Source organism: Triticum urartu, chromosome 5A, assembly GCF_056163025.1.
Source record: "Triticum urartu cultivar PI428250 chromosome 5A, HENAU_Tu73, whole genome shotgun sequence".
Lineage (NCBI taxonomy): Eukaryota > Viridiplantae > Streptophyta > Magnoliopsida > Poales > Poaceae > Triticum > Triticum urartu.
In genome coordinates this window covers 400,435,133-400,506,851 of record NC_141877.1, presented here as the reverse complement: position 1 = coordinate 400,506,851, position 71,719 = coordinate 400,435,133, and the positions used below count along the sequence as shown (strand labels likewise).

General features: G+C 46.7%; 3 protein-coding genes across 4 annotated transcripts; 1 reads left to right on the top strand and 2 right to left on the bottom strand.

The window, feature by feature from the left end:
* Positions 1-16,147: 16,147 nt before the first annotated feature.
* On the bottom strand, positions 16,148-17,034 carry LOC147971591 (uncharacterized). Its single transcript, XM_087524037.1, has 3 exons — positions 16,834-17,034; positions 16,460-16,725; positions 16,148-16,349 (listed from the first exon to the last, which is right to left on the bottom strand). The coding sequence occupies exons 1-3, from the start codon at positions 17,032-17,034 to the stop codon at positions 16,148-16,150; spliced, it is 669 nt and encodes a 222-aa protein (XP_087380163.1).
* Positions 17,035-27,839: 10,805 nt separating this feature from the next.
* Positions 27,840-31,279, top strand: LOC125556056 (zinc finger BED domain-containing protein DAYSLEEPER). 2 transcript variants are annotated; one of them, XM_048718858.2, is made up of 4 exons: positions 27,840-27,988; positions 28,628-30,748; positions 30,825-30,891; positions 30,980-31,279. In XM_048718858.2, exons 2-3 carry the CDS (start codon positions 28,630-28,632, stop codon positions 30,863-30,865), a joined length of 2,160 nt encoding a protein of 719 aa, XP_048574815.2. In that variant the 5' UTR covers positions 27,840-27,988; positions 28,628-28,629; the 3' UTR covers positions 30,866-30,891; positions 30,980-31,279. The 2 variants fall into 2 exon arrangements, with proteins under 2 accessions (XP_048574815.2, XP_048574816.2); XM_048718859.2 differs by having other exon boundaries at positions 30,963-31,279.
* A 1,681-nt stretch (positions 31,280-32,960) lies between these two features.
* Positions 32,961-34,279, bottom strand: LOC125556057 (uncharacterized). The gene is made up of 3 exons (XM_048718860.2): positions 33,750-34,279; positions 33,458-33,576; positions 32,961-33,359 (listed from the first exon to the last, which is right to left on the bottom strand). The coding sequence occupies exons 1-3, from the start codon at positions 34,048-34,050 to the stop codon at positions 33,186-33,188; spliced, it is 594 nt and encodes a 197-aa protein (XP_048574817.1). The 5' UTR covers positions 34,051-34,279; the 3' UTR covers positions 32,961-33,185.
* Between the last annotated feature and the right edge of the window lie 37,440 nt (positions 34,280-71,719).

Here is a 71,719-nt window from a genome sequence, read left to right as displayed (position 1 = left end):
GACACCACTTAGGCTGGGTATATTTTGGATCCCTCGACTTGGCCTTGCTTGTGCTAGCTTCATGATCATTAGCCATGGGATCCTGCTGGACAGCAGCCACATCTTTATAAGAATCAGCCGAATTATCAACAATGATCGGCTCTTTGATTATTAATTCTTTAGTGCCTATCATAATAGTTTCACCACTAGTACTCTTCTCCTTTTGCTTGCCAGGCTCTGAAATTTCAGCACTTGGTGATTTGGCACGCCACACTTGCCTGCTGACCCTTTTTTGATTATCTTGCGTTGGCCGATTGACAGCATTGTTCAAACGGCCTCGTGTGGGATAAGAAAGCCTCTCATGAACGGGCCTCCTTGGTTCTGCCCAACCAGATGAAAAGCATAAGGGGCCATTGGGGGCTGCCCCCATCCTCCATTGAAACCACCTATGTAGTATGGCGCATAGGGGGGTGGCGCCATCCATGGTCCCGGTGCCCATGACCCATATGGCCTTGCATGATGCTGAAATTCTTCCCGAGGAGGTGACCTTGAGCGCTTCAAATTTGATGACCGGTTAGAGCTAGAACCGGCCGCTTGATTGGCATATTTCGACAACAACATATCAAAAGTTGGCTTGATTTTCTTGCGCTGTACTTTAGCTTCATTTGTCTTCCACTTGCCAACCTCTGGACTCTTGGGCTTAACAAATTTGACATGAGTGTTCTCTTGCACTTGTGGTTGCCCCCGAGTGTAGGATTCTTGATGGTGATCTTGATTATCTCCTTGCCATCGGGTTGCTTATCAAGCACAACTTGTCTCCCCAAGACCTTGTCGCTCCCCTTATCTTTCCTGGGCTCACCAATGACAATATTATTCTTATTAGCTGATTCGGCTATGCTAGGCCGAATTAACATCTTCTTCCCCTCCAAATCCATGGTGTTCATTGGGAAAGGCTGCTTATCAACTTGCATCTCAGAAAAATTCAATCATCCGTCATTAATGGCCGATTGTATCTGTCATCGAAAAACATTACAATCATTAGTAGCATGAGAAAAAGAATTATGATACTTGCAATAAGCACGCCGTTTCAGCTCTTCAAACGGCGGTGAAGTATGAGATATTCTAATAATCTTTCCTTGCAATAAAGCATCAAATATTCTATCACACTTAGCAATGTTGAAAGTAAATTTCATCTCTTCATCATGATTCTTATGAATCGGCTTTAAATCATTGCAAGTAAATGGTTTGGCCTTAGATGGCCAAACAAATTCAGCAGCATAAATATCACCCTCATCGTCCAAGTGGTCATTATCATACTCAACCATATTCATCTTAGGACGATCAGTTTTATATCTATGCACCTCTTTAAGATCTTTGCTTTGACTTTCCTGAGCCAAAGCCCTTTGCAAGACTTGGTTGATATTTAAAAACTCATGTCCTTCTAGCCTTTCTCTAATGTGAGTTCTCAAACCACTAAGCACAAGATCAGCCAAATCTCTCTCGGTTATAACCAAACTATAGCACCGGTTTTTTGTATCTCTAAATCTCTTGACGTAATCGGAGACCGATTCGTCATGCTTTTGTCTAACCGATGTAAGATGTGACAACCTAAGCTCATTATCACCACTATAAAAATGATCATGAAACTTTTGTTCCAAGTGAAACCATGTAGTAATAGAACCGGGTGGTAACGCAAAAAACCATGAGAAAGCAGTACCGGTTAAACATAAAGGAAAATAACGTATTCTCCACTCATCTCGTGAACTTGCCTCACCTAATTGTGCCAAGTACTGACTAACATGCTCCCAGGTGGTTTTTGTGCCCTCTCCATTAAACTTAACAAAATCTGGAATTTTATATCCTCGAGGGCATTGAATTGCATCAAAGTATTCTGGATATGGCTTTTGGTAAATACGGTTACTTGGTAACTCAACTCCAAAATTCTCTCGAAGCATCTTAGCCTTCTCCCCTCTAAGATTAGCTAGACCAACATCCACGGTGGACGATGAAGCTTGTGGTAGTAGCATAGGAGGAGTAGAGTTAGTAGTTGCAGGTGTGATTTGTGGCATGTATGCCGAAATGTAATTCGGCAGTGATCTAACAGTGTTTGCTCTTGTAGGTAGGGCTTGGTTCGGCGTCACCACCGAACTTGGCATACTCATGATAGGATTAATGGGTGTAGTAACAATTTTATTTGTGGGGTTAGGATAAAAATTCATCGGCACGGGAGGCGCCGATGAAATAGGTAAAGTTGAACTAGGGATTTCTGCAGTAACAGGCACACCAACATTACCACTAGATGACCGAGGCATACTATTTTTAGCATTACTATTTTCCAAGAAAATTTGGTATAAGAGATTATTGCTATCAGTAATGCGACTATCAATTTCAGCCCATACCTCGGGAGAGAAGGTATTACTTATAGAGGGTTTAACCTGTTCATCATGAAGAGGAGGGAACTTGATTTCTCCAACCGGAGTGATATTGCCTTGGCGATCCTTATTGAACTTAGAAAGGAACTCCTGCATCTCCTTCTCTTCACACGCCTTCTTGTACTCCTTGTAAGCTTGGCGATGTTCCTCCGGTAACTCCTCAAATTTGGGCTTGATTATGTTATCGGCGTTGATTTTCGAGGGCATGGGAATCTTGTCATTGCCAGACATGATGGATGATGATGATGCTTGATCTTTGTCCCCAGCGGAGTCGTCAAAAAGTGTGTTCGCACATGAACACGCCACGTGTACCCTCGACGCCGGGGGTGGTGCACCGCAGCTCACGTCGAAGGAGTCTCACCGGAAGCGCGATTCGCAAGTCGACCGATGAGAGCTTTTGAGGACCCGAAACCCTACACTCCCGGGAGGGACCCCGTCGGGGAGTGCGGCGGCTATGGGCTGCCCTAGGTCGGTCAACCCGCCCTTAGAGCCTCGCGGTTCGCAGCTCTCCAACACGAAGAACAACGAAGAATGAGGGAGCAAGAACGAGGGAGGGACAAGAAGTAGATGAAAAAGTTGTAGATGCGTTTACGATTGTATGTTGTTGTTCAATCGGCCGTCACCCCTTAAGTATATAAGAGGCGGCTGGACTTCCCGTGCAAGGAAAAGGCTTCAATTCACGTCCAAAACCCTAGTCCAATTCGGATTTGTTTCGTCCGAACTTTTCAAAACTGTTCGGTAAAATCCGGCTGCACCTTGCGGGCCATGTTTGGGGGAGTAAACGACCTCAGATGAAAACGAGCCCAAAAGCAATCTTGACCGTTTCGACGAGATGAACAACTTTCATGTTGAACGTTTTTTGATCTGAAGCCATCTTGAGGGAGTTTTCGGCTGTTTTCCGAAGTCTGCAGCAGCGAAATTCAAAACCCGGACGAACATACCCGGAGTGTCCGGCTATACACACAGAAAATCAAAACCCGGATGGTTTTTCTCGGAGTGTGTGGCCATTCAGTGTAGTAGCGTCTTGTACTGGTTGTAACTTTTGCATATGACCTCGGATTAAGACGATTTTTATATCAAAATCAACCGTTTCGACGAGACGAAGACAATTCGTTCTGATCATTTTTTTATATGAGGACATCTTAATTGGAGTTTAAGCCATTCTTTGATCTGATGTCAACATGAGCATCTCTGAACTTGTCATAACTTTTGCATTCGAGCTCCGTTTTAGACCATCTTCATATCCATCTTGATCTTCTCGAAGAAAGCCATTCCATGATGACCTCCAATCATAATTTTGAATTAATCTTGACATAGCTTAAAGCAACTTTTACCATTGTGCCACTTTTGAGCGTCAACACTGTTCAACTCCACCGTCGACCTCCTCCAGCCTCCACGGACTACCGTCGACTTCCTCCAGCCTCCACGGAATTCATCCAGCCTCCACCGCGCGCTACTCCACCGGCTACTGTTCAACCACCCCTCCACCGTCTACTATTCATCCAGCCCTCCACACCACGGGGTCCTGTTCAACCACCCCTCCACGGGCACCCCTCCACCGTCTACTGTTCATCTAGCCCTCCACACCACGGGGTCCTGTTCATCCACCCCTCCACGGGCACCCCTCCACCGTCTACTGTTTATCCAGCCCTCCACCACACCACGGGGTCCTGTTCATCTAGAGGCAACGCAACCGCTCACTGTTCATCCAAACCCCCCGCAACACTCACAGAGGCAGCATCGATCGGCTTCAGTTAGCAGCAGTAGCGAAGGAATCGCTCGATCGGGTTCAGTTAACAGCCATCGATCGATCGCTCGGGTTCAGTAACGCGTAGCCTGTACTGCAATCGCTCGGGTTCAGTTAGAGCCCAACGCCTCGCTAGGGTTTAGTTAGAGCCAACGCCTCGCACACACGCGCGTACGTGTACGAGAGAAACGCGCATCGCTCGTCCCCCGACCTCCCACCGTAACCGGGAATTCCCCGAAATTTTCCTCCCCCTCGCTTCTACCACGGTTTTTTCCGTCATGGACGGCCCAAAGAATGTCATGCAGCTGCGTCTCCGGCCCGCCCAGGACGAAAAGCCCATTTTCTGTCATGACTTTTTGTCATAGAAGTAGGAGCCCACCACATCTATGATGATACCGGGTTTTGTCACAGTTATCGTCATAGAAGTGTCATATGTATGACAAAAAAAATTTGTTCGGCCCAAAATGTCACGGATGTGTCTTTTTTTTGTAGTGCAAACATTAAGAATCTTGATTTTTAAATTCTAGTACATCCAAAACTTATTTGAAGTTCATGAAACTTATCGTGTTATCATATGGACACCAATACAAAGTGGCATTGTACCTTTTTTGGTCAAATTTGAGACCAGTTTTGATGTAATCTTTATCTAATTACAGATGGGAGATTATTAATAATTGGGAACCAATATCCCAAATGGATTATTTATTTGAACCGTGAGTGTTACACCAACAATGGATACGTGCCATGCTTCGGTTAAGCAATAAAGCGGCAGCATTAATCACCCAAATAGAAAAACAATATACATGCCGTCGCGCAACCCGTGTGGCGTGCGAACAGGAGTGAGTTAACGGGACGCGTCCGCCGCACAGGCAGACGGGGAGGCGTGCATGCAGGTGTGTGAATTGACGGAGGCGTGCTCGCTGCGCAGTGTCATCGGGAGGCGTGCGAGTAGCTGTGTGAAACTTTGGTAGGCATGCCAGTAGTCCGGTGCGCAGGCTCACCGGGAGGCGAGCCATCGGTTTGACCGTCGCCCGCCTCTCTCCCACAACTCCCACTACTCCATATTAATGGTGCACCCGAGCGGCCGCACCCCCCATCCTCGCTACACACACACAATCCTCTCTCTCCGCTTGCATCCTCGACGCCGCTCTCAGTCCTCAAAGCCGCCAGTGTATGAGGATGTCGCCGAAGCGCCTCATCGGAGGGAGTGGCGACGCCGGAGCTGCTAAAGCACCGGAGCACAACATGGAGATGGAGACAGAGGTTGCCGTCACCGTCGGCGAGTTATCGCTGCACCATAGCCGTCGTTGGCTCCTTCAAGTAGAAGTATTCTCGCAGGGTGGCGCACGGCGCGTACGCCGAGTACCTGAAGAAGCTTCAGGATCGTGCCGGCCTGTGAGATGAGATGTGGGATGGATGGAACTATATATGTACGCTTGAGTATGCTTAATACTGTTGAACTATGTACTACTTATGGTTGAATTATGCTTATCTTCGTGTACGCTCATTATCTATGTCCGAGTATGTTAAATATTTCGCCAAATTTTGGTAAAAATTACAACGGGGGACCAATAAACCAGGACGGAGGTAGTATGTCAATCACACACGGTTCCCAAAATTGGAACCGTGTGCAATGGCTTTCATTTTGCCTGCTGCGTCAATCACACACGGTTCGCTCTAGCAAACCATCGCCCCCAAAATTCTTTGTGGGACAGAAAACCCTCACTACCCAATTCAAAAAATAAGAAAGAAAACCCTCAGCATCCCCACGTCACAAAAACCCTCACCCCGCCCGTCACCCCCTCGGCCCCTCCGGCATGTTCCCCATTCACACCTGCACAAGCTCCTCCGCGTCTATGCCATGGCACCGTCTATCGCGGCGGTAAACACTTAGCTCGACGCCTGCCGTCGCCGCCAGGCTGCCGGCAAAGCCTACCGCATTTCGCCACTTCCGCTTGTCGCTGCCTATCGCCATCGACTTTCTCGACGCTGCTCACGGTCGACCCAGCTCCGCTCGGTTGGGAAATCTGTCATACTGAGGGTTCTTTCTCATGGACGACAAGGTAACTAGTTTAACGAGATATTATCTCATCTCTTATCCCAGTTCATCTGCCTCCTTTAATCACCCGGCGGAAATCATCGTGAATTCATTTTTATTCGAGCTGACTTGAGGGTTTTCTTTCATTCATAGAATGTACAGTGCACCGACACTTCAGGACTTTGCGACCGCTGCCAGAGATTCCATCTCTCCGTACCAGATAACTTGAGCACACGCACGGTATGTTCAATCTCACCCTAAATCAGTTGGCATGGCCTACTTTCCTAAACATATTCTAAATATTGCTATATTTGAATAAAAGGTGCCACATGCACCATATACGTCAAAAGGGATTTTTCCCCCTCTTCTTTCTATATTAGTAAAATTAATGATGTATTGTTCTTTCGATTACTCTCATTTTTCCATGACATCATGTTTACCCTATCTGTTTAATTATAGATTTTTGTCCTTCGATTTCAACTGTTGTACAGTTCTTTCAATTTGGGCCCATATTTGCATGTTATCATATTTTCTTTAACAATCCTACCATTTTCTACAGAACATCCCTCGCTATGCAACAGATTATGTAGTGCACAATTTTTCCCTTTACATACATCAAGGCTCCACGGATGTCATACTGCACACAAACCATGGATTTACAATCGTTGCTACTGTAAGACTTGATGAACGTGGTGACTCCTATTTTGGCACTGGCTTTTGGAATGAAATTGCAAAGTTTTATGTACAGAAAGCTGGCACTAAGATTGCACTGCACATAAAAGGGCCTGGTCATGAGATATATGCTAACTTCCCCGACAAAATCATCCGTCCAGACTTTGTTCGAAGTAACTTTTCTTTTCAACTATCTTCATATGTTGACTTACCCCGCAATGTCAAATAAATTGTGTAGTATTTAAGCAACCAATTGTTATTCCCTTTTCTTACTATATTCCTACCTAATAACTTCTAGTTACCAATACACTTTTCTATTGCCCTATTTTAACTAAATATTCCCTGTACTCCCATTTCTATCAGAAAGCGCCGCTGACAAGGAGACTCCGAAGGTGGAGAACGTGGCTGCCAACAAGCGGAGGCGGGGCGAGCTAGAACCGCAAGCGACTCCAGCAGGCCTAGACTTAATCAGCAGCCTCCCCGATGATATGTTGAGAGTCATCATCTCCCTCCTCCCAATCAAATATGGGGCGCGTACAACCCTCCTTTCCCGGCGGTGGCGCCCCCTATGGAAGTCCAGCCCTCTCGACCTCATCGACGCTGCGAGCTCTGCCATGGCTATCGCAAAAGCTTGGATGCGTTCTCCAAGATCCTCGGCAGTCACCTTGGCCCAACCAAAGGCCTTAGAATGGGCAAGTTCCATTCCAACGGCAAGGACCGAGCCAAGATTGACGGCTGGTTCCGATCCCCCGCCCTAGATCAGCTCGAGGAACTCACTTTTGATGATGGGCATATGCGGTCGCTGCCAACGTCCGCACTCTTCCTCGCGCCCACGCTGCGCGTCGCAAGTTCAGGAACTGCCATTTCCCTCCCCTTAATGACGCGCCCGCTCTTATTCTACCATGACTGAAGCACCTCGAGCTCATTGTCGTCTGCCTCTCAAAGGGTGACATGGAGCACCTTCTCTGTGGCTCTACTGCACTCGAGTACCTTCGTCTTCACGCGATCAATGGGTTGAGTACCTTCCACATCACCTCCATGACTCTCCGGACTATTTATGTGTGTTGGTGGTGCGGCAGGAAGACATCACAAGATGTGTACCATGATATGGTCATCCAGGACACACCTGCACTTGAGGATTACTTGTAGTTGATCAAGAAGGTCCAACAAGAATCATTGTCATTTCTAAATTGACGGTGGTGGGCTACTCGTCTAACAAATGCTCCGAACTTATTATTGGATCCACAGTCGTTCAGATACAATAGCCGACTTCTAATTTTGAAGATGTTTGTTCGTCTGTCATTCAAAAAATGATTCTGACAAGCTTGACCCCCGAAACTGTGCGTAGTGAAGGTCTTGGCACTAGAATCTATCGGGCCCGACCTGGAGCAAGTTGTCAGTTTCCTGAGATGCTTTCTGTGCCTGGAGAAGCTATATATCGAGGTCATGTTCCTTTCCTGTTAAATGTTAACCATAAGGGAGTTCAATTTGTGACACCTTTTTCCAAGTTTACAATGACAATGTACTATGATTTCTGAAGGTTCTTTTGGACGATTTCAGTACATACATGTCCCCCCCCATATTGGTTGCTTGATCCATATGGTTACAATCAATAAGCATTTCTCCTTTGGATTCATCTGTACTAGTTTTCTTAGGGAACTTTTCATCCACTCCAACATCCTGTGAAGAAGGCTATATTTTTCTAGAATGTAATCAAATGCCCATGTTAATCATGTCAGATCGAAGATGGCATGTTAGTGAATTTTATAAATCCTACAAACCAAATAGCTAGGCCTGTAGTAATGTTCAAAACTGCATGTAGGCACTAACACGTTTTCTTCTTTTGCAGATAAGATTAGGCCCAGTGGTGGATAATGTGATACAATATAACAATCACGTCGAATGCCTAGATCTGCATCTCTCAGAAATTACTTTGAACTCCTACCGAGGGACCTTACCGGAGATTATATCCGCCAGGTTCTTTCTTCTCAGAGCAAGGGTGCTGAAGGAAATGAGGTTTTCCCTACATTTATTTCGCAAAAATGAATGGTTTGTTGATCAGCGCCGACACCTGCAGCAGAATGGAGTAGGCTCCAAAAATGCTGAATTTCATTTTGGAACTTTAGATGACAGAGTAATCAGAAGTCATCGTGTGAACTCCATACATGACTTCTCAGTGGCTAACTTTGTGAGGTTTCGAAGCCAGACTTAGAAGCGGTGATATTAGTTTGAACCTCTCTGATATCCATGTTCAGCGGATCAGCGCGAGCGTTTGTAGCTGATGAGCTGAATTTCATTTCTAATACCAGTTTGAACCTTGTAATATTTGAATTTGAGCCATATAACTCTGGAATTTGAACCTTGTAACATTTCGAGCTTTTATGGTACAATTGTTGAAATGGCATCGTATGAGACTCGTATATTGCTAGCACTATTTTGACCTTAATATGCAATGGTCTTAGATTTTATTAACCATTCTCGAATCAGTTTACCTTGTCGATCTCACAGCATACGATCTGTATAGCTAACTCGACTGCGATCTTCGACATTATTGCACACAGTTGGTTTCTTCCACCGTGTGCACTGTAGAGCGCAGAATTAATTACCGCACTCGAGTGTCCATCATCACCCTTCTGTGTAACTTTGACCTCATCACCCAAGGGTAAACTTATGACCGAAGTCATTCCACACACTTCGTTTTTACAAAGTTTTTTGCCAATAAACGCCCACGATTTGTCCCTCTTCTAGCCGACGCGTGGACAAACTAGCCGGGCGGGAAGCTTGCGCGGTAAGCAGCGTGGTAGCGCGGGAACAGGCTCACCGACGATACATTTGGCGCCTCTTCAAGCACAAGCGTGCGGTGCGGTGTTGTCAAGCGTGCACTGGAATCCTCTGCTATGAACGCCATGACGAGACGTGACGATTACAGGCCGGCCGGCCCCCATTTATTACAGTGGCCATTTAACCTACCCTTGTGTCCCTTCAACCTTTCGATCGCGCCCCACCATTACAAGAAGCACACCCACCATGATAAATTCTTAGAGGGTATCCTGCGCGGCTCCAATGGCGCTCCGAGCGGCTGCCGACGACGAGCAGCAGTTCACCATGCGTGCCACGGTGGACACCCACAGAAGTTTCATGGAACTCTCGGTGGTGTACACCAACGACCCGGTCTGGGTGGAGCACTCCATCCACATCATGGAGTTGTTGCTTGCCACGGAGAAGTACAAGGTGGTCAAGTTCGACCTCGAGTACACCCGCGCTCGTGCTAGGTCTCGTCCCAAGGTTGCCATCGCCCAGATGTGCGTGCGCCACCACGTCCTCGTCTACCACTACTGCCTAGCCACAAGGCCTTGCGAGCGTTTCGCTAGGTTTGTCAATAGCCCCCACTACATGTTCGCTACGGTGGACATCACCAACGATGTAAAGGCGCTCGAGAATTCGGGCATCGCCTGCTAGAATCTTGTTGACATCCAGGGCCAATACAAGATCTGGGCAGCAAGGAGCATGAGAAGGACTCACTGGTTCACCTCGCCGAGGCCATCATCGACCCCTACTACAAAGACATGAAGGATTCGTGCAACAAGGACAAGTGTGCCTGGCACTCGGCCTGGATGGAGAAACTCGACAAAGCTCACGTCGTGTACGCGGCCAAGGAGGCGTACACGAGCTACGACATGTACAGGCGGATCGTTGACATGAGGAAGTGTCTCCTTCCCCAAAATGGCTAGGGATCCAACCGGAAGTAGAGCAATGGCAAGCATCGTCGCTACAATAAGTAGAGATTAGATCCTCGTTTCTCCTACTTTAGTATGCATGTAGTTGCTTTCTTTGGTGTGTGGAAATGTTATGTGTGTAGTCACTCGTGTAATTATATGCTTAATTTGGTTATGCAATGTTGTCATTTTAAGTATATATGTTGATGCTCTGTAGACATAGCGTAGATGTTGTGCGGACAAAGAAAATCACATCGCACACTGACTAAACAATGGAACCCGTCGGTAATGTTTTCATCAATCACTCACAATTATATACCTGCAATCGTTTGCTCACAACACACACGGCTTGTTAGCAGTAATCATCTGTCTTGTTATTGGTCTTCGCACATGTTTCCGATTACAGACCTGTTTGTCTCGTATCACACACATCTTGTTCATTTGAACCATTTTTGTTCTCATGTCTCAACGCAAACAGTTCATCCGAGTGAACCGCATGCCGTATATCGCACACACCTTTGATCTGGCTGACCATTTCTTTTGTGTTGCCTAATCACAAATAGTTCATCCGAGTGAACTGTATGTTGTACATCGCACACACCTTCATCTAGTTGCCCGTTTCTTTTGTTCCTCCTCATCGCAAACGGTTAATTAAACTGAACCGTATGCCCTCAATCGCACACGCAACTAAAATCTGAACCGTGTTTGATGCATCCTCCATCGCAAATGTTTTGCACCTTTTTTGACGGGTTTTTTACACCACCGTTTGCGATTAGGGCATCGCACATAGTTTCGTCGAAGGGTCTCTGATCGTAGTGCCGCGTTAGCAGCTTCCTGCAGTAGTGGATGGATCCAGGATCCAGATGGAGCGCGTGGATCCGGTAATGTGAGAGGAGGGCGTTGAAGAAATCAGAGAACGGAGGCAGCGAGTCGGCAGAAAGAGCGTGGAGATGAAGGGGGATTTCGGTGGCCTCCATGTCAGCTAAGAACCGAGAGATAGCCCAGACCGTCGTCGCCTTCCACTTGTTGGAATCGGCAGCAAGGGCTTGTCGGACCTTGTCCAAGCCCTCCTGGTTGATCACCGTGGACCGTTACAGCGCTGGCTCCGGCCCCGGCGAAGGCTCCACGGTCACACGGGCCTTCCCCTTCTTCGCCCTGGGAGCCATGGCGGCAGAACAGATTGGAGCTGGTGTGGAAACTGGTGAGGAAGACGCAAGTTCGCAGGAAGGGAGGGGAGCAGAAGGCGAGCGCAGCGGCAATGATGGCTGGGCTGCGTACGCTAGGCAGTTGCCAAATCGGGTGGTTGCCGAGGTGGCGTGGGGAAGTGGAGACACCCACGTCCCATCAAGCGCCACGCGGTGGCCTGGCCCGCAGGTGATTGGGGCCCGCGGCGCACCGCCCTTGCGCGCCTTGGGCTTGGGGGCTACTGTCGGCGTTCTGGGAACCAGGGTACCTAGACTTGCCTGCCTGCGGCCCATGGCGTGGCTCCACCGATGGCCTGGTACGGCCCATCTACAACACCTTCAAGACAAGACCCTCGGGGGGGCAAGCCTCGCGAGGTGGGCGACATCAAGACCTCCGGAGGGGGCGGCCTCCCTAGGCTGCCTCTTGAGGAGCGGAGATTCCTATGCAGGTGCCCACCTCATGAGGTGGAAGTGACGCAAGCCATGACGACCAAGACCAGGCAGGCGCCAGTGGGCGCAGAGTAGCAGGTTTCCTCTTTTGTGCTAAGGAGGCAAGCGCAAGCGCGGGGGCCCGAGGAATCAGCCAAAGGTTTCCAATTCCGTACAACAAGACCAAGACCGCCAGGACAACAGGACGGATGTCATCACCGAGCCCACCGCAGCGTCACGACCAGAGGCTTTTCATGCGAAGACCACCTTTCGTCAGGATAAGATGTAGTACTTGTCCCCTTTCAAATTGCCACTGTGGGATCCCTTCCCGCCTATGTTTTGGAGGAAGAGGACCAAGGCCACTATAAATATAGGTTAGCCACCACCATATAAGGGGATGGGATCCTTTCCGCCCTCACCAGAGCAGACCTCGTGAGGCTGTTCTTCCCTTGTACTAGTTTATCCTCAGCTCCTCGTCAGACTAATCTACCCCAAAGTAGGAGTAGGGTTTTACACCGCAAAATGGCCCGAACCTGGGTAAACTGCCATGTCCATCTTCTTCCTTGTTCTTCGAGCTAGGCCATGGGCGCGACGGATCGGTTGGCTGAGGAGGTTGAGTTCTTCGCACACGCCCCAGAGTTCAAATCTTTCTTGGGTCTGCGGAGCCCTGAATCCGACAGATCTGCAACAACACATGGATGAAATACACAATTGTTGCAATCCAGCTGACCTATTTGACAAGGTGTGGGATGTTAAGAAACTTTTGCATCGTGATGCTGAATCCTATATCTGGGGAGATAGTAAAATTTCGAAAGAGCTGGAGAAGATGCAAGAAAAGTTTAAGGAGCAGTGGAAACTCTGTTGCTTAAATATCTGTATGCCTATGATCATGGATCCTTCATACCGTTTGAAACGCATCAAGTCCCGTCTCCGGTCTGATGCAGGCAATTATCATCTGGAGAAGCGGAGTTTTGAAGATGATATGTAAGATTATATTGAAGAAGTGCATGCCATATTGCTCAACCTCTATTGTGAATATTCTGATCAGGTGGAAGACACTAGCTGCACTTCTGGATCTAAAGCTAGAAAAAGAACTCTTGGGGAGGGACGTGATACACTGATGGACTATTACCAATCCGCCAAATGTCCGTACAGTGAGCGACCGATGACAGAACTTGATCAGTACATGCAGGAGCCAGGTCTCTCTGCAGATGAGTCCAGTGTTCTCCAATGGTGGAAGGAACATAACCTGACTTATCCTACGATTGCTCGGATGGCACGTTATATTGGCCGTGCCACTCAGTGTAGACTGCAGCGTAGCAATAAAGACTGCGAGGCGCACAATTTGTGAGTCTAGTAGCATGTGGCGTGAAGAAGTTGTGTGTGTTCAGGACTGGCTCAGATCAGATGGTATGGTATGGTGTATACCCTGTTTTCTCATTGTTATCCCATTACAGTCTTGTGCTAACTGTAGTTCTCATGTCATCATCATAGGTTCCTGGAGCGAGTGATATTTTCAAGTGCACTTCCGCTTCGGTACACCCTCCCTAAACACATCGATGGCTGAGATTATTCCATACCCATTCATAATAAAGGGCATGATGGTCTTTTTCAAAGTTTTTTTTTTTTGAGAAAAGTATTTTCTTCAAAGTACGTCGTCCGCTGCCTGCATACGATACGAGGCCGTAGAGGCAAGATCACCTGGGCCGGCCCATCTGCAGGTGTGCCACGTTCACTACAGAAAAATAACAATAAAAAGGACGACGCTGGGAATCAAACCTGCATCTATCAGTCTATGTGGACGCTAAGCTAACCACTATGACAACCAATCTGCTATGTCAGAGTTCCAGCGCGAATCATTAAGAAACTAAAGATCGCCGCAAAATTTAAAAAATAGTTCACAAAATTAAGATAAACCAAAGTGTGCAATAGGGATCGAATCAGGGACATCACACCAGTCAACCATGACAGTAGCCACTATACCAACTGAGATTTCGTGTCCAAAAAGGTAACCCAGTCTATATGAACCAAAAGCCGCGACAATATTTTAAAAAAAACGGACCTCATTTTCTAATTGGAAAAGGTAAATATTTGTAGAAACGCGGTCACTTAAAAATTTGTGATAGTTTAAAAAGAACTAGAACATTTTGTGAAAACGTGAACATTTTTTGGGAAACATAAAAGGAACAAACTAAAAATGATAACATATTTTGGAATTGCAAACAATTTTTTGGGAGACTTGAACACAAATTTGTGTTTTTGAAAAAACCTAAAATATTTTGTGAAAACACGAGTTTTGGGACTCCCAAACATTTGTTTTACAAAGGAAAAAGGCAATGAAAAGGAGAACATTTTTTGAAAAAATAGGAACTAAACTGAAAACACGATCCTTTTTAAAAATTACGAACAATTGTTTCAAAGTGTGAACATTTTTTTGAAATTCTCAAACATTTATTGAATTTGCGAACAACTGTTGAAATCAAGAATATTTTTGGAATTTGCAAACAAATTTTGTAACCTCGTCGTCCTGATTACACTACTTGCCATCCGACTACGCTGCCACTCGTGATATTTAAAAGCAGGAAATGTATAAAGGTCAACTACCGTATCGATGGAAGAAAACTTGCATTCGTTTACCATGCCTTACATGTATAAGCATGCACACACGCCTGTTATCAAGAAACATCTTTTCTCAAACATGATAAGAATAAACTAATTTTCTAAATCTTTTTCAACGAGAACTTTATTGACTTTGTGAACAAATTTTGTGTAAAAAATGTGAAAAAGGAAAAAGGAGAAACAATAAATATAAAATATAAAATATAAATGACAACAAATTTTGCCAACAGTTGGGCATGCCCAATGTTGTCCAGCATGCAAGCTTTGAACGAGTTCGGTCTTGTGTTTTAGGGTTTTTTCACCGAAAAATCAAGAACAAAGATATACAATGTCAGCAACCAACATGCATGCTGGCCATGGTGATGCGAGGGTGTGGAAAAAATTGATTGAGTTTGGAGGTGAAAAAAAGTGGTTCAAAACTTGCCCTTCCGGCCTACCCGAACATACCAAATTGTACACTGTGTGTCTGGTTCCAAGCATAAAAACACTGAAAAATGTTCCATGTGCTCATGAAATTTTTAAAAAGATCACAAGTTTGAAATAAAACCACAGACTCAAAAAAGTTCATGAATTTGAAATAAAATCGCAGACTAAAAAATCATGAATTTGAAAAAAGGTCATGAGTTCGTAAAAATTTAATTTAAAAAATTATAAATTTAAAAAATTTGACGAATTTTAAAAAGTTCTGTGAATAAGTATAGGAAGAAAAATATTAAGAAATAAGGAAAAAAGAAAAAAGGCCAAACTGAAAAAATAATCAGATGGGAAATGCGTGTTTTTTTATTAGCATTATATTTCGATAAGTAGGAGGAACTAAGTTTTATGGCACAACAATTGAAGTAGCGCAGTGGTTACCAGCTTCACGAGTAGAGGTGGCTGTTGTGGGTTCGAATCCCACAAAGCTTATTATTTATTTTTTGAAGTTTAATAAAACGAAAGAAACAAATTGACACTGTATAGACGCCTAGGCTAACGTACATCCGTATATATCCAGCAAACTGTGTATTAATATGTCAAGGGACCATACTACCCTTTATACGTTTTGTCGGGGGGTGTACCAAAGCAGGTCTCTTTCAAGTGAATATTTCAACCTTCAGGATGTCCCATGTAAGCTGCTTTGCTTCCTAGTCCGCCCACTTTAATCCTATCTTTTTCGGCGAGTCACTGCTCATTAGCAACCTTTTTTTTGACGCGTTAACGGCGGGCTTACGCCTGCCTGAACCTTTATTGCCAACCGTCAGGGAGTTACATATCTCAGGGGGGAAGAGAGAGTACATGGGGATTGGAGGAGGGAAAGAAGAGGGAAAGACAAAATTACATGTAGCGAGAAGCTATAATCTCCCGGTAAGGTGAAACAACATGGAGCCCCAGTCCCGGAGCCTAATTTTCTTTTGAACATTATTACAGCGGTGGGACCAAAGGTTAAGATCATCCGCAGCGGAGCCTGCAACATCATGAAGCCCAAGTTGAATGTTCCGAAATACCTTGGCGTTCCTTCTCTTCCAGATATTCCAAAGAACGGAAAGCAGAATTGTTGGTCAGTTCTGTTATGCCATTCACCCTCCCATGCTTGAAGCAGCCCCTGCGGTGCATCTGGACAGAGGCTTTCAAGCTCCTCCCAAAGAGGAGCGAGGTGCTGGCACCCGAAGAGAAGATGGCTGATGGATTCGTCGTGGTCGCAGAAGGGGCACGCGGCCGAAGTGGCAATGCCCCGTCTGAAGCGTCGCTCATTCGTGAAGAGTCGGTCCTTGCGTGCAAGCCAGAGGAAAAGCCGGCATTTATTTGGGGCGTAGTTTCGCCAGATGGCCGGGGCGAGCGTGTCTGTGGGTTTTGCCCTCCAAACCCCGTGGTAGGCCAGCTTAGCGGTGAAAGGTTTCCCAGCATCCCTTGTAGTTCTCCTGTCAGCAACCTGCAAATTCAAGTTGACCGTGGCCAAAATAGTGCGTAGTTCAAGCAGTTCGCAATCGGCTGCGTGAGATAGCCTAGGGGTTAGGTTGTTCGAGGTCAAAGCGCGTGCCACTGAAGTGTGTATTCGGTTGGAGTGAGAAAACAGGGCCGGGAATTGTTGGGCTAGGGTTTGGGATGAGTGAGGTAGCCAAAGGTCAAGCCAGAAGGATGTAGTGGCTCCATTACCGATGCTGACCCTGGTAGAGTCCCGGAATAGGGCGAGGCCTTTCATGATGTCCTTCCAGATCGGGGTATGCTGGTTGTCTGACATGCCCACATCATTAGAGGCCGACCAGCCATATTTGGAGATCAAGTATCTGGTCTCTCCCGAGATTTGGTCGTCGTGCAGTTTGGAGATGTGTTTAAGTAACAGACAGAGGTTCATGTGTGGAAGAGAAAGAAAACCAAGGCCCCCATTGGCGAAAGGAGCACAAACGAGGTCCCAAGCGACCTTGCAGTTGCCTCCCGAGGTTGTTTCCTGGCCAGACCAAAAGAAGGCCCTACGGCGTTTCTCGATTTCCTCAATGGTTCCAACCGGGAGAAGAAGAACACTCATTGCATAGATTGGCAGGGCGCGTAACACAGAACGGACCAGGATAGCCCTTCCGGCCAAGGAGAGCAAAAGGCCCCTCCAACCGGCAAGACGACGATCAATCTTGTCAATGATGAAGAAGAAGTCAGCCAGGTTTAGTTTGTGAGTGGATAAAGGCAAGCCCAAGTAGGATTGGGGGAAGGTGGCAACTGGGCAGCCCAGGATTGCGGCAAGGCTAGTCGAGAGGTCGGGGTCGACGTGAATCGGGGCAAAGGTACTTTTGTGGAAATTGATTTTCAGCCCGGTAGCCTCAGAAAATTGGAGCAGGATGTTTTTGAGAGTCTGAAGCTGAGCAGCGTCAGGGGGGAGGACAATTAGCGTGTCATCCGCATACTGAAGCACGGTGCAAGGCATATCATGGTCGATCGGGTGAGTCAGGAGTCCACGGTCGGAGGCTTGAATAATGAGTCGTTTTAAGACATCAGCCACCAGGATGAAGAGATAGGGAGATAGGGAATCCCTTGCCACAAACCTTGGCGGCACTGGAACCAGGGCCCCGGCTTACCGTTCAGGAGAACAGCCGAGCTGGCCGAGGAGTTTAAGCTCTGCACCCAACGGCACCAGAGCGGAGGGAATCCTTGAGCCTTCAGGATGTTGGCAAAGCCGGTCCAAGAAACTGAGTCAAAGGCCTTGTGAAAATCTAGCTTAAGGACGATTGCAGGTAGCCATCGCTTGAAACAAGTTTGGACAATATCAGTAGCATGAAGAAAGTTTTCGGCAATCCCACGTCCTTTGACAAAGCCGGTTTGATCGTAGTGGACGAGTTGAGTGACTAGGGGTTGAGCCCCTAAGGACAGGCACTTGGACGTGAGCTTAATTGAGCAATTTTGGAGGGAAACCGGCCTATAATTCTCAGGCGTAGAAGCATCTGATTTTTTGGGAATGAGCACAATGTGGGCAGTATTGATGCTTAGAAGATCAACGGTGCCTGCATGGAACTCGTTCATCAGATTAAGGGGATCCGGTTTGACAAGGTTCCAATTAGTTTTGAAGAAAGACGGGCCAAATCCATCCGGCCCAGGGCTGGCGTCATCCTTCATGGCCCAAAGGGCGCCCTTTATTTCCTCAAGAGTAAAAGGTTTCAGGAGGTCGGAGGCTTGGGTTGAGCTGAGCGCGTTAGGCAGAAGCAGATTTTCTAGGTCGAAAGAAGTGGACACGCGGGCGCTTGTGCCAACCAAATTTTGGAAAAAACGAAGGAGGACAACTTCTTTGTGGGAGTGAGCAGAGAAGGTGGTGCCATTGTAAGAGAGAGATTTTATTTGATTTTTCCGATGTCTCGCGGACGCACAAATATGCATATAGGCCGAGTTTTCGTCCCCAAAAACGCAGTCCTTGATTTTTGCCCGTTGCCTCCAGTAGGCAGCAATGGCAGCATTGTGACGGTGGAGAGATAGCTTGACCGCAATTCTAAGATTCGATTCAATGTGTGATAGCGGTCGGGCCTCCTCAATCTTGTCTAGAAAGTTGATAGTAGCATGGCAATTTAGAGCTAGGGTTTTTGGCGAGCGATGGTTTGACCGCCACTTCTTTGCCATGTTTCTAGTGCGTTTTAACTCAAGGGAAAGAATCCCCGCAGCGCCAAGGTGGGCATGACGGGCACCTACGCTTGCCCAGTTTGTGGCCACCCTCTCATTAAAGAAGGGGATGTTTAGGAGTGATCGATCTAGGCGGAAAACTGTAGATTTGGGAATAGATGTCTTGGCCGAAAGGCGAATAGGAACATGGTCTGAGGTTGTACGAGTTATAGAGACTAGTGAAGTATCCGGAAAATATGAAGCCCAAGGAATGTTTGCAAGCGCCCTATCCAACCGAACGAGGATGGGCACGTCCTGCTGGTTCGACCAGGTGAAGCGGTGATCAAGAAAAGGGAGGTCCTGAAGCTGAAGAGTGTTTATGGTTGAGGAGAAGAGATGCGCTTCGCTCATGTTGAAGTGGGAGGAGGATTTGTCCGACGGCCTGAGAGTGATGTTGAAGTCCCCAATGATCGTCCAAGGGCAGGAGATGTCGGGTTTAAGATCAACGAGCGACTGTAGAAACAAGGGTTTTAAAACATGGTCGCACGGCCCATACACATTTGTGACCGCAAAGGAGAGATCGTCGGCCCGCGAGTCAAACCAGGAGGTTAAGGAAAAGGGGCCATCCACCACCTTGGAGCAAGGCAGAACATTGTCGTCCCAAGCGGTGATAATTCCTCCCGCAGATCCATTGGCGGGGATGGAATGGAAGGATCTAAGGTTGGGTGGTAAAAAAGAGATAGCCTTAAAATGAGAGATGTCTATGAGTTTTGATTCTTGCAAACACAACACGGAGCATGTAGAGGAAGATATGGCGGCTTTGACGTCAGTACATTTTTTGTGCCTACCCAAACCACGTACATTCCAAGAGATAATCGAGATGTCCTTAATCATTAATAACTGGATAGGCAACAGAGAAAAACCAATCTAAGGTAATAGCCAGAAAGACGACGTTACAAGCCGTAGCAGAGAGAACTAGGGTGCACATGGCGAGGAGAGGGGGGAGTCTACGAGGAAGAAAGAGCAAGAAGAATACTAGGCGGGGTAGCATGTTGGTGGCGCGTCCTACCGAGAGAACTACAACTAAAATTGTTGGGGGAGCTGCAGTTGCATGAAGAAGCCGGTAGGGGGGGCGCCGCCATAGATCGAAGAGAGGAAGGCTGTCACACATTGTCACTGGATGGCACCAGGTTGAGGTCGAACTCGGGGATGCCGCAGGCCTCCGCTAGCTGAAGCGCGTCCTTGCGAGGGAGTGGAGGCGCACCCTCCGTGGCGAGCTCCAGGAGCTCCACGGCCGGCAGCAGAAGCTCGTGAGATGGGGCCGCCCGCTTCCTTCCCTCCATCTTCTGCTCCTTCCTAAGCGTGGCCTTCTCAAGCATTGTCATGCGGTTAGGGTTTTCCCCCTTCCGGATGCGGGCACTGCGACGGGTGAAGAAGATCTTGGGCGAGGCCGCGCGGGGAGGAAGATCCGCCAAGGGGTCGGGGTTGGAGCCGGAGAAGAAGGAGGCAGCGGCAGCAGTGGTATGCCCTCCGGAGTTCCGTCCTCGAGCTGCATGGCCTGGGGAGCAGGGAATGGCGGCAGGCCACTATCGAAGCGCTCGATGGCCTGCATGACTTGCGCCTCACCGTCGCAGCCCGGGGTGAAGGCGCGGCCGCGGAAGTCATTGCAGATGACCTCGGCGTCCGTGAAGGGGGCGTGGGAGGGGCCGACCGTTGCCACCCAGTCGAGGTAGCCGATGGAGCAGGCCGCGAGGTTGGCGACGAGCAGCTTGGGCGAGCCCGCCGGGCTCATGGGGATGCGGTAGAACCCGCGCTCGCCACCGACGCCTTGGACGCGAACATCGTAAAAGCGCTTGAAGAGCTTGACTTGCACGGACTTTGGGCGAGCCGTGAGGGGAACCGCGCAGACAAGCGGCTTGTGGTTTTCCATCATGGTAAGGCCACCGGGCAGCTGCACGACCCGATCGTCGTGCCCCTCATCGGTTGGCGGCGGGGGAGGCGCGGAGAGGTTGGGGTCCATGCCTCCTGGGAAGTCACCGCCGTCTCCCTGACCACCACCGCCGTTGTTGTCGTCATTAGAGTCTGGCCCCGCAAAGGCAGGGTCCGGCGGGAGCTCTTGAGAGTGGATGACAAGGACAGAGGCGATGGCCCCAAGGCCAGAGAAACCATGGACAGGGATGGTGTGGGGGACGTCAGTGAGAGTGCGGGATTTGACAGAGACAAGGACAGCGGAGTAGTCAACTCCGGTCAGGCAGACCGGATCAATCTGGATTGGGCAGGCGAAGGGAACGATAGAGTTAATGATGGTGGGCATGAACCAATATTCGAGTGGGAAGTCTTTGATGTGGAGGGCAGAAACCGTGCCAAGGCGAAAAAGGAAACGGTTTTTTGTGTCTTCGTGGCGGACAAGGTTGACTGTGTTCAGAGGGCACGTGAGAGGACTATTGAGGATGGATATCTCTCTCATAGGCCGAGCCGTAAACGACAAGACCGGCCCCATAGGAAGAGGCCCTAATGAGGACAGGTGGGTTGCCACCCCCGGTTTGGAGCGCATGCACGGTGAATGCAAGCTTGGGGAGAGGGATGAGGTGGGTTGACGACGGCGAAAGCAAGGCTTTGGAAGTGCTCAATGGGTGTGTATGGCATGAAAACGTTGGAGAAATCGTGACAGTGCCGAGGCGGGGAAGAGAGAAACATGGATTGGGTTGCATCCGAATTGGTGGACTCCTCCCCCGATTCGAACTCAACCTCGTCTGGGTCCTCCTCTTCGTCGACGGCCGCATCGTCGACCTCTGCGGCTTGGGTCTGCTCCGGGAAGGAGAACACTCGGGGGGAGGGCGTGCGAGCGGGGGACAGGTCGAGCTCATCCTCGGAGGAAGCTAGCTCGAGCAGATGAAGTCGGCCATGGGAGTGGAGGGAGGGTGGCTGGGAGGTGGAGTTGTGGAGCGAGGGATCTGTGGTGCTTGCGAGGAGGAGGGAGGAGTGGGAAGGCTAGGAGCGGGCTGGTGATTGACAAGTGGAAGGGTGGGTGGAGGGGTAAAATAGCAGCGCAGCCATGCTGGGTGTGGCCCACCCGCCAGCATCTCCGGCATCTCACGGGGTCTCTACAGTCTCGCACTTGGTGGTCGAGAGCCAAGCATCGGAAGCAGCGCGACATGGCTTTGAACCTCTTGGGAGGGTTGGAAAAGCAGTGACGAGGAGCGATGGGGGGCTGCATGCTATAAGAAGAGGTGAGGAGGGCATGGGCATAAGAAGCCAAAGGGCTGGCGCACTCGGATTGGGTCTGCGGCAGCCGAGGCGGCATGGGGCAGGCGGTCTCGGGCTCCCCGTTGTCACAGCACGTGAGCTGCATGGCAGGAGAGGGGGAGGCCTGGTCCAGAAGAGGGGGAGGGGTCGAAGTTGACCACGGTAGCGGGCCCGCGGGGCGTGGCAGGACGCTAGGCGCAAAAAGGTCCAGCAGAGGGTGATGCGAACGGGCAGGTACTCGACGTGAGCGGGCAGGCACGCGTGGCCGAGCATGGCAGGGAGGCGAGGTGGGACAAGGCTGATCTTGCCTGATCAGAGGAGCATGCATGCGCCTAGCAAGCAGCGCAGGCGCCGGGCCGCTGGCCAACTGGAACCACTGCAGCGGGCCAATGGGAAGTGGGAGGATTCCCTCCGCAGAGACGTCCAGGGAGAGTGGACCCCGAGCAGCCGCGGCAGACGGCCCAGACGAGCAACGTGGCGCCCCAGAGAGTAGGGGTGGCCCCGCCAAAATAGGATCACGGGGGATGCTACAGGAGCTGCTGAGGCTAGGGAGGGATGCAGGTGGTGACGAGGGGAGGCCGGCCGTATTATACGCTCCCTGAGCGGCTAAATTTCGTGTTTTGACCCTTTTCTGAAACCTATTCGAGATCTGACCCTAGGTTGAAAAAAATTCGAGATCTGACCCTTTTGCTATCGCCAGAGTCCATGGCGGTAGGGTCTAACAGCCTACCGCCAAAGGCTTTGGCGGTAGGAAACATCGCTACCGCAAAAGTCTCTGGCGGTAGCCTGCACAACCCTACCGCCAAGGTGCTTGGCGGTAGGCACAAGCACGCACTGTGTTCAATACTTAGGAAATTTTTGACGGCAGGGCATGCAACCCTACCGCCAGGGTCCTTGGCGGTAGGCTGTTATACCCTACCGCCATGGTCCCTGGCGGTAGCAAAAGGATCAGATCTCAGAAAAATTTCAAACTAGGATCAGATCTCGAATAGGTTTGGGAAAATGGTCAAAACACGAAATTTAGCCTCCCTGAGCAGCAGAGATCAGGAGCGGCGTAGCACGCGGGTCAGAGGGAATGCATGCGGCTCTGACCGAGACAGCAGCGGCAGTCAAGGACGGAGGGGTCCGGTTGACGTATGCGGCAGAAGGGATTGCATGGGCCGTGAAAAAACGAGGCAAAGGGTGTCCAATAGGGGTGGGATTAGCTATGAATCGAACAACCAGCCCCTTGTAATTAACCCCTTCGAGCGACAGAATAAAGTTTGCAATACTACGGTTGGCCACAGTAAACGAGAATAAGCAAGCGCTAACTTGATGAATTAAAGGGTAAGCAAAAAGAGAGCCTATCCAACCGTTGAGCAAGGCCACCACAGCGGCCGGCGGCGGCGCGGGCACAGGCAGCAGCACCTCTAGCCAGACCAGCGTGGGCGAGAAGAGGGCGGATGCGGCGGACAGAGGAGAACATACCGGAGAGGAGAAGTAGGTGAGTGAGAACTCGAGAAGAGCCTCCCCCGGCAAGCGATGAAGAGGCCCGTCGCCATTGGTAGCCGCTCTCCGCAGGGCGTCGGGGGTCGAGGAGGCCAAGAACCCGCCACGGAGCAAGTAGCCCCGATGGATGTCGGCGTCGCTGGCGGCGGAGATGTCTCTTCCTGGCGCGATCCCACCGTACAGGGCAGGTTCGGCCGCCCCGGCGCCGGTCTCAGCCATAGCCAAAGGAAGAGATGGCGTGAGTGAGAGAGGCAAGCGCCAGGCCAGGCCCGAGGTGGCAGCCTGGCCGGCCGTGGTGGTGAGCGCCGTGGCCGGAGTGGCCGTCGGCGGAGACCTGGAGTCGCCTTCTCAGTCGCCTTCTCAGTCGCCCGTCTCCGTCAGCTTGCTCTCCGACCCTTTCCACTGTGCGGCCAAGAGGCAGCCTCATTAGCAACCTTGCTAATGCAGGAGGCTAATACGAGACATTGGGCAGACAGGGGCTCCTTTTTCGACAGTTTTGGAGGCAGCATGCTAAGTTGATTTGTCAAATGTAGTTAACAGTAGTTTCTCAGTTACTAGTGAGGTGTAATGAGGCTTTTGTATCGATGTTTGGTGAGGAGTCTGTCAGTAATTCCTACTTCTAGCTTCAGATAGTCCTGAAATTTATGTGCAGAGGTTCACTTATATTTCTGTTAGTACCCCGCGTGAAAGAATTACGTTTGGTTCAAAATGTTCAGACTTCTCAACAATGTGATGCACTCAGCCTTTCAGGGCGCTGCTAATCAGATTTATGCCACTTCCACAATTAGAATCCTCGTTTCCATCTCTCTAAAATTTCTGTTTATAAATTTTGGACCCGAATATCTAGTGCACGTCAGCTTTTTAGGCATGGCAAATTGAATGCTTTTTCATGGCAAGTTGTGTTTGCCACGGATGGCAAATCCGCGCCAGTTCATTTTTTTGCCAAAACATTCATGCTTGCAAACTAAATTTGCATCCTCGCGCCACTATAAATTACCATGAAAAATGTTTGAGTTGCCTTGTCTAAAATTCTGTTGTCGGAATTTTAGCATTTTCATAAAAAATTTACGGGACTGTCAAAAGGGTGACCCTTAGGGATGGTTTGTAGTTTTTGAAATTCATTGGCCTCTTTTCTTTTAACAACAACAGTATCAATAATAAATGGGAAACGCGCCGGCCGGTCGCCCCTCGCTCGCTCGCTTGTGTACGCGGAAGCGGACTGGGCCACACAAGTTTGATGGGCCTTCAAGCGAGATGTCCCTTTTCTTATGTCTTTTGCGTTAAAAAAAATTCTCTGCTTTCTTCTTCCTCTTGCCTTGTTGCTTCTCTTCTCTCTTGTTACACACAGTAAGCTCGTCAGTGCCGACGGCACAACTTCCTGCTACTTCTGTGAGCACCCCCTCCCCCAACGCTGCAAGCATCTCCTTCCCCAAGCACCTCATACTACTCCCCCGCCGATGCTACAACCAGAGAGATCTTTTGCTAGAACCGGTGACATTTTTTGTTGGAATTAGTGTTGCTTCTTCTTTTTTCCTGCATGTGTGCTACAACCAGCTCCATGCAACCGCAAAGCTGCAACCGGCACCTAAGAAAGCTAAAACCGTCTACGAAAAAGCTTCAACCGGATGTGGCGGAAGCTGGGGGGGGGGGGGCGGCCAGTGCTGCAATCGTTGACAGAAAAAGGTTCGACCTTATATGAAAAAACTTCAATCAGGCACTATGCAACGGAAAAGGTTGCTACCGTTGACAGAAAAGCTTCAACCCTAGATGAAAAAAGCTTCAACCAGACAATGTGCAACAGAAAAAGTTACAACCATTGATAGAAAAAGCTTCAACGGTAGATAATAATGCTTCAACCGATGACCGGCAATGGAAAAAAGCTTCATAGAGGCTCGCATTTCCACGGAAGCTACAACCGGCATTGGCGGGTGCTGGAACTGGCAAAGACCAATGCTACAATGATGCTTCGGCCGGCGATGGTGAAGCTGCAACCGTGCAATTCATAGCTACAACCCGGCACGAAAAAAAATGTGACCAGCGAGCACGAAAGCTGTGACCGATGACGAAAAAAGCTACAACCGTCGAGCACAAAAGCTGCAACCGGCAATAAAAAAGCTATCACCGACAAGCCCAGAAGCTACGACCGGCGTGCAAAAAAGTTGCAACCGTCGAGTGATTTTGTCGCCCAGGTCTGTTTATGAGAGCTTCCGCCTAGAGTTTCCAACGACCGTCTCGAATCCAGTTGAAGCTAGCGCATCGTGCATGTGATACTGTAGATCAATTAAGCTGCTTGCTTGCAAGTTAGCTTTGCACGTCGGACCTACACTCCGGCGATTTGATCTACGTTCTAAATCCAACATGGAGCATGGTGTCTGGCGAGTGCGGGCGGCGCGGCTAGTCGAGGACAAGCACCGGCGGGCGCCAGTGGCCGGCAAGAGCGGGCGGCGCGTTGGACCGGCGAGCTGTGCGGGGTTCTTTTTCTTTTTTGCTTGTGTTCAGATCAGAGGTTCACGACCAGGAGACAAGGAAATCTAACGACGCAGGATGCGAAAGTGCCTTTCTGCTCCCGAGCTCATTTGAGCTCGGTGAACAGTAAAATCAAAAAAAATCGAAAAAATTCAAAAAATTCCAAATTTTTTTTGGTAGAAACATTGACAAAAGTTTTAAGTGCTTGCAAAAATTCATCATGAAATCACATTCCTGTAAGGCGTGGCAAAAAAAACAAATTCAGTGCTCCAAAATGCTGTTGAAAGTAGCTTTTTCAGAGTACTGATTTTGTTTTTTTTGCCACGCCTTCTAGAAATGTGATTTCATGATGAATTTTTACAAGCACTTAAATTTTTTGTCAATGTTTCTTCCCAAAAAAATTGTTTTTTTTTGAATTTCTTTTGATTTATTTTTGATTTTACTGTTCACCCGGGCTCATTTGAGCTCGGGTGCAGAAACTCCACATCCTGCAGAATGCCTTTAATCCAACGTACACGCGCTGACCGGCCGAAATTTGGGCCGGTCCGCCGGCGCGTATCATTGCCCATAATAAATCAGCTAAAGATTTCGGTTACAGCTGTCTGAACAAGGCGTCACTAGGAAACACATGCACGGCGAAACAAAGAAATGTCACTAGAAAATCATGTACACTGCTTGCAAGTGAATCGATTAGATTGTGAGCAATGCCGTGAGCTTTTATTCCCAAAAAGTCGCGCGTCTATCGATTTTGTGTCCGTATGTGTGCCATTATTGGCTAATAGACCTATGCGACCGCTTTTATAATAACAATCTTAATAGCCCGTAAACATATGTTTAACGTATGCACAGTGCCGTATATTTCACAATGGTACTAATTTTTTTTATTTTTTCCACTGAATAAAATGTTTATTTTGAATAATGAAATCCAAAATTATGAAAGTAAAATATGTTTGCACTTGTTTTTAGATCAAAATTCGTGTGCAGGCTGTCACCGACAAGGTCGGGTCTGTGGCTTGTCTTTGGTGACAGTGGTGGTCGTTCGGCAGTCCAGGGGCTTCAATGTCTCTACTCTTACAAAAAACCGAGTTGATGATGATAGTGTGTCTGCCATCTTATAATATAGACCGTCTGATCTATATCTGACGGATAGAAAGCAAACTATGACAATTTTATAAAAAATACCCGCACCTCTCTCCACATTTACAGATAAGGCCTTGCCTCGTTCATCGTTATCTCCCACAACCTCATTGCTGAGCAATTAAAAAAGGAAGTCTCTGGAACAATCTGGTATGGTGGCTGCTGGCATCGCCATCCATCCCCATGCCTCCGCCCAGTCCGACCACCAGTCACCGCCACACCCAACTTCTCCTCACCTTATCTCTCATCTTTTTCGGGATATCATTTTCTCGATGAAATTCTCGAGATATCATTTTTTCGATGAAATTCTCGAGATATCATTAATTTTTACATATGAGATTATTCCTGTATGAGTCAATCACAACATGTGTTTTGTAAAAAAATGCATCTTGATGTTTCGTGCAATGCACGGGCATCTTGTTAGTAGTTTTTGTTTTTTGAGAATTCAATGTAGACTTTTTTACGCAAAGAAATACTCTAGAAACAAATCCATCCACTCGGCCGAAACGTCCCGCCTTTTCGGGTATGGCCTGTCTACATGGTAAGCCCAGTAGCCCATATGGCATGAGGCGCAGCGATTGCGCGCGGAAAAGCGGCGCGAAAGGCTCTCTCCTTTTTCACTTCTCCCTCCACGGCCCCCTCTCTTCCGCCGCCGAGGTAAAAAGAAAGAAGGCAACAAAAATCTCAATCCCCTCTTGGTCTCATCCTCCCCGAAGGCGCAGAAGAAACACGGCAGCGATCGTAATCCAGCTCTACTCTGACCTGCCGCCTCCCGGCCAGCGGTATGCGCCTTCTGGAATTCTTGCTCCGTTTCTTCTCTGTAGATAATGCTGTCAGCCTGTCACCCATGACTGGTTTTCTCGGTAGATTTTGCCCTTTCCTGTTCGTTTGATATGTGCGTCAGATCTGATTGGTCAACTTGCCACGGATAAAATTGCATCTCCCGACCTGTGTACATATGGATCAACAATGTCATTCTCGCATATGGCTCGGCAGGGAGGAGAGAGAAAGAGGGGGCGGGGGGGGGGGGGGGGGGGATGAAAAATGGTACCGATGGCATCAGTACCATTAATTAGAAGCAGCAACGAAATTCCATTTGATCAGTTTGAATGGCATCGGTGGTTTCTGTTGCGCTCCCATTGTTCTTCTACTCCCTCCGTTCTGATTTACTTGTCGTGATTTTAGTTCAAATTTGAACTAAAATCACGACAATTAAATCGGAACGGAGGGAGTAACTGTTATCCCCTAAGTCCAAACTCGGTCTCTCGATCCATTTTTACAGTAATCGACCATTTGCTAATTTGTTTGCTTAAAGTTCCACAGAGAACTTGTTCAAAATTATAAGGGAATGCTGAAATATCAACACGCATTTTTTTTCAAATGGCTAAATTTTTACTGGTTCTACCTTTTCTTATGCCTAGGCATGGAACAGGAAGTTAGCAGTGACAAAAACATGGTGGCACAAGACCACAACAATGGCAGCCACCCCCGCACAAACCCGAAAAGGCTCCGATCGAAGGCGTGGGAAGACTTCACACCCATCTACGTTGGTGGGAAGGTCGCGAAGGCTGAGTGCATGCATTGCCACCTGGTCTTCAATAGCAACAGCACAAATGGCACTAGCAACCTGCTTAAGCACCAAGCCATGTGCGGCCCCCGGGCCCAGAAGAGGCCAACACAACGGAAGAGTACAGCAGCAGCTGGCTCTGATCCGACGCAGAAGAAGCTATCGTTCTTTCCCACTAGCAAGAAGAAATGCTTGGGCACAGCAGATGCAAGGCCTGAGAAGAAGGATCTTGTTTTGCTTCACAATGACACTAATTGGAAGAGCCATGAGGGTAATCAGAATGGGTCTCATGAGGAACTTGGATCGCCTGAGCAGAATGATCTTGCCTTGCCTGATGTTCCCACTGACAGAAATACAAAGAGTCAACAAGTTGATCAAAATGGGTCTCATGACGAACTAGCTACAGCTGAGCAGGAAAATGATGCCTTCCCTGACAATCCCATCAACAAGAATGTAAAGAATCAGTCCCATGAGGAACTTGCATTGCCTGAACACGAGGCCATTCCTACTGCCATAAAACTGAAGAATCAGGATGTTGGTCAGGATGGATCCCATGGTGAGCTTGTTAGGAAATTGGCCTTGCACGGTTACCTGCCCTCGATGATGGACCATGGAGGACTCAGGAAGTCTGTGGATTTCTTGAATCCCGTGGTCAAGATGCCATCCTATGCTGACTTGATATCTACATTTTTGGATTTGTTCGACAATGAAAAGGCCAAGCTGAAGGAGAAGCTTGCAGCCCTTCGCAGTCGGGTATGCTTGAGTGCTTACGTTTGGCACTACGATCCAGTCTCAGCTTTCTTGTGCTTGAGTGTTCATTACATTGATGATGAATGGGAGAGGCAACAAAAGATCATCACATTTCGTGCCATGGATACTATTTGCAATGCAGAAGAACTGGGTGAAGCCATATTGCTGGCCATCCGAGATTGGGGTCTTTGTGGAAAAGTTTTCAGCATTGTACTGGATGATGCATTTATTGATGATTCAGTGGCTTCAAGTGTCAAAGCACAGCTCATGAAAGAGAACTCAACCTTTGCAAACCAGAGCTTGTTTGTGGTGCGTCGTGGAACTCATTTACTTGATCAGGTTATTCAGGTGGGGCTGGATGAACTTGAAAAAATCATGGAGAAATCAGCAAACTGTTCTAAACCTATGATGGGTCCTAAGTCGTCTGCAGTGCGGTATCCCAACTACAAATACGCACCATCTCAGGAAGACTGGGGCGAAGCGCGTAAGATGTGTGAGACCTTGGAAGAGTTTCATCAGTACATGGACACAAGCAAGAGTCTTCGTGGTCCAGTGCACTTGTTTGATGCGATTAGGGATGTGAAGCATGATTTGCGTCGTGGGGTTAAGAGCTATGTGGATGGATCATTTTCCAATATGCTAAAGAAGATGCAGCAGAAGTTCAAGAAATATTGGAAACTCTGTTGCTTACATTTATGTATGACTATAGCCATGGATCCTTCATATGGCCTGAAACACATCAAGTCTAGGAGCGGTTACCTCTGTAAAAATGACAAAGATGGCTATAAAAAGGATGTCCATGATACATTGCTCAGTCTCTTCTATGAATATTCTGGTCAGGTGGAAGACCCTAGCTGCACTTCTGGGTCCAAAACTAGCAAGGAAACTGTTATCATTGAAGATGGTATGAATGAAGATGATGCGCCATTTGCATGCTGTGGCGATTATGGAGACAAATGTAATAAGGCGCGACCGATGATAGAACTTGACCAGTACTTGCATGAGCCAAGCTACTGTAGAGGCCAGACGAGTGTTCTTCAGTGGTGGAAGGAACATAACCTGACTTATCCTACAATTGCTCGGATGGCACGTGATATATTGGCTATGCCATACAGATGCGATTATGAGGTAGCAACAACGACTGCCGGACTTGCAATTTGTGAGTCAGGTCATAAGCACTGGGTTGAGCAGCTTGTCTGTACTCAAGATTGGCTCGGACCTAACCGTACGTTCTACTCTCTCGCTTTTCTCATTGATGTCCTGTCACGTTCTCGTATTAACCATACATTGTGTAACCCTAGGTTCTGCAAGCAAGGTCTCAACCAGCGATCTTTCGGACTGAGTACTTGGGCCTTCTTAATCTTCCATGTAAGACCCTTTTCAAATTTACACATGGCAATCCGATTCAGAACTAGTAGTACTAAGCTATGGCTCAACAGTTACCTTTCTGATGCAGGATCCTGTTTATCTTTTTGGAAGGAGACGCCGGATTCAAAGACGAGAAATGTGTGAAGGGCGACATTTGTTTAGACGGTTTTAGGGAATGCGTCCTGTTATCACTTAGCAGCTATGATTATGAGTAGTTTTAGACATTTAGTTACTGATGATGGTGGAGGTGTAATGGCGCTTTTGTACGTATGTGCCATGGACTGGGGAGCCTATCAGTAATTTCCACTTCTAGTTTTCAGATACTTTGTCAACATCTCATCCAATGATACCTGATCATGATGTTCATATGCCCAACTATATATACTACTGCCATCTTCTAGTGCTTGCAGCACATTCCTCTACCCTCGAGTCCTCTTCTGGTGCTCCCTTTTTTTTGCAATTTCTGGCACGGGTTTGATTGATTTGTTGGTCAAAAAAGCGGAGGCTTTTGTCTCAACAATGATACACCACCACCCCGCCCTTTTTGAGCAACGCACGCCGCAGCTAATCAGGCTTTCGCCACTTCACTTAATCATGAGCCAGGATGCATGGGATCACAACTCTAGCTAGATCACCAATTAATCACCCCACACCAACGCACGCAACTGTAAGATCTGGATCTGGAACATCTCAAGGGACCAGGCACGCACAGAAGTTACCAGCTGGATAACAGACACATCTTCGCGCGTCGCGGCTCGGGCTCGAACCGAACCGCGACGCGCGACTGGCACAAATGTCCTGATGATCGCATAGATAACATGTCTGGAATACTATTTTCAGAGGTTGGGATTGGCCTCCCGGGCTAAAACTAAGCGCGATCACTGGCCTGCTGCACTGGCCGTGGCCTGTGGATCCGGATCTCAGTACAATCAGCACCAGTTCTTTATTAGCTCAGCTTCAGTTTCAGTTGTTCCAAATGCAGAGACTGGCCGTGACCCTGACCCTGACCCTTGTGCGGCGTGCGGGACAGCAGGCGAGACCGGATCCCGAGCGGTGGGCGGCCGGAGCAGCGCCGATGCGCGGAGCCACACGTGCGGCGGTGGCCTCTGCCCGACGGGAGCCCCGCTGGAGCTCGACTGGCGCTGGCGGGCATCGTTGGGCGGCGCCTGTCCGGCCTGGCAAGTGGCAACGGCATCGCCCTGACCCTCAGCTCTATCCAAGTGGACTGGACGACTGTCACTGGTTATAGTTAGCATATGTAGCAGATAAACTAAACAGTGCAGAATCACCAGCAGTGGTGCCGCTGTTGTCCTTGGCTGCCGAGTTTTTTACGCTCTGGAACACTGGAAACGCATGTGCTATCTTCCTGAAAATTCAAAACGGGCTCGAGTTCATCTGGAGCCTCGATCTTGCGGTTGATCAATGCAGCATTGTCGCCATCATTGACTATTAGTGGTACGGTTTGATTCCAGCAGCAGATTGCCGAAACACACGGAAATCTGCTGATTTTTGCAAGCGACGTGCCGTGCATGGTAAAACAAACAGCGTTTTTTTTTTTTTTTTTTTTGCAGTACGCTTCCTTTCCGCTCATGTACAACTCGCAATGCCGCATACAAACAGGCGAAATTATTGCCGGGAATCGTCGATTTTGGGAAAGCCCATAAAATTTAGGAACGTTAGAGTATTCATTAAAATAGACTTCGTCTGCTTGTGTCGTTTTCAACTCTTTTTTACAATAAACTCTTGCTTTGCTGCCCAATAGAAACGCTGCTTGGAAGAGTTGAACTTATTTTTTCTAACTTGCAATTATAGAACTAATTTTTTTCTAATTAATTCCTCATTTGATTTTTGAAAATTCTTTCAATACAATGAAAAAAACCCAGAAGGGTTTCTATTTAATGATGAAATTAAAATGGATAAATAGAAAGGGCTTTTTGGATTTTTGAAAAAATTCTAGAATGAAAGTCTTTATGCTCTTATTATTAATTAGATTTACTAACCTAAGTCGCGAGAATTTTGGGGAAATTCGGGTGTTTCATCAATTCAAAAGAGGCTTTGAGATTGCGAGGTTGCAAGCCACTCCATCGAAAGCACTCACAGTTTCACCACGGCAATAATTACTACAGTACACGAGAGATGAAACAAGCTTCGTTCCTATTGCTGCTGCTGCTGCTCTGGTACTCTGATTTTTACAGGTTTTTTCTTCTGGTCTGGTAGGTCCCAACTCCAAGCACTTTTATACTACTAAGAAAAACAAAAGAAAGGAGAAGAAAAGCGGATTGTTAATCCGGCGATTAGCTCGCAGTGGATTCAGAGATGCTACTGCTGCTCTGCCCCGCCGCGGCTTCGGAGATGCTCTGCAGGGACGGCCGCCAGTGCCGGCCTCTGCCGCCACCGGCCGGCTGCGCGCCGCCGGAGCCCCGGTGCCGGTCCTTCTCCACCCGCTGCTTCGCGTTCGCGTTCGCGTCCTGAGGAGGCAGGAGCGCGTATAGGAATCAGTATACTGCTTCGTGCAGTTTCAGATAGGAAGAGGAGATTATCACCAGGAGAATGGGGAGGCACTGACCTTGTCCGAGGCGCCCTGCTCCGCCCCGTCGCCGCGCCGGAGCTGGTCGTGCTGCTGCTTGATGGCCTCGCACCGCCGCATCTTGTCGTCCTTCCTCGCCCGCAGCGCCTTGGTCACCTCTGCGCAGCGCGACACCAACGAGCATCGATTAGAACTACAGTAGATTGCTGCAACGAACGGCGGAATCCAGGCGCAGAAACGCGCTGCTCCGCGCCATGGACGACAAGGAAGGCGAGCGCGGCGGCTATCGATGTCGATGGACGCAGTGAGGAGTGGAGGACTGTAGACGAACCTTGCGCGGTGATGAGGCGGTAGACCTGGCCGAGGTGGAGCACGTCCTTGGGCTTGAGGAGCTTGACCCGGGTGATCTTCGCTGCGGCGCCGGCGCCTGCGACGGCGGCCGCCGCCGCGGCCTCGTCCCCCGCGGCCGCCTTGTCGTCGGGGGAGAGGCGGAGGATGACGAGCGCGACGTAGTGGCCGGGGTTGGTCTTCATGACCTCGGCGGCCGGGGTGGGCCAGTAGAGGCGCTCCACCTTGCCGCCGGGGTGCTGGATGATGACCTCCGCCGCCTCGGCCGCCTGGCAGTTGCCCATCGCGCGCGCGCCCCCGCGCCTCGCTTCTGCCGGCGGAGCTAGTGGCGTCTGGTGAGCTCTGGGGGAGGAGGGAGGTGGTGGTGGAGGGGCAGAGCAGAGAGGAGAGGAGGGCAGAAGGTCACGCAGTTGCCGTTTCGAGGGAGGTGGTGGCGTTAAATGTGGTGAAGGGAAAAGGCGCCGGCCATGAGGAGGAGAGGAGGCCAGTTTTGGCTGCCTTCGTCTCGGCTCTCGTCTCAGCACACTGCAAAATGGCCAAATGGTGGAGCACCACTGCACAGACCTAGTTTTGAACATTTAAAGAAAAACTGAAAAGTTTCTCCCATGAATTTTTCAAAATTTGAGGGGTAGTGCGTTCCATGAAATATTTTTTGTGTATTATACTCTGGGCACTGCACATTCATCGGGTGATAAATCGATTAGATCAACCGCCTCGGCAGCCGTCTGATGCCACCCAAAACAGCCATCTGATTTACCCTCCCAGCCAACCGAGGACCTTCGCAACAGTTAGCTTGTTGCACTTAGGGGCTTCGCAACAAGGACCTTGTGGCAAAGGTTCACCGAGACAGTAGCGCTGCCCCGACATGGCCTGAGCGCCTCAGCCATGGAGCGCCGCCGGCCGCCAGAGTTGCCGCACCTCCTCTGACCCAGCATCCCGAGCAACTGCCTCTACTTCAGCACGACAACGATGAGCTCTCACACCGGGCACTCCTCTTGCGGTTTTTGGAACTGGATCTATGTTTCTGAAACATGCACCGTGTTGCAATGCATCGCCTCGTATGCTCTAACACCGGGCACTTCTCCGACGCTTTCTGCAACCTGGGATATGCTTTTGAAACAAGAGCCTTGTTGCAAAAGAAAAATCTTCACTGCCGATCCATTTTTCTTTTCTTTTTGAAACAAGACCTCTATTGCAGAAATTTTCTAAAACTAGATCCTGTTGCTGAAAAAAAAAACTTCAACACCCATCTATTTTATTTTCTGAAAATAAAACCTCTGTTGTAGAAACCTTATACGCTTGTTGCAAAAGAAACCCTACATGCACGGACTGGTGGCCAGCGTAATTGCCTGAGCGCTTGATCAAAATCGATTTGATAGCTACGCAGGAGACGGACTCTGCGCGTGCATCAGTCGGCTGAAGGAAAGCGTTTTCCTTATACTATCCTTAGGTTTGCCCTCACTTTAAATTGACTTTTCCCCATGAAAAAAAATACTGGCCGTGTCCAATGTGCAGAGAGCATGTACCACAGTGGTACAAATACTAGCTGATTGCACGCGATAACCTCCGTAGAAGAGACTGGAAATAACAATTACTAATTGTTTGTTTATATATAATACTGGTATGCCATTTTGGCTACCGAACGTGCGGGTAAAAGCGGCATGCAAACGACATCACACACACACAGTAGTCTACAAAAAGCTACTCCTACTAACAAACTGTTTGCCTGCCAGAGACCCAATGGCTTCTTCATCTGTTCTCACTCTAAACAATACAATATATTTTTCTTAATGAGAAGCAGAGTATAGACGAGGTGGCTGAGGAGTGAGGATAACAAGTGGTTGTTAGTAGGGTCACAATCACTTTACGACGGAGCTCTTTTCAGGTTTTATTATAACATATCATCTCCTCGATCAAATACTAGTAGCTTTGAATCATTATTAGCATGAGAAGAAATAGTGCTCGTCCGACTAACTCCTTTGGTTAGCACGTCGTCGGATAAGCAGTACTCGCTGTGCTCGCACCTGCAGCGGCCCTCAAAGCCGGCTCGCAACGGTCAGAGAAACCGGGCGTGACGTAGTATCTAGTTCGGCTTCGCATTTGTGCTTATCTGCTTCGTACGTAATTCTTTTTTTATTTCAAGTAGTAGTACTATTACACATTATCCGGCGGCTTCCCTCCTCCTTTTCATCATTCTTCATTCATACTACTGCTTCTTCCCGTTCCTTTTCATCACATCGTGTCAGTCCAGACGTATAATGGGAGGGATAAACCCCGAGCTACAACTCCCTAATCTTGATGCATTGTCCAATGGCCGTGGGTGGCCGAGTGGTCGGTCACTGGCTATAGCATAGGACGAGGGGATCGAGAACCTGACATGAGGCGGTGACGTGCCAGCAGTGGACCTTGTCATCGGGCCCACCTCTGAGCCTCAGATGCTTGCATGTGGGCCACCACGGCATGGGCACGCCGCACCAGGCCCCGGCCCGGCGTGTGCTGCAGCCTAGGCGTGAGAGGACGCGGTGAATCCGGCCGGGAGATCCTCTCACGCCTCAAACCACCTACGTGTACCAGCAGTACTACGATCTGTAGTAGCCACATCGTATATGTTACAAGGCCCTTCCTTCGACCCTTCCTTTCACTTCTTTTTGCAGACTGCTATCGTAACTTCATCTATCCGAGCGGCGAGCACCCGCAAGAGGCTAAATTTCATGTTTTGACTCTTTTTTCAAATCTATTTGAGATCTGATTCTAGTTTGAAAAAAATTCAAGATCTGACTCTTTTGCTATCGTCAGGGACCATCACAGTAGGATATAACAGCCTACCACCAAGGATTCTGGCGATAGGGTTGTATGCCCTACCACCAAAAACCTCCTAAGTATTGAAATAATGCGTGATCGTGCCTACCGTCAAGCACCTTGACGGTAGGGTTGTGCAGGCTACCGCCAGCCTGGTTGACGGTAGCGATGTTTCCTACCGCCAAAGTCCCTGGCGGTAGGCCGTTAGACCCTATCGCTATGGACTCTGGCGGTAGCAAAAGGGTCAGATCTCAAAACGTTTTCAACCTAGGGGCAAATCTCAAATAGGTTTCAGAAAAGGGTCAAAACACGAAATTTTGCCCCCGCAAGACTGCAAATTATGCAAAAAAGAAAACCACATGTGTTTTGAGATGATTTTACCAAGTGCAAGCTTGATATATTATTAAGACAATTTTTAGCCATTTCTTAGCAACACAATCGCGCGTCTCTTCTGAGTTGGCCTCTCTTGTTTATTTTTCGTTCGACAAAAATACGAACGTCAAAATTATACATACGTACTGTACATACATACCGGTTGTGGTGGGTAGGAGTACATGTGTAGAGCAACAAGGACAAGCTGTCAGTGTCACCGGGCATACAAAAAGAGGATATGGTTTGTACTGCTTTCGCTCCTAGTCGTAGGCAGGCAGGCACATCATAAGCACCCCCACTTGTGAATTGTCTACTATGTAGTATAGCAGTTTCAGTCATGCGTGCGCTCTTTTGCTCAAGCGTATACGAAACGCCCACCTGGCCCCGTTTATAGTACAAACCTGCCTCTCCTGCTCCTGTTCATCTCTACCCGTCTTACTCAATCAAGGCGGTGGATCGTGGATGTAGTACTTCCTCTTGTCCTTTTTACTCTGCACATTGAATTTGCCGAAAAGTTTAATCAAATTTATATTAGAAATTATTAGCATCTATAATATCTAATAAATATAATATGAAAATATATTCCAAGATAAATCTAATGATATTGGTGAAAAGTTGAATCAGATTAACTTCGGACAAACCTAATATGCAGAGTAAAAAGGACCGAAGGAAGTACTACACACAGTAGCAAACAAGTCAAGACAAATGAAATGATCTCCAAATGCTCTATATATATATATATATATATATATATATATATATATATATATAAGCTAGTACCTGCATTTCCCTAATGAAGCTAGGCTTGCTTTGCTGTGCTCTGATTTAAATTGCAAAACTTAGGGGCTTTTTTAGGTCTATAATTAGCACTCAATGCCTCATGCGCTGCATGGTCCATTATGCATGCCACTACTAACACGGAGCATCAAAAAGTAATGAAAAGCCCTGAAGCATGTATGTATGCAGTACACTGTACACATGACCTGATTAAAGGTGCATTTGTTGCTTAGTGCACCACTTGATGATCCATCCACTTGATTATACATTGGTTTGATTAAACTATGATGAGGAATCTGCAAATACGATTAAGACCAGCGCAAAGCCCTGATTAACCATAATCAAATCTGAACCGAGGGATTCATATACTCCTAGTACTCTACCCCTAGTGCTTCTCTTGCTTTCCAACCTTTGCACAGTGCATATTATTATAGGCCACCACAAAGATCCAGCGGATCATACCATGGTCCAAAAATTTAGGGTTCTGAGCAAAGGTTGGGTTGGGAGGAGGTCAACAACTTTGTTTGTTTTTGTTTTAGTTTAATTAGCCTTTTCGCCCTAACACCTGCGCCATTTTCTAGAAAGCCCATAGCTGTGCCCATTTGGCGTTGTTTTAGTAGGTAGTCCTAAAGCGTACTGGCACTGCACCATTTGGAGTATAGCAAATGAGAATGACTTGTCACCGGTACTATTTGATACGTATATAGATGTATGTATACATGTCTAGGAAATTAGTTAGTGATAACAACTATACTACTTTGTCTTCCTGGAGATTAGCTAGTATAACATTGACATCAAATAGTCCATTTGTAATACTGTCGCGCATTAGTTGCTAATCTGCAAACCAAGAGGTTGACACGTACGTACAGTACAAGGACTTGCTACCAAACGGCGTACTCATGATGTAGATGGACAAGTATTTTGATCATTTGCGCTTTTAAGTACTGATGTGTCCATTAAACGCACATTTGGTGAATTTTTTCAAGCTGCTTAAAGTGTAAAAATTATACATTTATTTATTTAGGAAGCAGTGCACAAGGGTGTGAACAGTAACATCATTTAAAATTGTAAAAATATATCAGAAAAATGATTATTTTTTCGTCCAAGATGCTTGAATGCGTGACGTCCATGCAAAAAATCATGATGTTTCAACATTTGAAGAGGTTGTAACAAAAAAAAAGCTATGAAGAAACTAAAAAAAATACATTGTTTGGGCTCGAATTTGTCATTTTTGCCTAGAGCTCCTCGGATGTCCAAACATCAAAAGAAATTGCACGCTTCTTGGACACTCAATCATCTTCGGTGCAAAAATAATAATAATCAGATTTTCCGAACTCTTGTATTACTATTTACTCAGAAGTTAATTACTGATTTATTCTCTGCTACTTATTTTTTATTCTGTGCTACTTAGAAAGGGCTAATCCGATTTACAAAAAACTTATCTTTTCTGTGAAAAAGAATTGGGAGGAAGCAGTCGCTTCATTTTGTCTTGAAGCTAGTGATTTTTAGAATAAAGTTTGGTTCATTATTATTTTAGTTTGCATTTGTTTTACCCAACATGGATTCTACACGAAACTCTAAGAAAATAAGCGTGAAAAGGAAAAAAGGAAACCATCTAAAGGAAACAAATGTAGAGGAAAACGACCCGTGTCACATGATTTCGGCATTTCGCAAGTGTGCACGCTTACGCGGCTGGGTCAAGATTAGCAAGCGGTGTGAGTGCAGGCAGGATAATGGAGCTAGCGTACCCGTGTCATTAGGTTCGATAAAATAGCATCAGCCCTGCATCGAATCGATAAGGTTTGGCAAGTGCACAGCCTGCTTTGGCGCTTTTTTTGTTGTTGTTGGCCCGTAAACCGTAGGACGATTGTTCCGAGCTTTAATATTGTACTGTTCTTTTTTTTTTGCGGGGATACTGTACTTTTTTTTCCCTTTGAAATGTAGTATGGCACTGTCACTATAAGTAAGCTTGGATCACACAAAACCACTGCCGCGCGCACACTCGATGCCCGAAAGAATGCTCCTCACGAGGGAGGCCGCCGTATTGTGTGTGATTTGTGTGGACGCGCTGCCTTTCTGCCCCGATCCTGTTGTTTTTTACTTCCTCCGGTCCTTTTTAGTTCGCATATAAGATTTGACTGAAGTCAAGCTTTGTAAAGTTTGACCAGCTTTGTAGAAAAAAATGTCAACATTCACAATCTGAGATCAATATCACTAGATGTGTCATGACTTAAAGTTTCATATTATATAACTTTAGTATAACAGATGTTGATATTTTTCATATAAATACGGTCAAACTTTGTGAAGTTTGATTTTAGAGAATTCTAATATGCAGAGTAAAAAGGATCGGAGGGAGTACTTACAGTGAGACGGTGGCGTGTCGTCCGCACGACTCTTGAGATGTTCCGTCGCGGGGCGTGGCAAAGGTCAGCGCCCCCGCTTTATACTACTACTACTACAAAATCTAATGTATACGCGTGCGTGCGTACTGCCTGCGGGGGGTAAAAATAATGATGGCTACGTACCAGTACCTTTCCACTTTGTACCGCCGCACATGCATGCAAATAATTTCGGAAGGAGCCCGTGGAGGGAGGCACTTTCCTGATTCCAAACACAAAACTTGCACCAGTTTTTCTGAACACGCGGCCGGAGAGTTCATCAGAACTCCGCACGATGCAGTTCAATTTTCGCAGATGAGGGAGGACAGGAAACCTACCTGCTGTTTGCATGTACTAGTAAGCATGCATGTGCAACCCACGTCTCGACTATTATTGTAAATAATACGTAAAATCATGTGTATAAAAAAGCTAAAGTAAATATATCATAATAATAGTGGAATTCACAATATTCTAGAAATGATATAATATAGCATTACATATAAGGAGCATAGATGCAACTAATCTACTTATTTCTTAACATGTTTTAGAAAAATTGTACAATGTCAGAAACCTTGTGTGCATCTTCATCTCGTTGTACATGAGTCAGTACATTAAAAATTGCTTCTTTATCTCCAACAATCACATGAGGATTATAAGGCTTTATCATGGAGTAAGTAGTACGGAAAGATATTGCATTATTTGGGTCTAAAATTGTACCCATCATCTCTCAGGTGAACGCCTTTTCCCATTATTATATAAGCGTGTCATGGTAATACTTGCGCAAGATAGTATTTCTTTACAGCGATAGTTTTGCCTTTAGTGATGTCTTTCAACGCGAGGTCTTCACTGACATAGGGGTGCAGGCAGCATCCGGCTTCATCCTATGAAACTATCAATTAGCTCATCACTGCTTTAAAATTTAACATATATTTGTACTGTGCTATTATCCACAAGCCCACCCCACTTGCATCCCTAAGTGACATGGTATGCGGCACATGACTTTTTCCATGCAAATCTTGCTATAAAATAAGATGCCACCATCTCAACATAAAACCTAGGCCATCTTCCCTTTCTTCTTCATTGTGGTGTTCATGAGCTGAGTTTGCCTGGATGGAATAACCTATCGTTAGGGTATTCCGAAAGGAGTGGGTGGCTTGAAAAATAAGGTTTCTTAAATAATAGTCTCCCTGTAAACAACGAAATGGAAACTGATAAAGATACTTGACAAATGAATATCCGTCATAAGACAGAGTAATGCCATTTTTTATTTTTTAATCAAGAAAGATTGTTCAACATCGTACTCCTTCCGTCCTAAAATAAGTGTCTTTGATTTAGTACAACTTTAGTACAAAGTTGTACTAAATCAAAGACACTTACAAAGTTGTACTAAATGAAAGACACTTATTTTGGGACGGCTGGAGTAGAATATTGTGTATTTTACACGCACCAATGTCCAGTAATGAAAATATTAGGACACATTACAAGGCCAAGCATTGGCCCACGATATTTGCTTGCCTCACATGTAACTCCGAAGCGGAAACATGAAGGTAATATTTGCTGGTGATGAGAAGTTTAGAACATAATAAAAAAGAGGAACCATTTTGCGCAACTTCTAAAAAGTTCTCCCATCAAATGAGCTCTACGGAAGAGGATCATGCATGATGTGTAAATCAATAAACAACCATCAGCAAGCAAACCTGAATGGAATGGAGATTGGCGCAATGTGAATCCTCTGAATCTCATTTGCTCAAGATTGAAGCCTAAAAGGAACAAAAAACAGATAATTAAGTTCAAATTGGATCTGAATAACCAAAATAAAGAAGAGAAAATGAATAAATTATGCACTAAATACAAAATGCATCCCGGTGTACCCTGAATATTTAAGTAGGGAACATGACAGGTAAACAAGTAAGGTCATTTACGTAGACCTATGCCAAGGATCATCATCACAGTTGACAAGAAATCAAAATCAAGACAGATTGAACTGTAGTCAGTTTGATTAGGTCATCTTAATTGAGTTTGAAAAACAAGACACACACTGAATTGTAACCAAAGCAGAAAGAAGACATATTAAGAAGTCACCTCAACCTCCCACAAGAGGCACAAAAATAATGTCCACTTGTTTAAGTCTGGAGAAAAATTAACACCTGGATCTGGCATAGAATGTTCATTCCTTCCAACTATTAGTGTGCCAATCCTTACACAAGAGTGATCACCTGAACATATATTTGTTCATGTTAAAGGCATCAACACAGAACATGATTTTCAAAGATTAGAGAGCTATTTCATTGGTGATTTAATCATCAGAGATAGATGGACACATACACACGGGTGATAATAGGTTGTTCCATAAATAAAAAAGGGAGGATGTCCTCTGCTCGTCTGCACAGAAATCGTCTCTCCTTTTCTGATTGCCCCGTCCATGCCTGCAACACAAATGTCAACCTCCGCTGTCATAGGCAGGTTTAATACAATAACAATGAAGGGCTCGAGCGTAGGTGTTCAACACAAACAATATTTTGAAAGAAATGTCAACCTCGTTGAACACTTGCATGGCTTTGAGACATAGGACACCACTTTCAAATTGATGGAGGAGGAAATGAGCCCAGCAAACACGGCATCAATGCCTTTCGCATCATCACCGTGGAGGATCACTTCATCAGTTGCTCGTTGAACGACTGAAGGGCTCGAGCGGCAAGCCAGCAACGTCTACTCCATGGGGAGGCAGATGGCGAGCGCCTAGCTCCTCGCCTTGGCCTTACGGCTGCCTGCACTTAAGGAAGGTCGCATCCCAGACCATCGCTCGAATCCTTGCCGCCTGCATCACGCCGCCACGGGGCGACGACCTCCGGCCACCTGCCCGCGTCATCGCTAAGCCATGCAGCAACTCGCGCCGGCGACACGCATGCGCCCCATCTCACGCCGTGGGAACTCCAGACCTGCGCAGCGCATCCCTTGCCTCCACGCCGCCCAAGGAGGCCAAGACGGAGAGAAGGAGCGGCGGCTAGGGTTCCCCCGAGCCCTGGGGTCGCGAGTTGGAGAGCCCTTTTTTCGCCAAGGAGTGGAGCGGTTGTGCGGGGGATGGCGATGGAGGCGTGAGAAGAGGCAGGGAGGAGGTTCACGATGCGAGAGGTAGGGAACGTGCGATGCAAAAGGTTTATTTGGTAACCGGTAGTAATTAGTGGGGCATGTTGTGCGGGGGTGCTAAATGCGTTTAGCATCAACCATGTTTTAGTGTTAAACATTGGAGTGATTTGGGCCATTGGATCAAATTGTTTGAAGGGATGCGATTGTTTGGTTCTCCGCCCTTTCGTCTTTTTATAGGGGTAGTAGATAAACCAAGACTGCTGAAATAAAGCGCCAACACCGTGCAGCAGTGCCGGAATAAGACTCTGCGAATTAGTAAGCATGAACAGGCTACAGAGCGACCTAGGAATCAAATGCATCACTGTGCCTCCTCGCTGACAGCGGGCTCGCCACGGACTCGTATTCTTATTCCAAGATCGATTTTTATATATTCCCGCGCTCCTGAAATGTACAGTAGTTTTCAACGACGCAAGCTTGCTAGTGACAAAACAGATACCTAACCCTGCCATTTGGCCCTTGCACATACCACACATGACCACGTCACAATAGCTTAGCTACCATTGATTGTTGTTTGGGTGACACAAGCAAGGGCTAGCTAGCTTCCCGTGTCATGTCTGGCATGGACTCTTCTTTCTTTTGGCCCCAATCCAAGTGGCCGGCGCCATCACCTTTCCTTTTCTTTTCTGCCGTCCTCTATAGTACCAACTTTCACAATGACATAATTGAAATATTGAACAATGGTTTACACGTATTGCTGTGCTCTTGTACATATCGGCCTTAATTCAAAGTTTCTCTACTCAGAGACTCCATCACATATTTGTTTTTTTAAGTCCATAACATGATTGATGACTTCAAGGACCCCTAAGATCGTATTACACCTCGTGCATGCGAGAATGAGCTTCTCACATACGTCCATCGTCTCAAAATAAGTGTCGCCGACTTAATACCACTTGGTTCGTCCCAAAATAAGTGTCACCGACTTAGTACAACTTCGATGGACGGACTATTTGTGTGCAGGTGGACCGATCTGAAGACTAAACTATCGGCCATGCGAGGTAAAAAAAAGAACACCTCGGCAGCTTGCTTGCTCCGGCCAAATAGCTAGCTAATGAAGACAAGCAAGTAGATTAATTAACCATTGATCCCATAAACATCTCTATCTAGCAAGCTAGCCTGCTAAACCAGACGTGCCACACAATAGCTAGAAGGCAAAACCACCTTTGAAACACGCACACACGAAGAAGTCTCCATTTTCAACACGTATTGCAGGCCAAGACTCACGGGGTGAGCTTCATCCATGTGACCATCTCCAACTAGTCCTAGTTAATCAGATTGCTCACCAGCTAGCCAGACGTCCTTACACTTGGTCTACTTGTACATGCACCATGGAGAGAGACACACAACACAAACATCTAATCATCTAATCAGCTAACCACTAGACTCTCTCTCTCTCTCTCTCTCTCTCTCTCTCTCTCTCTCTCCCTGTCTGTCTAGCTTTTGTTCCCATGCCCTTGTTTGTGAGCTGTGACAACAAAACATAGCTTGCATGCAGCTCGCAGAGGGCGCAGGAAAGCAGCTAGAGGCTGCCCGGCCGACGGGCACGCCACCCTCGCGGTTTGTGGTTGGCCTCCTGCCTAATTGTCTCATTAGACGACATAGATCCTCCCGCCTAAGTGCAATTGTCCCATGGATCCCCAATCACGGGGGGCAACGCAAGGACGCCGAGCGGAGAAGTGTTTGGAAAGCAAGCAACAATGGCGCGTCATCATTGACATGGATAGCCAAAGAGAATATATGTAAGGGCAGTGTTGAGCTGAAAAGCCATGAGCAGTTGCTGCTCCAGCTCACACACATGCCTTGCGTGGAAATTTCTGATGCAAATCCGGAACTAAAGTTGGCTCAAGGTGCCATGTTAAAATCTCCTTTTATTTGTGTGTTCCTGGATGGATGGACAGTGTCACTATGAGCCGACGTCGACGGTAACTTTCTAGTTTCTAGGCCGACGTGCAACACGTCGCAATTCGCAGCAGCTTTGCAACTTTTCTCCAAGCCGTGTCTATGTCCAGCTATCCACGGGTAGTAGAATGGAATGATGGGCACGGAGGAATCGTCTCAGGGTGCATGGCAAAAAGCCAAAAGGTGGATCCTGTCATCCCACACTAGTGCCTGTTTCTCTGCCTTTTTGGTCCTGCAGGGTGTTGTTTAGCGGTGACAGGTGGGGCCGAGCAGATGCCACGTCTGGTCTTGGAGTGGTCATTAGGGTTTGACCGGCCTGTCACTTTTGGAAAGTACCTACCGTACATGTTTAAGTGTCCGTGTCTATCCGGAGCTTTCTATCTACTACTGTACTATGACAAAATGAAGTTCAGTGATCAGGTAGGAAAATTGCTTCCTTTTGGGCTGACGAAACTAATTGCATGGGCATTAAATACGTACATTTTGCAACCATGGCAGATGAGGAAGCTAGCTGACCTGACCAAGTGTGAGCGTGTGACCTCATCGTAAATTTGCAGTGTCACTCCTATTGAAAGTACCTGTCATCCTTTTTTCATGGAAGAAACGGCTCATTGCATCATGGTGGTTGAGCGTTTCCGCATAGATATACGCATAGACAAGGACGCCATCAGCGTTTAGGTTGGGCGTCGACCCCATGCAGTGCAGGTTTTGGGGGTCAGATTCCGTCTTCTCACGTACTCTTGGGCTTCAACGCCGGCCACATGTATGCTACGTAGTCTCTGGACGTCGGGACGTCAAGAAAGCTAGCCGCAATTTGGTCACGCTGCCCGCCCTAGCTAGGCAGTTCGTTGTGCGATCGATGGGTCGATGTAGCCTTGGCGAGGTATCCGGTCGAGCTGTGCGAGTTTTTTTAAAAAAAAGGAGTATGACCCCCGGCCTCTGCATCTGAGCGATGCATACGGCGCTTTATTAATTATTCTCACAAGACCTTACAAAGTAATACAACAGTAAGACTAATATCAAACAGGCATCGCAGCCAAATTTGTAGGGGCTTGGCCACCGGTGCTCTGCATTTATGCGTGCCATGGTTAACTGCGTGTTGGAAAAGATAAACTGGTTACCTGAGTCCGAAAGAAAAGCTGAAGCTGGAGATATCACCGGTTTTTGTTTAGTCTCTGCTCCTTTTTTCCTTTTTAATTCATAATTCTGTAAAATTCATGGGTTTTTTTTTCTGAACTTGCAAACTTCTATTAAAATTCGTAAAAAAAATCAAATTCATGAACATTTCTTAAATTCATGATTTTTTCTCCAAACTTTTCCTTTTTCAAATTTGTGATGTTTTTTCAATTTTCATTTTTTTTAAAAAATCTTGAATTTATCTAAATTTTGCACATATATTTATTGAATTACTCCACATGTTTTGAATTCGTATTGTTTCTGAAAAAAAATCAATTTTCCAAGAAAAGTCAATGGTCAACTATTCTGCGGCAGACCGATCAACTACTGTGAAGCAGGCGACCAGGGTGGATCCTTACACGACGCAAAAGGCGTTGGTTTTTTTTAGGGAAACCATGGTCGCTTTATTCAACTAAAACATAGTGTACAATCAAAGTGTCATGAGGCTGCACTAGCCAATTATATTGACCATGGGCTAAAGATATCACTCTTTACAAAAATTATGAGCGTCTATATTGGATACTCTTCCTTCATGAATTATTCGAACCTCGTCAAACTCCTGTCGTCGTATGTTGATCTCTCTTAGAATGGAACTGTAGGTGCACATGCTGCCTTCGTTAATGTGTTTCACCACCGATTCTGAGACACATGTGATGATGATCCGGTGTATGTTCAGGTCAGCTGCAAGAGATAATGCCTCCAGGCATGCCATATCTTCCAGCGTGCCCGGGTCATCGCGATGTTAATTATGCGCGTTGATGAATCGCAATAAATAGTGTGGAAAAAAGAGGGCATGAAATAGTTGACATGTATATTGTTTAACTAAAACGGATAGCATGACATAATTTCACATATATGATGTCTATCTAAACTGGATAGCATAGCATAACATAATTCAAAGATATGATGAATAACTAAACAGGATCGCATGACATAATTCACCTACATGTTATCTAAGTAATCAGGATCGCATCATTTAATTCACATATGTGATTTATATGCTAAACAGAGGGCATTCGATATGATATCTGAACTAAGAACATGGTGTTGAATATTGTGTATATGATGTCTAAACTATGTAATGCAAGACACCGTATGCATGATATGAGCAGTATAACCGTGCCAAGTTAGAGCATACACCTCAGTGGGGGAATATGACTGGTCATCTGTCTCTGAATCCATCTCTGAGGAGCTATCGGGACCCAACAAGAGATCTGCTTCGACAGGTACCACTGTCTGCTCTCAAGGCCTTATTTTCACTCCAGATTTTTCCATCTCCCACCCAAATGGCTGATTCACAGGAAGAGTAGTTTAATGTACAAACATTATCGACAAATGGAAATGTAATGAAGAAAAGGATGGGCAAGATATCATTCAAATATATGATGCCTGGTTAAACAGGATGGCATTGCACATTTCACATATATTATGGCTGGCTAAAAGACATGAGACTGCATAATTCCCATATATGATATAGAAACTAAACAGGTGGCATTACAGAACATGTCTAAACTAAGCAGATGACATATATGATGTCAAAAGTAGGCACTGCAAAGCAACATATGCATGATATGACTAACATCATCATGCCAAGGTAGAGAAAACACCTTCTGGGGTAAATAGGAGTGGTCAGCGGCGTACGAATCCGCCTCAGAACAGATATCTTCCTCTGGATTACAATCTGGAGAGGGGTGGGGAGGGTTTTCCATTGAACCCACCATGGAGAGATGTCTGCATGACATTGTATTGCCGCACAAAACTCTTCTCTTTTTCTCTACATGTTCAGCATGACTGTGTACAATATCTGACATGCATACGAAAAAATATGGTGAGATTATGTAAGGAGAGCATGCAGAAATTTAGAGTGATGGTAACAACCAGTGGATCGATATTTTTCTGTTAAACCAAAATAGCCCTAATGGATCGACGTGAATGTATAGTAATAAGTGATGCAACAAGTGTACAACCTCTTTGTCGTAGCCGTGTCGAACTCATCATCATTGGGTTGGTCACTGAAGCAGTTGAGGCAGAGGTGGTTGTCGGAGGTGTGGAGAAAGATCTGAGGAATCTGTAGACGGTGTCCAAGGCACTGCTCTGTTGTGACGGATCGTTCTGTCATTGGAGCAGCTCCGGTGAGCCGTAAGACGTCAAGGCTGAAGCAGCACAAGACAGACATCGTCAATCTCAAGTGGGATTCTAATAGCATCTCCAATAGATGATGTAAAATGGATGTAAAATTAACATCACCAAAAAATCACCTGACTACAACAGATGAGGTAAAAACTGTTGACTCTGAACTTAACTGTCGAAACTGAAATTTACTGTGAAATCTGAATGCTACTGTCGAAACTGAACGCAATGGTAGCAGAGAGGCACTTGACATGTAGTTTAGGGAGGGCCTGCAGTTCATCTTCAACCTGCACCCCCCCTGAGCCGCCAGCCACCACCGGCCGAACCGCCGGCCCCAGCGCCGCCTCGCCGCCCCGAAACAACTCGCCACCGCTGCCCTGGCCAGCCCTCTAGGCCCCCCGCCCCCCACCCTGAACCCTAAGATAGATAGTGGGGTACCTCTCCGGCGAGCCCCCGTCCCTGCTGCGGGTGGTTCTTCCTTAACTCTGGCGAGCCCCCCAACCCCTGAAAATCGACTGACCCAAAAGTCGATTCAGTCGACTGAAGTGTGGCTTAATCGGAGGAGAGCAGCAGCACGAGCGAAGGGGAGAGCAGCAACAGCAGCTGGGCAAGCGAGCGATCGAGCGAGAGCCGGAGCAGCAACAGATCCGGCTGGTATGGACGCCGCCGCCGAAGGGGCCTCACACTGGGGGAGAGCCGTCGTGGAGATGTCGCCCGCGGCGCCGGCTTCAAGGTAGCCGCTCCATGGGGGTGCGGGATGGAGCACCGTCGGCGTTGGGAGGTCGAGTTAAGGAGAAGGTGCGATGCAATGAGTGTACAACCTCTTTGGTGGCGCCGAGTAGGCATCAGCTTCGTTCGAGGAGTCGGTGAGGATGCCGCGGTTCCGCTGGAGCAGGTTAAGGCGGCGCTGTGGGGATGGAGCAGCCGTGATAGACGAGGCGATCGTCGGAGCAGCTCCTTGAAGGTGGAGGATGGGGCGGCTGAACCGGCGGGACGACGAGATGGACGACGGATCCTCATCCGGGGAGGTGGACGAGGGACGTCGAGCTGTTGCGCTGGACGACGTCGTCGGGGAAGAGGCTCCGGCTGGGCAGCGGTGACGTGGCGGACGAAGGAGGGTGGGGTTTCGCGGCTGGAGCGGAGAGGTTATGGCGGCCTGGGATTTCGAATGGCGAAAAGGGGGCGATGGGAGGTGGTGAAGCATGACTTAGAAACGCGCTTGTCCAAAATGTAGGGTGTGTTACAAAAGTACCCCACCGATTTGAACTAGCGGCCCTTCCGGCTCAGGGTTAGAAGGGGGATTTCGCGTGTCGGGATTTGGCAGCTGGAGGGAGTTTTCGCCCGCGTTGTAATTTCGGGATAGCAAGGCACGGGTTGTGAAGGCGCCAGTTTTGGGAGCACGATATCTGAATTTTCGGGATATAACAAGACGCGGGTTGAATTTTAGGGACAAGCCTAACGTGTAGTAATATTGTACTTGTAGGTACCAAATCAATTCGCACTTCCCTCAACCAAAAATAAAACGAAAAAAATTAAACTATTCACACCACACAAAGAGAGAGTCTTGCCCCGTTTTACTATAGAAATGCTATTAAAAGCTACTCCCTCCTTCCATCTATATAGGGCCTAATACCTTTTTCGATGCTAATTTTGACCAAATATTAGAGCAATGATATATGGCATGCAACTTACACAAAGCACACCGTTAAATTCGTCTGTGAAAGGTTCTTTCAATGATATAATTTTCACATTGTGCATGTCATGTACTATTAATCTTGTCAATAGTCAAAGGCGGTCTTAAAAATCTCATTACGCCCTATATAGATGGAAGGAGGGAGTATGAATCCATGTTATGTCTGATTAAATTTTTTCGCTTGCTGTATAATGCATGTAACCTATTCATACCAACATTTTAGTGCATTCCAAATGTCTATACTACCGCTGCAATTCGAACTAAATTTGAATTCGTTTCTCTATTTCAATAAGAATCTACGATCATGATTGTTGCCAACTTCAACCATCATAGTTTCCTTGCTATCCGCCAGATATAAATCAGACGACCTATCATGCTGGATGGCAGGCACACCATCATCAACAACTCCGTTTTTTTATAAGAGTAGAGATAAAACATATTAAATGTAGTATACCATGTTCATAACCACACCATGTGTATCACCGTTATATATATATTCACACATCCGTCGGTTTGAAACATTATGATAAATTCTTCAAATATCCGAATTCGCTTTTTATAATGAAGTATATATGATCTCTATTTGTCTTTTACACCCACACAACCCTCTTATCTTTGTAGCTAGCGCTAACTTTCTCTTGTGCATGCACACGCCCGCATCCCTCTCACCCTCCCTCAACATTCTCTAGCTTCATCGCACAAATTCGTCTTTTCACTTTAGGTCATTCACCCACGATGTGTGTAGGCCCCCCAGCTCCTTTACGGCACACAGCGATCGATATGCCTCTCTAGCCAGGTGTGCCTAGCACAAACACAAGCTTCCCCTCTTCTCTTGTCACTGTCCATGCCTCACTCCCACCACTCTTTTCATCATTCTCGTACTCGCACACTCCTCCCCCTCGATATATTATGCCTCTCGTACCACCTCCTACATGCATCCCTCTCTCTCTATCCTTCTCCTCATGCCTCATTTGCTTCTAACACACGCATGCATGTATACCGATCGATCTCCCAACATATACCTAGATCGACTTTAACTACCCCCCGTCGATCGACGTACCTCACAAGTTATGTCTCTCCTTTATCTTACAAAGGGCGATTGATCTTCCTATGTAGTTACGTCTGCTTACCACAACCACATCGTCCCCCCTCATCATTCGTGCATGCCTATTGACCCGTCTCTCACATGCACGTGAACAAACAACAAGCAGCCATCTCCTCTCTTATTGATATTGCGGGCGTGCCCTCCGTTTGTATAGCAAGCCTATCCCACGATTTGTTAGAAGCAACTCCACTACCACCCCCTCCAACACTCTAGCTCTGTCTCTCTCCCAACCTTATTCATCTCCTACACATATGCATGGATGCCGATCGATCTCCCTTAATACATGAGGCAGATCGATCTCCTTAATACATGAGGTAGGCCTCTCTCCTCCTCCACACATATACCAGCCATTGTACCTCTATAGTTAATTGGGTCTCCCTCTTCCCCCACCACACACCGATAGTCGAGCGCTGCAGGTAGGTATCCATGCCACAGAGACAAACTGCACATGTCCCATCTCACGTTCCAGTAGGCCAGCCACTCTATATCTTTGACGTGGGCACACACAAATTCGATGGCACTCTTTATCGATCGCGCGCGCACACACACACACACATCATCCCTCTCTTCGATTCTATGGACACCTCAAGCCGATGATACCTCCACTCTCTTCTCGTGGATCGCCCCCTCTATATATATGTTATATCCAGGACTCTATTTCACACACATTGCATATGTTAAATTTTTTGATTGACCCCCGCCCCCCCCACAAAAAAACTCTCAAGAACCCACACACTATATCTCTCTAGGTTTGTATCTCTCTCACACAACCCCACGTAGGTGGTGTACGTATACAAGAAGAGAATAGGTGCACCGTGCACGTACTCACGCTTCGTGCCCAGCCACACCCGCGCGGGTACATGGTGGAGCCATTTCTCCATAGAAGCTAAATTTGTTTTTGAAACATCAAGTGGCCAGAGACTCGAAAACTTATTTGCCCATTAGTGACTTGTCAGGGCGGTGGATTTTAATTTGTACGATAATGCTGCATCCATCCAAAGTAACGAAAGTTCTTACGTAAACTTCCTAGTAATTCCCTCTTTGTAGGTGCATCATTACTCCTAACATTAGTAATATCAGTTTGAAACTTGTAATATTGCCGTGTCCTATTCCTGCGTTTTCAAAATCATGCGAATCAAACAGGTCCTGAGTTGGTGATGATGTTGTGCCTCCCATCTTTCACTAATAGCCGTTGGATCTAGATCTGACGCATACAAACCAAGCTTCTCCATTTTTGCAAAAAGATGCCTGCACTTGTTCCCTATTTACAAACAACTCCTTGTCTCTCACAATCTAGGAGTAGAAGGCCGTGGAAAAATCTGGCGCGATGGCCGCTGCCAGAGCCGTCCAGCCCCAATCTTGGTGTTCCGTGCAATGCACGGGCATCTACGCACGGGAAATTATGTCGAACAGGGCTAGTTGTAAGCAGGCTATCTCTACAACCATGATGATAGTGACTGCAGACGGTGAGGCTGACTATGGTATGTCGAACACGGCGCCTATACTCAGGTGTCATCTCCGGCGCAGGGTCTTGTCACTTCACTGTGAGGAGCAGCACGTAATAATTTGACCAACGGTAGTACAGTGCTAGTACTCCTACTACTACATTGGTAGTACTACTACTAGTACTAGTAGCACCACTGTCTGGATTTAGGAGTACCACCACGTCCACCGGCACCGAGGAACGTCTCCAGGTAGTATTGTTTGAGACTGCCAGGGCGAGGGACCGCTTGGACGATAGCTTCGTCTCCTTGTTCGACGAGGTCCTCGTCGGTTTCCTCGACAAGTTCACCGTCGTCAAGAAGCTTGGAGACGACTTTGACGTAAGCCTCCAGCCGACGCGCCCAGGCTCTGCGATGCCCGCCACCCTCAACGGCCACTATGGTAACAACCTCTTCGACGCACTGGTGGCCCTGCGACTGCCCGCCGTCGCGCCGGAGAATGTCCACCTCGAGCTCGCGCTCGCCGCGCAGCGCCTGGCGCAGCAAGACACCATCGACATAATCACCCACGTCTACGCGCAAATCGTCCACAAGGACTACTACATGCAAGAGGAGGACGATAGGACGCTGGCCTTCTTGGAGCGTAGGGCAACCTTGGACAGCACTGTTCAGAAGCACGTTGAGCTCGCCGCCAACGCCGCTGCTCCTCACACGTCGGTTGGTGACACGGCGCACTAGGGCGTGAGGATGTCGTTGAACGTTGATGGATCCGTATGTACTCCCTCCGGTCTCTTTTACTCTACATATAAGAATTGTTTGAAGTCAAACTTTACAAAGTTTGACCATATTTATATGAAAAAATATCAACATCTACCATGATAAAGTTATACAACATGAAACTTTAAGTCATGACGCATCTATTAGTATTGATGAAAAACAAATCCAATAAAGATCTTCCGTGGCCGCTTTTGGAGTTACTCAATAGTAGTAAGATTCTATTTACAGTTTAACCCAAGATGCACATCTCGTGGCTTCAACTACCACTCTATTTTCTTTCATGACACGACCTGGATGTTGGATGTCCCACATGTTGGCAAAAGGAGGAAGAACCCGACCAAATCTTCGGTTGTGCTATCGGATGAGATTACTGCACTTATTGATACTCCTACTAGAATAGAGGCTAGACATGAGCCTAGATGCAAAGAAGCAACGTCTACTTCTTTACACTCGAAGAAGAAAGAAGCACGCAAGATCGAGCCTCCGCAGATCAACAATGAATGCATCGAGAAGGCACTAATCCAACTTACAGGAGTAGTAAAATGTATTCTTGTGGTTCTTGTTTTCTTTGGTCTTGCTTTTCTAGTCAAAATTATCATTGGAGTTCATGCAAAACGGAGGTCCGTTTGGGGTCGTGCGTTGGAGTTGGCCTTACAAGTGGGACCGCAGTTAAGGAAACAGACTATCGGCAAACCCCCACCTCGCTCGCCGCGCGATGGCTGAAGTTAGAGAAACGACGAGGTTGAAGAGATTGCTCTAGCACAGACTACAAGAAATAATATGGTGTCAGATGGATGTTGTGGTGGTGACGTGTGCCGTACTCCTGGACGTTAATGCTTGTTCTGGCCCATGCCACCCTACTACTCCTACTACTTACTCCTACTAGTATATAGTATACTAGTATCGAGGATTCGAGGTGCTGGTTACGTACAACGAACACATTAACATATGGCTACAGTAAAAACACCCGCCCGACGCGCGAAGCATGTGAAGCTAGTACAAATTTAGAGAAGCGACTCGAAAGCCATTCATAAATTTAGTAAGTTTATCACAGGCATATCATTTTATTACATACAACAGGTCATCAACCCACATCGACAACGAGGATACATTATAAATACTAAAGTTTTCACCACACAACAAATAACAAGCCATGAAATGAACTTCAACTCAACCATTCCGCGGCGTTGGAAACGCTTGCTTTGAACCACAAGTGATTCTCTGGGACGGGCCATCTGTTGTCGATCTGGAGACCAACGCGGGACCGATCATCCAGGCTGAAGCGGCCTACTATATCAGTACGAGGGTAGGGAACCACCCAAATGTCCGAGGTATAGACACAGTTGCTTCTCATAAATGTGTCAACAGCAGTTGGATCGCCTTTCACCATCATCGGATAGTTTTGTCAAAGGAAGAGCGAGTTTTCTCCAAAAGTATCAATTCTGTGCCAGGGAGAAGGAGTTGGTGCTAGCACACTAGTATCCATCCCGAATACCATGCAACAGGTGTTGGAACAGGTCCGGAGAGTGCGACCATGGGAGACACATGCTTCCTTAGTAGTAACATCATCAGTGGGTTGTATACACACAAGAAGAGGTGATCCATCGGAATTAGTTTCCAGGCGCCACAGAGTATATCGGTGCTGCTCGTCCTCATGCTCGTGATCATCACCATCGTCATCTCCCCCTTGGTTATAAAATATTTCAAGTATAGGTGGTGGGATGTTCACAGGACCTTGGAAACACACGAAGAAGGTTAATTAGTAAAGGGAAACTTGCTAACCCGCATGCATGTGGATGAAACAATTATAATTATGGTGGAATATAAACGTACCGAAACTACTAGGATGCCATGCAAAAACAGTGCCATGAGTGGTGGCAGCAAACACAAGGCCCTCGTATTGAATTGCATCACAGTACTCATCCGTGTACAGAAACTGATTTTTGAGCAATATCCATCGAGTTGAACCACGAAGGACGGCAACAAGCTTGTCGAAGATAGCAACAACTTGATAGTTGTTGTAATTCCAAGAGCGGTTGGGAACTCGAGAAATTGCGATCTTTCGTAGAAGACAGTCACCATGATCGTATTTGAACGTGCGTACATTACCGGTGTGCTCAACCTCTGGGCAGTGTGCTGAGATTTTTGGAAGTGGAACCCGGTGACGAGTGTACACATTCACAAGTTCCCACTCACAGTTGGATCCAATGTAAACAACCCAATCTCCATTTGCACCCGCCCAAGCCTTGCCCTCGAGCTATGGCATCTTAACATCATACATATCATTATCAAGCGGCATCAACTAGCACAGGGCGAGGCCTCCGTTGTGCCAGCGCCAGTCATCAGGGTCACGACGAAGAAGATAGGGGAGATCAAACCACTCCTTGACTCTTGGGTTCTTTGTAATGATGTTATTAGTTGAGTCGAGAATGGGCTTGAACGAACCTGCCATGCTAGCCGAGGTGATGACGCCGCACCGATCAATGAGTTCCTCCATCACGTCATCTTTCAGATCGGGGCAAGAATAATGGGGTCGTTTCCGGCCTGTTCCCTCCATGGAGAAGACGATCGAACAATGGCAGAAGAAAGGGTGAAGGGCTGAAGGAAAATGGAGGAGGGAGAGGAAGAGCGTGCGACAACAGTTCCAAATCGAGAGGGAAAGGCGAAGAGTCGGTGGACGGTTGCGAGTTTTCCACGGTTCACGAAGAGGCGCCCGGGCCTACACGTCCGTTCAGAAATACTCCTACTACTCATCGTCGTCTCACTGATATGTTGGAACGGGACCACATGTCAACGAAACATGGTGTGTAATTTCTCATGCAAAATTCGATCTGTCCGCGTTGGCCCGAGGTGCCGCATTAGTTATCGACCTTTATTTTTTTAATGGCGTGTCGATCAGTTTTGAAGCACGACTAACTGGTACTGTACATGGAGAGGATGACAGCAGGGACCCGCCAAGGTCATGGCAGTATGCAAGCAAGTGCCTCCTTATTTCAAGCCAATAAAAAATGGCTCCTCCTAGTGGATTTCTGACATGTGGGTCCCATGCCATTGTCAACGTAGTCAATAAACGAGAGAATTGCACAACGAGCGGCTGACACCAGGGACCCAGCAGATCGCCCAGTTATTTTTGTTTTGGGTTAATTTGATAAATGCCACTCCAAATCTGGTGTATCCGAGGAATGCCACTGCAATTTCCAAACTTTGAAAAATGCCATTTCATGCCATTTCTAGTGGCATTTTTCGAAGTCTGGAGTGGCATTTTTCAAAGTTTGCAAACTGCAGTGGCATTTTTCAAAGTGTGCAAAAATTGCAGTGGCATTTTTCAAAGTTTGGAAATTGCAGTGGCATTTTTATGGATCGCTATAATTGGAGTGTCATTTATCTAATTTGTTTTTGAGACAGAAGCAGGGTGTCAACTGGGCTGTGCAGGACACTCTGGCCTGTATAGACAACCTTTTCTTTTATGTTTACCACAGACCAGCCCAGTAGTTTTTTTTCTTTCTGAAAATGGCTAGCCCAGTTCTTTTATGATTTGTCAAGTAAGTCGCTTTATCAGGCCTGCTGGGCTGCAAATCTTTCAAGATGAGGAGAGCTTCATTTGACTGGCCGAGAAAATGGCCTATCAGTAATGATAAATGGGCTATACATTTTTAAAACACATCAAACCAGCAATTATTTTCAAATATATTTTTTTCATTTCGAGATTTTAAATTGTATTAATTTTTATGCATGGACAATTTATTGGATTTTATATTGATATACATTTAGTTTTCAAATCAGTCTGAATGTTACTCGAAATTTCGGAATTAAAAACAGTTCAAACCGCACCGACATATGCAAAATTTCGTATAATTTTTTAACCGTGGCCACAATATGGGCTGTAATACTAACATAAAGAATATGGGCTCCAAAAAACCCCATAAGAATTAGCAAATGGGCTGTAAATTATTTGAAATAATGGCAGATGGGATGTATGCTGTTTTCCACAGATTTGAGGCTTTCCACAAATGGCCTGTATACTGTTGGATGTCCATCCAATGGCCGTCGTGCTTCTTCAATCTCTGCTCTTCCTGCTCCATCCGCTCAAACAAGTGCCGACGGGACTGCCTGTTTCCTCCTCCCCGCGGCCGGTTATGCTGCCGCGCAGGCCTTGATACGTCTCCAACGTATCTATAATTTTTGATTGCTCCATGCTATACTATCTATTGTTTTGGACTATATTGGGCTTTATTTTCCATTTTTATATTATTTTTGGGACTAACCTATTAACCGGAGGCCCGGCCCAGAATTGTTGTTTTTTGCCTATTTCAGTGTTTCGAAGAAACGGAATATCAAACAGAGTCCAAACGGAATAAAATCTTCGGGAACGTGATTTTCTCACCGAACATGATCCAGGAGACTTGGACCCTGCTCCAAGGAACAAAAGAGGCGGTCACGAGGGTGGGGGGCGCCCCCCTGCCTCGTGGGCCCCTCGTTGCTCCTTCGGTGTACTTCTTCCTCCTATATATACACACATACCCCCAAACGATCAGAAGAGGAGCCAAAAAGCTAATTCCACCGCCGCAACTTTCTGTATCCACGAGATCCCATCTTGGGGCCTGTTCTGGAGCTCCGCCGGAAGAGGGCCGTCATCACGGAGGGCTTCTACATCATCCTAGCCCCTCCGATGAAGTGTGAGTAGTTTACCTCAGACCTTCGGGTCCATAGTTAGTAGCTAGATGGCTTCTTCTCTCTCTTTGAATCTCAATACAAAGTTCTCCCCCTCTCTTGTGGAGATCTATTCGATGTAATCTTCTTTTTGCGGTGTGTTTGTTGAGACCGATGAATTGTGGATTTATGATCAAGTCTATCTATGAATAATATTTGAATCTTCTCTGAATTCTTTTATGTATGATTGGTTATCTTTGCAAGTCTCTTCGAATTATCCGTTTGGTTTGGCTAACTAGATTGGTAGTTCTTGCCATGGGAGAAGTGCTCAGCTTTGGGTTCGATCTTGCGGTGTCCTTACCCAGTGACAGAAGGGGCAGCAAGGCACGTATTGTATCGTTGCCATCGAGGATAACAAGATGGGGTTTATTTCATATTGCATGAATTTATCTCTCTACATCATGTCATCTTGCTTAAGGCGTTACTCTGTTTTTAACTTAATACTCTAGATGCATGTTGGATAGCGGTCGATGAGTGGAGTAATAGTAGTAGATGCAGAATTGTTTCGGTCTACTTGTCACGGACGTGATGCCTATATACATGATCATGCCTAGATATTCTCATAATTATGATCAATTCTATCAATTGCTCAACAGTAATTTGTTCACCCACCGTAGAATACTTATGCTCTTAAGAGAAGCCACTAGTGAAACCTATGGCCCCCGGGTATATTCTCATCATATCAATCTCCATCACTTTAATATTGTTTTGCTTTTTTACTTTGCCTTTACTTTTTACTTTGCATCTTTATATCAAAAATACCAAAATTATTATACCTATCAGATCTCACTCTCGTAAGTGATCGTGAAGCGCTTGACAACCCCTAATCGCGTTGGTTTCGAGTAGCTATCGTTTTGTGCAGGTACGAGGGACTTGAGCGTGGCCTCCTACTGGATTGATACCTTGGTTCTCAAAAACTGAGGGAAATACTTACGCTACTCTGCTGCATCATCCCTTCCTTTTCGGGGAAAACCAACGCAATCTCAAGACGTAGCAAGAAGGATTTCTGGCGCCGTTGCCGAGGAGTCTACGCAAAAAGTCAACATACCATGTACCCATCGCAATCCCTATCTCTCGCATTACATTATTTGCCATTTGCCTCTCGTTTTCCTCTCCCCCACTTCACCCTTGCTGTTTTATTCGCCCTCTCTCTCTCTCTATCCTCCCTCTCTAATTGCCTCTTTTGTCCGCTTGCTTTTTGTTTGCTCGTGTGTTAGATTGCTTGTTTGTCGCGATGGCTCAAGATAATACTAAATTGTGTGACTTCACTAATACCAATAATAATGATTTCCTTAGCACTCTGATTGCTCCTCTTACCGATGTTGAATCTTGTGAAATTAATACTGCTTTGTTGAATCTTGTTATGAAAGATCAATTCGCCGGCCTTCCTAGTGAAGATGCCGCTACTCATCTGAATAGCTTCGTTGATTTATGTGATATGCAAAAGAAAAGAGATGTCAATAATGATGTCGTTAAATTGAAGCTATTTCCTTTTTCGCTTAGAGATCGTGCTAAAGTTTGGTTTTCGTCTTTGCATAAGAATAGTATTGATTCATGGAACAAGTGCAAAGATGCTTTTATCTCTAAGTATTTTCCTCTCGCTAAAATCATCTCTCTTAGAAACGATATTATGAACTTTAAACAACTTGATCATGAACATGTTGCACAAGCTTGGGAGAGAATGAAATTAATGATACGTAATTGCCCTACTCATGGTTTGAATTTGTGGATGATTATACAAAATTTTTACGCCGGATTGAATTTTGCTTCTAGAAATCTTTTAGATTCGACCGCAGGAGGCACTTTTATGGAGATCACTTTAGGAGATGCTACTAAACTCCTAGATAATATTATGGTTAATTATTCTCAATGGCATACTGAAAGAACTTCTAATAAAAAGGTGCATGCGATAGAAGAAATTAATGTGTTGAGTGGAAAGATGGATGAACTTATGAAATTATTTGCTACTAAGAGTGTTTCTTCTGATCCAAATGATATGCCTTTGTCTACTTTGATTGAGAATAACAATGAATCTATGGATGTGAATTTTGTTGGTAGGAATAATTTTGGTAACAACGCTTATAGAGAGAATTTTAATCCTAGGCCATATCCTAGTAATCCTTCTAATAATTATGGTAATTCCTACAACAACTCTTATGGAAATTATAATAAGATGCCCTCTGATTTTTAATCTAATATTAAAGAATTTATTTCTTCACAAAAGAATTTTAATACTATGATTGAAGAAAAATTGCTTAAGATTGATGATTTGGCTAGGAACGTTGATAGAATTGCTCTTGGTGTTGATTCTTTGAAACTTAGATATATTCCACCTAAGCATGATATCAATGAGTCTCTAAAAGCCATGAGAATTTCAATTGATGAGTGTAAGGAAAGAACCGCTAGGATGCGTGCTTCCAAAGATGCCTTTATTAAAGCATGTTCCTCCAATTCCTATGAAAATCAAGATGAAGATCTAAAAGTTATTGATGTGTCTCCAATTAAATCTTTATTTTGCAATATGAATCTTGATGAAACTTAATATGATCTTCCTTTACCTAGAAGGCGTTCTAAAAATTCGGAGTATTTAGATCTTAATGATGAAATTCATGAAAATGGGATTGAAAGAAACAAAAATCTAGATGTTGCTAAACCCACTATATTGGATTTCAAGGAATTTAATTATGAAAGTTGCTCTTTAATTGATTGTATTTCCTTGTTGCAATCCATGCTATATTCTCCACATGCTTATAGTCGAAATAAAGCCTTCACCGAACATATTGTTGATGCCTTGATGCAATCTTATGAAGAAAAACTTGAGTTGAAAGTTTCTATCCCTAGAAAACTCTATGATGAGAGGGAACCAACTATTAAAATTAAAATTGAAGATCATGAGTTTTATGCTTTGTGTGATTTGGGTGCTAGTGTCTCTACTATTCCCAAGACTTTGTGTGATTTGCTAGATTTCCGTAACTTTGATGATTGCTCTCTAAACTTGCATCTTGCGGATTACACTATTATGAAACCTATGGGAAGAATTAATGATGTTCTTATTGTTGCAAATAGGAATTATGTGCCCGTAGATTTCATCGTTCTTGATATAGATTGCAATCCTTCTTGCCCTATTATTCTTGGTAGACCTTTCCTTAGAACGGTTGGTGCGATTATTGATATGAAGGAAGGGAATATTAGATTTCAATTTCCATTAAAGAAGGGCATGGAACACTTTCCTAGAAATAAAATAAAATAACCATATGAAACTATCATGAGATCCACTTATGGATTGCCTACCAAAGATAGCAATACCTAGATCTATCCTTGCTTGTTATGCCTAACTAGTGGCGTTAAACGATAGCGCTTGTTGGGAGGCAACCCAATTTTATTTTTATTCCTTGCTTTTTGCTCCTGTTTAGTAATAAATAAATTATTTATCCTCTGTTTTGGTTGTGTTTTTTGTGTTTAATTAGTGTTTGTGCCAAGTAGAACCGTTGGGAAGACTTCGGGAAAGTCTTGTTGAACTTGCTGTAAAAAACAGAAACTTTAGTGCTCACGAGAACTGCTGTCATTTTTATTTGAAGAGTGCTATTTAGTTAATTATTTTTGCAGATGATTAATAGATAAATTCCTCACGTCCAGCAATTTATTTTAGAATTTTTGGGGTTCAGATCTTGCGCTAGCTACAGATTACTACAGATTGTTCTGTTTTTGACAGATTCTGTTTTTCGTGTGTTGTTTTGCTTAATTTGATGAATCTATGGCTAGTAAAATAGTTTATATTCCATATAGAAGTTGGAATACAGTAGGTTTAACACCAATATAAATAAAAAATTATTTCATTACAATACCTTTAAGTGGTCTTTTGTTTTCTTTCGCTAACGGAGCCCACGAGTTTTCTATTTTGAGTTTTGTGTTGTGAAGTTTTCAAGTTTTGGGTGAATTCTTGTGATGGATTATGGAACAAGGAGTGGCAAGAGCCTAAGCTTGGGGATGCCCATGGCACCCGCAAGATAATCCAAGTACACCAAAAAGTCAAAGCTTGGGGATGCCCCGGAAGGCATCCCCTCTTTTCGTCCACTTCCATCGGTAATTTACTTGGAGCTATATTTTTATTCACCAACATGATATGTGTTTTGCTTGGAGCATCTTGTATTATTTGTGTCTTTATTTGTTAGTATGCCACAATCATCCTTACTTTACACACCTTTTGAGAGAGCCATACATGAATTAAAATTTGATAGAATACTCTATATGCTTCACTTATATCTTTTGAGCTAAGTAGTTTTGCTCTATATGCTTCACTTATATCTTTTGAGCGTTATAATTTAGCTCTATGTGCTTCACTTAGATCTTTTAGAGCACGATGGTGGATTTGTTTTAAAGAAACTATTGATCTCTCATGCTTCACTTAAATTAATTTGAGAGTCTCTTAATAGCATGGTAATTTGCCTATTAATAATATGCTTGGTATTCAAGATTTGTGAAACTTTCTTTTGAGTGTGTTGAATACTAAGAAAAGATTGAAGCACGATAATTGTTTTGAGATATGGAGGTGATAATATTAAAGTCATGCTAGTTGAGTAGTTGTGAATTTAAAGAATACTTGTGTTAGAGTTTGTGATTCCCGTAGCATGCACGTATGGTGAACCGTTATGTGATGAAGTCTGAGCATGATTTATTTATTGATTGTCTTCCTTATGAGTAGCGGTCGGGGACGAGCGATGGTCTTTTCCTACCAATCTATCCCCCTAGGAGCATGTGCGTAATACTTTGCTTTGATAAATTCTAGATTTTTGCAATAAGTATATGAGTTCTTTATGACTAATGTTGAGTCCATGGATTATACGCACTCTCACCCTTCCACCTTTGCTAGCCTCTCTAATACCGCGCACCTTTCGCCAGTATCATACACCTACCATATACCTTCCTCAAAACAGATACCATACCTACCTATTATGGCATTTTCATAGCCATTCCGAGATATATTGCCATGCAACTTTCCACCATCTAGTTCATCATGACACATTCATCATTGTCATATTGCATGTCCCGGTACACCACCGGAGGCATCCACATAGAGTCACACTTTGTTTTAGTATCGAGTTGTAATTGTTGAGTTGTAAGAAAAATAAAAGTGTGATGATCATCACTATTAGAGCATTGTCCCAGTAAGGAAAGAATGATGGAGACTATGATTCCCCCACAAGTCGGGATGAGACTTCGGACGAAAAATAAATAAATAAAAGAGGCCAAAGAAGCCCAAATAAAAAGAGGCTATAAAAAAAGAAAAGGCCCAAATAAAAAAATGAGAGAAAAAGAGAGAAGGGACAATGTTACTATCCTCTTACCACACTTGTGCTTCAAAGTAGCACTATGATCTTCATAGTAGAGAGTCTCTCATGTTATCACTTTCATATACTAGTGGGAATTTTACATTATAGAACTTGGCTTGTATATTCCAATGATGGGCTTCCTCAAATTGCCCTAGGTCTTCATGAGCAAGCAAGTTGGATGCACACCCACTTAGTTTCTTTTTTGAGCTTTCATATACTTATAGCTCTAGTGCATCCGTTGCATGGCAATCCCTACTCACTCACATTGATATCTATTGATGCGCATCTCCATAGCCCGTTGATACGCCTAGTTGATGTGAGACTATCTTCTCCTTTTTGTTTTCTCCACAACCACCATTCTATTCCACCTATAGTGCTATATCCATGGCTCACGCTCATGTATTGCGTGAAGATTGAAAAATTTAGAGTATGAAACAATTGCTTGGCTTGTCATCGGGGTTGTGCATGATTTAAATACTTTGTGTGAGGAAGATGGAGCATAGCCAGACTATATGATTTTGTAGGGATAACTTTCTTTGGCCATGTTATTTTGAGAAGATACAATTGCTTTGTTAGTATGCTTGAAGTATTATTATTTTTTATGTCAATATAAACTTTTGTCTTGAATCTTTCTAATCTGAATATTCATACCACAATTAAGAAGATTTACATTGAAATTATGCCAAGTAGCACTCCGCATCAAAAATTCTCTTTTTATCATTTACCTACTCGAGGACGAGCAGGAATTAAGCTTGGGGATGCCTGATACGTCTCCAACGTATCTATAATTTTTGATTGCTCCATCCTATATTATCTATTGTTTTGGACTATATTGGGCTTTATTTTCCACTTTTATATTATTTTTGGGACTAACCTATTAACCCGAGGCCCAGCCCAAAATTGCTGGTTTTTTTTGCCTATTTCAGTGTTTCGAAGAAACAGAATATCAAACGGAGTCCAAACGGAATAAAATCTTCGAGAACGTGATTTTCTCACCGAATGTGATCCAGGAGACTTGGACCCTGCTCCAAGGAACAAAATAGGCGGTCACGAGGGTGGGGAGCGCCCCCCCTAGGGCGCGCCCCCTGCCTCGTGGGCCCCTCGTTGCTCCTCTGGCGTACTTCTTCCTCCTATATATACAGACGTACCCCCAAACGATCAGAAGAGGAGCCAAAAACCTAATTCCACCATCGCAACTTTCTGTATCCACGAGATCCCATCTTGGGGCCTGTTCTGGAGCTCCGCCGGAAGAGTGCCGTCATCACGAAGGGCTTCTACATCATCCTAGCCCCTCCGATGAAGTGTGAGTAGTTTGCCTCAGACCTTCGGGTCCATAGTTAGTAGCTAGATGGCTTCTTCTCTCTCTTTGAATCTCAATACAAAGTTCTCCCCCTCTCTTGTGGAGATCTATTCGATGTAATCTTCTTTTTGCGGTGTGTTTGTTGAGACCGATGAATTATGGGTTTATGATCAAGTCTGTCTATGAATAATATTTGAATCTTCTCTGAATTCTTTTATGTATGATTGGTTATCTTTGCAAGTCTCTTCGAATTATCCGTTTGATTTGGCCAACTAGATTGGTAGTTCTTGCCATGGGAGAAGTGCTCAGCTTTGGGTTCGATCTTGCGGTGTCCTTACCCAGTGATAGAAGGGGCAGCAAGGCACGCATTGTATCGTTGCCATCGAGGATAACAAGATGGGGTTTATTTCATATTGCATGAATTTATCTCTCTACATCATGTCATCTTGCTTAAGGCGTTACTCTGTTTTTAACTTAATACTCTAGATGCATGCTGGATAGCGGTCGATGAGTGGAGTAATAGTAGTAGATGTAGAATTGTTTCGGTCTACTTGTCACGGACGTGATGCCTATATACATGATCATGCCTAGATATTCTCATAATTATGCTCAATTCTATCAATTGCTCAACAGTAATTTGTTCACCCACCGTAGAATACTTATGCTCTTGAGAGAAGCCACTAGTGAAACCTATGGCCCCCGGGTCTATTCTCATCATATCAATCTCCATCACTTTAATATTGGTTTGCTTTTTTACTTTGCCTTTACTTTTTACTTTGCATCTTTATATCAAAAATACCAAAAATATTATATCTATCAGATCTCACTCTCGTAAGTGACTGTGAAGGGCTTGACAACCCCTAATCGCGTTGGTTACGAGTAGCTATCGTTTTGTGCAGGTACGAGGGACTTGAGCGTGTCCTCCTACTGGATTGATACCTTGGTTCTCAAAAACTGAGGGAAATACTTACGCTACTCTGCTGCATCATCCCTTCCTCTTCGGGGAAAACCAACACAAGCTCAAGACGTAGCAGGCCTCACCGCCCCACCGTACTCCCATCGCTTGCCTAGCCATCCCTCTACTCACCCACACCTGTTGTTATTCTCCGACGACGGCAGACGAACCAGTAAACCCTCGTACAGCCGTACTCCCCTCCGCATGGGAAACAAAAACAACGACCGAGTCTTCCCTGCCTCCGTGTCGTTCCCTTCCTAGGCCTCGCCGTAGTCCACTGCCCTGGTGCTCTCGGCGTGGCGTGGTCAGCGTGGTCAATGATCGACATGCATCTGAAGTGGACTGTATGTGGAGAGGCTGACAGCTGGGTCCATGGCCGCACGCAAGGAAATGCCTCCTTATTACGCACAAAATAATGATTTTCTCCACCTGACATCTGGGACCCGCAGAAACGGCCTTTGTATTTCGCGAAAAAAACGTTACCGCCGCTGACAGTTCGGACCCACCAGCTATATCTTCGCACACAAGGAAGTGCCTCCTTATTACACACAAAAAAATGAATACTCCCCCCTGCTAGCTGGGACCCAGTATAATGGGCCTACTAAGTTGGCGGGGACGAATGGCTTTGTCAACTTTGTCAATATGCATGATTCTAGCTCGACTGGCTGTACGATGTCCATCCAACGGCCGTAGTGCTTCTTCAACCTCTGGTCTTCTTGCTCCAGCCGCCCAAAGCAGCGCCGGTCGTGCCGCCTGCTCCTGCCTCCCGTGGCCGGCTGTGCTGCCGCGGAGGCCTCACCGCCCCCATACTACTCCCACCGCTGGCCAGGCCATCCCTCCACTCCACTCACCCACACCCCCTGTTATTCTGCGGCGACGGCAGCGCAGCCGAACCAGTGAACCCTCGTACTCCTCTCCGCGTGGGCATCCACTGCCGCGTGTTCCTCGGCTCCGCATCGTCCCCTTCCTAGGCCTCGCCGTCGTCCACCGCCGTGGTGTTGTCGGCGCGGCGTGGTCAATGTGGTCAACGACCGAATTCCATCGGAAGAATACTGTACGTGGAGAGGCTGACAGCTGGGTCCATGGCAGCCGCAAGGAACTGCCTCCTTATTACATGGAAAAAATTATTCCTCCACCTCACAGCAGGGACCCACCAGACGCCCACCAGTATATCGCGAAAAAAACGTTTGCCCCTGACTACTGGGACCCACCCGATGGGCCACCATATTTCGCGAAAAAAACGTTCCCCCTGCTGTCAGCTCGGACCCACCGGAAGTGCCTCCTTATTACGCACAAAAAAATGAATACCCCCTGCTAGCTGGGACCCACCTTAGTGGCAGGCTGACTTGTGGGCCTACTAAGTTGACGGGGACGGAGGGCTTTGTCAACTTAGTCAATATGCACGATTCTAGCTCCAGTGACCGTACGATGTCCATCCAACGGTCGTAGTGCTTGTTCAACCTATGGTCTTCTTGCTCCAGCCTCCCAAACCAGCGCCGGTCATGCCTCGTGCTCCTACCTCCCATGGCCGGCTGCGATGCGGCGGAGGCCTCACCGCCCCCTACTACTCCCACCGCTGGCCAGGCCATCCCTCTACTCACCCACACCCCCTGTTATTCTACGGCGACGGCAGCCTCACACCGCAGCGAACCAGTTAACCCGCGTACTCCTCTACGTGTGGGAATCCACTGTCGCGTCTTCCCCGACTCCGCGTCGTCCCCTTCCTAGGCCTCGCCGTCGTCCACCGCCCTGGTGCTCTCGGCGCGGCGTGGTCAACGTGGTCAAGGAACGGCTTCCATCGGACGTGGACTATACGTGGAGAGGCTGACAGCTGGGTCCACGGTCGCAGCAAGGAAGTGCCTCCTTATTACGTGCAAAATAATTATTCCTCCACCTGATAGCGGGGACCCACCGAACGGGCCACCAGTATTTTGCGAAAAAAATCTTTCCCCCCTGACTGCTGGGACCCACCGGACGGGCCACCGTATTTCGCGAAAAAAATGTCCCCCCCCGCTGTCAGCTCGGACCCACCGGAAGTGCCTCCTTATTACGCATAAAAAAATGAATACTCCTCCGGCTAGCTGGGACCCACCTTGCTGGGAGGCTGACTTGTGGGCCTACTAAGTTGACGGGGACGAAGGGCTTTGTCAACTTAGTCAATATGAACGATTCTAGCTCCAGTGACCGTACGATGTCCATCCAACGGCCGTAGTGCTTCTTCAACATCTGGTCTTCTTGCTTCAGCCGTCCAAAGCAGCGCCGGTCGTGCCGCATGCTCCTGCCTCCCGTGGTCGGCTGTGCTGCCGCAGAGGCCTCACCATCCCCTACTATTCCCACCACTGGCCAGGCCCTGCGGCGACGGCAGCCTCACACCGCAGCCGAACCAGTGAACCCCCGTAGTCCTCTCCGCGCAGGCTTCCACTGTCGCGTCGTCCCCTTCCTAGGCCTCGCCCTCATCCACCGCCGTGGTGCTCTCCACGCGGCATGGTCAACATGGTCAAGGAACGACTTCCATCGGAAGAGTAGTGTACGTGGAGAGGCTGATAGTTGGGTCCATGGCCACAGCCCAGTTTTTTTGTGATGTGCCAAGTAAGTCGCTTTGTCAGGCCTGTTGGGCTACAAATCTTTCAAGACGAGGAGAGCTTTCATTCGGCTGGCCGAGAAAATGGCCCATCAGTAATGAGAAATGGGTTGTACATTTTTAAAACACATCAAACCAGCAATTAGTTTCAAATATCTTTTTTTCATTTCAAGATTTTAAATTACATTATTTTTTATGCGTGGAAAATTTGTTGGATTTTATATTGATATACATTTATTTTCAAAATCAGTTTGAATGTGAGTCGAAATTTCGGGATTAAAATAGTTCGGACCGCACCAAAATATGCAAAATTTCGTATAATTTTTTAACCGTTGCCACAATATGGGCTGTAATGATAACAAAAAGAATATGGGCTCCAAAAAAACCTTAAGAATTAGCAAATGGGCTGTAAATTATTAGAAATAATGGCAGATGGGTTGTATGTTGTTTTCCACAGATTTGAGGCTTTCCTAAAAAAAAGGTTGACGCACAAGCACTGACTGTTGGATTTCCATCCAATGGCCGTCGTGCTTCTTCAATCTCTGCTCTTCCTGCTCCAGCCGCTCAAACAAGCGCCGACGGGACTGCCTGCTCCCTCCTCCTCGTGGCCGGCTGTGCTGCCGCGCAGGCCTCACCACCCGACCGTATTCCCATCGCTGGCCTAGCCATCCCTCTACTCACCAACACCTGCTATTATTCTCCGGCGACGGCAGACGAACCAGTAAACCCTCGTACAGTCCTACTCCCCTCCGCGTGGGAAACAACTGCCGAGTCTTCCCTGCCTCCATGTCGTCCCCTTCCTAGGCCTCGTCGTCGCCCACCGCCATGTTGCTCTCGGCGCGGCATGGTCAACGTGGTCAAGGAACAACTTCCATCGGACGTGGACTATACGTGGAGAGGCTGACAACTGGGTCCACGGCCGCAGCAAGGAAGTGCCTCCTTATTACGCGGAAAATAATGATTCCTCCACCTGACAGCTGGGACCCACCGGACGGGCCACTGTATTTCGCGAAAAAACGTCTCCCCCTGGCTGCTGGGACCCACCAGCTACATCTTCGCACGCAAGGAAGTGCGTCCGGGAAAAAAACGATTTGCCCCCTGACTGCTGGGACCCACCAGCTACGTCTTCACAGGCAAGGAAGTGCCTGACAGTCGGGACCCACCTGGTCGAAGCGTACGTAGCGTTGTCATTCTGGTCGCGAATGTGTACGTACATACTGGTCGATGTAGAGGTGCGCACGTGTCATAGTAGAGGCGCGCACGTGTCATAGTAGAGGCACGCACGTAGCATGTACACGTACGTACAGCGGCCAGAGTGCAAGAAAGAAAATACGGCCACGTATGTGTACATACGGGCGGGGTCTCGAATGCCTACTCGCGCATACGTACGGCGAGGGCTCGTGTACATGGCTGGGTCGAAACGGAGAAATAGCGTCGTCGTCGTGTTCATGGGGAGGCAACGGAATGTGTCGTGTTCATGGGGAGGCAACAGAATCGTGTTCATGGGGAGGCAACGGAATGCGTCGTGTTCATCGGGAGGCAACGGAACGCGTGGGAGCCAACCGGCTGGGTCGGAACGGAATGCGTGTTCGTGTTCATCGGGAGGGCTTGGACGGAACAGGTGATGGAAACGAGGCCTGGCATACCGCACAACAGAGGAAACAGAGCTCCTACGTTCGGAACGGGGTCCTGTTGATCGGTAGGGGTCTGGCGTACCGCAAAACGGAGGAAACGGATCTCCTACGGTCGAAACGGGGGTCCTGTTCATCGGGAGGGGTGTGGCGTACCGCAAAACGGTGGAAACAGACTTGTGTTGGAGCGCTACGGTCGAAACGGGGGTCCTGTTCATCGGGAGGGGTGTGGCGTACCGTAAAACGGGACTCCATGGGATACTGTTCATCTCCACCGTCGACCCCCTCCAGCCTCCACGAGCTACTGTTCATCCACCGTCGACCTCCTCCAGCCTCCACCTGTGACTGTTCATCCACGGGCTCCTGTTCATCTAGCCTCCACCGCGCGCTACTCCACCGGCTACTGTTCAACCAGCCCTCTCCACAGGCTCCTGTTCAACCACCCCTCCACGGGCTACTGTTCATCCTGCCCTCCACCGTCTATTGTTCATCCTACCCTCCACGGGGTGGTCCTGTTCATCCAGCCCTCCACGGGGTCCTGTTCATCCAGCCCCAACCGGCTCGATCGATCGAGGTCCTGTTCATCCAGAGGCAACACCACGGGGTCCTGTTCATCCACCCCCACCGGGAACTGTTCATCCACCCCCCGCCGCAACGCTCACTGTTCATCCAGAGGCAGCATCGATCGGCTTCAGTTAGCAGCAGTAGCGAAGGAATCGCTCGATCGGGTTCAGTTAACAGCCATCGATCGATCGCTCGGGTTCAGTAACGCGTAGCCTGCAGTGCAATCGCTCGGGTTCAGTTAGAGCCCAATGCCTCGCTCGGGTTCAGTTAGAGCCAACGTCTCGCACACACGCGCGTACGTGTACGAGAGAAACGTGCATCGCTCGGCCCCCGACCTCCCACCATAACCAGGAACTCCCCGAAATTTTCCTCCCCCTCGCTTCTACCATGATTTTTTCCATCATGGACGGCCCAAAGAATGTCATGCAGCTGCGTCTCCAGCCCGCCCAAGATGAAAAGCCCATTTTTTGTCATGATTTTTTGTCATAGAAGTAGGAGCCCACCACATCTATGATGACACCGGGTTTTGTCACAATTATCGTCATAGAAGTGTCATATGTATGACAGAAGAAAAATTCGTTCGACCCAAAATGTCATGGATGTGTCTTTTTTTGTAGTGATTGCATATTTTAGTGAGAAGCTAAGTGGCCCAACTCTAAATTATTCAGTTTGTGACAAAGAATTATATGCACTTGTGAGATCTTTGGAAACATGGCAACATTATTTGTGGCCTAAAGAATTTGTGATACATTCCGACCATGAATCTTTAAAGCACCTTAGGGATCAACAAAAACTGAATCGTAGACATGCAAAATGGAGTGAATTCGTAAAATCTTTTCCCTATATTGTCAAGTACAAGAAAGGAAAAGATAATGTTGTTGTTGATGCTTTGTCTAGATGCCATATTTTACTCTCACAACTTGATACTAAAATTCTTGGGCTGCAAAGCATCAAAGAATTGTATGCCAATGACCCATATTTTGCTGAACCACACTCAAAGTGTAGTGAGGGAAAAGGTTGGGAAAAGTTTCACTTGCATGATGGATTCTTGTTTCAAGCTAACAAATTGTGCATCCCAGATTGCTCTGTTCGTCTGTTGCTTTTGCAGGAGGCTCATGCTGGTGGTCTCATGGGACATTTTGGAGCAAAAAACACTATGAGTGTGTTGATTGACCATTTCTTTTGGCCAA

Bases quoted from the DNA above. Each gene is read 5' to 3' on its own strand.
- LOC125556057 (XM_048718860.2), bottom strand. From the start codon at position 34,050: ATGGGCAACTGCCAGGCGGCCGAGGCGGCGGAGGTCATCATCCAGCAC. The intron at 33,577-33,749 runs GTTCGTCTACAG...CGCGCTGCGCAG, and splicing joins CCGCCTCATCACCGCGCAAG to AGGTGACCAAGGCGCTGCGG. The intron at 33,360-33,457 runs GTCAGTGCCTCC...CTGCCTCCTCAG, and splicing joins AGCAGGGCGCCTCGGACAAG to GACGCGAACGCGAACGCGAA.
- LOC125556056 (XM_048718858.2), top strand. From the start codon at position 28,630: ATGGAACAGGAAGTTAGCAGTGACAAAAACATGGTGGCACAAGACCAC. The intron at 30,749-30,824 runs GTACGTTCTACT...GTGTAACCCTAG, and splicing joins AGATTGGCTCGGACCTAACC to GTTCTGCAAGCAAGGTCTCA.
- LOC147971591 (XM_087524037.1), bottom strand. From the start codon at position 17,034: ATGTCAGACAACCAGCATACCCCGATCTGGAAGGACATCATGAAAGGC. The intron at 16,726-16,833 runs GCACGCGCTTTG...TTGAATTTGCAG, and splicing joins ACCGAATACACACTTCAGTG to GTTGCTGACAGGAGAACTAC. The intron at 16,350-16,459 runs GTGCCAGCACCT...GAACTGACCAAC, and splicing joins ATCAGCCATCTTCTCTTCGG to AATTCTGCTTTCCGTTCTTT.